Below are 56,588 nucleotides of genomic sequence, written 5' to 3'. Positions count from 1 at the left end.
TGGACGTGTCCGATACGAGACGGCTGAGAATCTGTGGTCATGGATCTGCAGCGGCTCCAGCCTGCAGTCTACAGAAAAGCGACGTTGACAAAAAGAGATGAAAAATGGATGAAAAAGTAGCAAAAATGTCACAAAAAAAGTACGAAAAAAATGTGACAAAAATGTGACAAAAAATGACAAAAAATGACAAAAAATTTGATAAAAAAATTTACAAAAAAATTACAAAAATTTGACAAAAAATGACAAAAATTTGATTAAAAAAAATGATAAAAATTTGACAAAAAATGACAAAAATTTGATAAAAATGTGACAAAAAATGGCAAAAAATGACAAAAAATTGTCCAAAAAAAATGACAAAAAATTGATAAAAATTTGATAAAAAATTGACAAAAAAATGACAAAAAATGTGACAAAAAATGACAAAAAATTGATAAAAATTTGATAAAAAATTGATAAAAATGTGATAAAAATGTGACAAAAAATGGCCAAAATTTGAAAAAAATTGGACAAATATTTGACAAAAAATTGACAAAAAATTGACTAAAAATTGACTAAAAAATGACAAAAATATGACAAGAAAATGACAAAAATTTGATAAAAATTTGACAAAAAAATGACAAAAATGCACCAAAAAATGACAAAAAATTGACAAAAAAATTACAAAAATTTGATTAAAAAAAATGATAAAAATTTGACAAAAAATGACAAAAATTTGATAAAAAATGTGACAAAAAAAATGAAAAAAATGTGATAAAAATGTGACAAAAAATGGCCAAAATTTGATAAAAATTGGACAAATATTTGACAAAAATTTGACTAAAAAATGACAAAAATATGACCAAAAAAATGACAAAAATGTGACAAAAAATGACAAAAAATTGATAAAAAATTGACAAAGAATGACAAAAAAAATGACACAAAAAATGACAAAAAAAGTTACAAAAATGAGTTGAATCCCCAACAAAAAAAATGATGGAAAAAAAATGTGATGACGTGAGGAAAAAGATCCTCTCGGTCCAGGCGGGAGTTAAGAGGTTAAAATGTACTTTCAAATGTACAGAAATGTAGTGGAGGAAGTAAAGTAATCCCTCAGGTAAACTAAAGTCCAGGGCTGTGTGTTTCGTTCCCGACAGCTCTGGCGGTGGCTGAGTCTCTCTTCGTGCAGGTTTATTCCAGCGCTGCGCATCAATGTTTATCACGGCACAGCGGTAAACCTGCAGGAGCCGCTGCAGATCCAGGACCACAGATTCACGGCCGTCATGCTGTCGCTGATTTGATTTATTCTTATTATTGTGTCTTGGGCATGAGTAAGTGCCCACAAGACACGTTTCAAAACAGAATTCAGATTCAGATGGAGCTGCCAAAATAAAAGCACAGAAACTGTACAATCACAACAGAACAACAGGACAGGAAGACATAAATATATATACATATAATTTGTCTGCTATCGTTAACCTGCCGCTAACACCTGCTTCTGGAAAACTTTATCATTTAAAATTGAAAGCCAACTGGTCAAACTACTGTAATATACATAGGCTAATATATAATGATGCATATTATATAACAATATAGTAATACAAAAAGACTGTATTGGCTCGGGATCGGATCCTTCCCCCTCCTCGCCTCCAGAGTCCGCGTACATCGGTGAATGGATGAGGGAGTGAGAGGTTCCTTGATGTAAAGCGCTTTGGACCTGATGAAGGTAGAAAAGCGCTGTAAAAGTTGAGACCATTTACCGTTTACACCATCGCGTTCAGGGTCACTTTAAAGTCTATTTCTGAAAGAAAGTCACAGATTCTTTCAATGAGGATGACATTCGATAAATCTGAAATGCCATCTAGACCAGGGGGAGGCAAGTTTCTTAACGGAGGGCCAATTTTTTTATTTCATTGTAGGCCAAAGTAAAGCACCACACTGGAGAAATAACCATCTTAAATGAGAAAAATGACTTAAAATTGCTTGAATAAAGGTTCTTTATGTTGAGTCTGTTTGGACTAATCTAAGATAAAGATACAAACGCTGATGCCAATGGAACGAGCATGAAATCCACTTTGAAATCAGACAAATGAACTGTTAATATAATCTGAGATCAGAGAATAATGACTTGTTCCATTGGTGATAAGATGTTTTATCTGATCTAAGACCAGACCAAATCTACTCAAACTTTAGATTCAATCTCTTAATTAACCTCTTAACTCCCGCCTGAACCGAGAGGATCTTTTTCCTCACGTCATCACATTTTTTTTTCCATCATTTTTTTGTTGGGTATTCAACTCAATTTTGTCACTTTTTTGTCATTTTTTCGTCATTTTTTTTAATCACATTTTTGTCAATTTTTTTCAATTTTTTTCGTCATTTTTTGTCAATTTCTTGTGACATTTTTGCCAATTTTTCATCAATTTTTCATCACTTTTTTGTCAATGTTCTCTCACTTTTTTGTCACATTTCCATCATTGTTTTGTTGGGTATTCAACTCATTTTTGTAACTTTTTTTGTCACATTTTCGTCATTTTTTTAATCACATTTTTGTAATTTTTTTTTGTAATTTTTTTGTAATTTTTTGTCACATTTTTGTCATTTTTTCGTAATTTTTTCATCAATTTTTTGTCTTTTTTTTTCAATTTTTTGTCAATTTTTTGTCACATTTTTGTCATTTTTTCGTAATTTTTTCATCAAATCTTTGTCATTTTTTTTCACATTGTCCCATTTTTGCCACTTTTTCATCAATGTTTTCTCACTTTTTGTCACATTTCCATCATTGTTCCAGTTTTGTTGCTATTTTCACAGCTGTTTTCCAGAAGCTTTTGGACTGGGGTAAAGCCAAACTCTAGAAAATGTGCTCGGTTCAGGTGGGAGTTAAGAGGTTAATCCCTGTTATGTAGTATAACCGTGTATAACCGCCGTGCCTTCGTGTCATTGGGCCAGGCACTTTACCCGCCGTGCCTAAATGTGAATGGACTGTAAAGAGGGTTTGTGTGTTTTTATGCCAATCATGTCCACAAATTGTGATAATGATCCATCAGTATGCTGCTTATTTGCACTATCTTATCGTGTACTTCGGTTGTAAAAATAAAATGACTCGTGTGTAAAGATGTTTCTGTTCTGTTTCTTGACACCAGGAGTTTCCTCACAGCTGCACAAACATTACAGAACAGGAAATAAGACAGTGTAAAGTCCAGGCAAATGAAGCGTCCAGGCAAACGTGAAGTCCAGTAAGTGTCGGCAGCAGGTGGTGATGGGCGGCGTGGGCGGCGGCGTGGGCGGCGGCGTGGGCGGCGGCGTGGGCGGCGGCGTGGGCGGGGCGTCCTCTGTCCTTCAGACTCTCCTCAGACACGGAGAGGAAACAAGAAGAAGAAGAGGATAGCGCTCAGTGTAACGTACTGAGGCTGCTTTGCTCATTGAGTTGATACTGGGAAAAAATATGCACCTATTGGTCTGTTAAAATGCACGAGAATGCACGAAATCGTACCATTAAAATAAAAAACATCTCTGTGGGAGGACCTCCAGACCCCACTTTTTAAATCCAACCCACTTTATATGTACAAAACAATTACAAAAAAATTACAAAAAATGTGACAAAAAAAAGACAAAAAATTACAAAAAAATTACAAAAAAGGACAAAAATTGACAAAAAAAATTACAAAAAAGTGACATAAAAATGACAAAAAATGTGACAAAAAAAGACTAAAAAGTGACAAAAAATTACAAAAATGTGACAAAAAAAACTACAAAAATCTGACCAAAAAAAGACAAAAAATGACATAAAAAAGACCAAAAAAATTACAAAAAATCTGACAAAAAAAGACAAAAAAGTGACAAAAAAATTACAAAAATCTGACAAAAAAGACAAAAAAGTGACAAAAAATTACAAAAATATGACAAAAATGTGACCAAAAAATGACATAAAAAGACAACACAATGACAAAAAGTGACAAAAAAAGACAAAAAAGTGACAAAAAAATTACAAAAACCTGACCAAAAAATGACAAAAAATGACATAAAAACGACCAAAAAAATTACAAAAAATTACAAAAAAATTACAAAAAAGCGACAAAAAAAGACAAAAAAGTGACAAAAAAATTACAAAAATCTGACAAAAAAATTACAAAAAAGTGACATAAAAATGACAAAAAATGTGACAAAAAAAGAACAAAAATCTGACCAAAAAATGACAAAAAATGACATAAAGAAGACAAAAAAAATTACTAAAAATTACTAAAAAATTACAAAAAAGCGACGAAAAAAGTCAAAAAAGTGACAAAAAAATTACAAAAAATGTGACAAAAAAGAACAAAAAAAAAAATGACAAAAAGTGACAAAAAAATTACAAAAATCTGACCAAAAAATGACAAAAAATTACATAAAAAAGACAAAAAAAATTACAAAAAATTACAAAAAAATTACAAAAAAGCGACTAAAAAAGACAAAAAAGTGACAAAAAAATGACTAAAATCTGACCAAAAAAAGACAAAAAAATGACAAAAAATGACAAACAAAAAATGACAAACAAAAAATGACAAAAAATGTGACAAAAAAATGACAAAAAAGTTACAAAAATGAGTTGAAACCCCCCCCCCCAAAAAAAAAGATGGGGAAAAAAATCTGATGACGTGAGGAAAAAGATCCATTCATATGAGTTTTGTAGATCTTAGCTTTCAAATGAGGCGTTACACTGGCCTACGGGATTTGGGTAAAGCTGAACTGGAAAAAATGCTCTCGGTTCAGGCGGGAGTTAAGAGTTTAAACCCGGCCCTGAGAACCACTTTCTCAGGCCCTAAACCCCCTGATTTGCGCACTGCTCCTCCAGTCCGGCAGGTGTCGCCCCTCGCGCCTCCACAGCGCGACTTCCGCTCGTGTCTGTCAGCGCTAACTTGACGGAGTGCGGGGGTCCGTGAGAAACAATCGACTTGCTTTTTCCTCCAAACACGAGCAGATCCAGTCCGATGGAGCTGTGAGCCCCACGTCTCCGCACTCGCCCCGCACGTTCACCCCGCGCTCTGTCCGCAAAAAGCCCGGATCCGCTCCGGGACGCGCAGTTTCGGGGCCTTGTTTATAGCGCGCCGGGACTCGGTTCTGCTTCGGATAAAGTCGGGGGGAGAATCTCCAGGCCCACGTCGGAATCGGGTTTGATTTGGACCGGAGCCTTTAATGCACCAAGTAAGGCCACACGTCCCGTCTTTAAAACGTTCACTTTGATGAGAAAACGCCGCCTTTTTATTCAGTGTTTTGCTCGTAGCCTCACGTAGCCCGCTAGCCGTTATTGTTAGCATGTAGCCCGTTATGCTAACAGCTAAAACTTCTTTATTTACGTCTTAAAATGGCCCCCGCTTGCCTTTATACTCGCTTTTCTCCCACAGAATTACCCCCTAACTCTATGATTACTTTGATAACATGCCATTAACCCCATCAGAGCAGATTAAACCAACTTATTTCTCGTAAACTGTGGCTAATATTAGCTAAACATCGTCAAAGCATTCAAACAGCTCGACATGGAAGATTAATATCGGGCTGTGTGTGTTTTGCAAATCATGCCGTGTTCGATCAGAGGCGTCACAAAGGATGTAAACTGATTATCCGTGCGGGTTAAACCTGTATCTGTCCGGGTTTTGTTGGATTTAAGGATGACTCTGTAACTTTTCCAGTATTTTTGGTTGTTGTCTGCTTTTGGGACGGTGTTGTCAAGTCTCAGGCCCGGATGTTTGTTGTGCAGGAATGGCCTTTCTCGCAGTAATACGTCGCATAACAGAGAAAATACTCGGTTTTGGGGGAGAAATTGTTTATGATTTCATGTTGTTTGATGAAAGAGAGACGTTTATTACGTGAGTCGTGCCTGTAAAGCTGCTTGTTGTGCGGTTATATATCAAAGTTTCCCCTCACTACAGTCACATGGGATGTTTGCACGATTTTACGATTGTGTTATTTGAATATGGTGTTTGGGCATTAATAGTGCCATTTAAAAGCCTGAGCTATGACTTGTTTCAGCCTGTTTAAACCCTGTAATGTGTGGGACAAGGACTAAACTAACTAAACTAACTCATGACTAATGACTGGGACAAACCAAGTCCCTTCTCCTGAACCAAAGGCAAGTTCATTTGTAGAGCACAATTCATACACAAGGCAATTCAAAGTGCTTCACAGTCGCATAAATATAAGAAAACAAATACAATCAATAAAAACATCAACATAGAATTAATCAATTACAGTAAGAGGCGAGAGAGTAGATAACATACTTTCAGTTATTTGCATTTTTAAGTCTTGTTTTATTTTATGTATTTGTTTGTTTGATAGGGACATGTATGAACAATAAACATGTACCACACTACAACATTTATAGCCAAGGCTAATTTGCAATGTCCGTCCCTAGATTCGCCTTCGTCTTGAGCACTATTTTTTCGTGCTCGTTCACACAAAGTTACCTCTGTTTTTGTCGCTCCTTCTCCTCTGGACGTCAACATTAAATTAATCAATTACAGTAAAAGGCGAGAGTGCAGATAAAATACTTTCAGTTAGGGCTGTGCAATTAATCGAAATTCGATTACGATTTCGATTACAACAGTAAACGATTACAAAATTAGCATAATCGCAAAAAATCGATTATAATTATTATTATTTTTTTTAAACTTTTTTTTTTTTTTTTTAAATCCACATTTCTTTTCTAATTTGGGGATTTTTGTCACTTTTTTGATGGATTTTTGTTTTTTTCTGCTGGATATTTGTAATTTTTTTGCTGTATTTTTTATCATTTTTTTGATGGATTTTTGTCACTTTTTTGCTGTATTTTTTATCATTTTTTTTGATGGATTTTTTTAAAGGCAACAAATAATCGTTTGAATAATCGTGATTTCAATTATGACAAAAATAATCGTGATTATTATTTTTTCAATAATCGAGCAGCCCTACTTTCAGTCATATTCACGGGCAAAAAGAACTGTTTTCAGCCTGGATTTGAACATTGTCAGAGTTGAGGCCTGTCTCACATCCTCGTGAAGACTGTTCCAGATTTTAGCTGCATGAAACTGAAACGCAGCCTCACCGTGTTTAGTCCTGACTCTGGGAACCACCAGGAGACCCCTCCCTGTGATGGTTCATACGGCTGTAACATGTCAGAGATGGACTTTGGTGCTAAACCAAACAAGCAGAGCTGTTTTAAAGTCTATTCTCTGAGTGACAGGAAGCCAGTGCAGAGACCGGAGCACTGGACTAATATGGTCGTATTTCCTGGTTCTCGCCGGGACTCGAGCAGCTGCGTTGAAGGCTGTAATAGAAACCACCAGGGTTAAAAGTGGGGGGACAGTGGAGCAGTTGGTAGAGCAGGTTGTTTCATGGTCGGGGGTTTGAATCCCAGCTCCTGATGATGCCCCTCTGTGAAGTGTCCTTAGTAGGGCTGTGCAATTAATCGAAATTCGATTACGATTTCGATTACAACAGTAAACGATTACAAAATTAGCATAATCGCAAAAAATCGATTATAATTTTTATTTATTTTTTATTTACTTTTTTTTGTTTTTTCACTTTTTTTCTTCTAATTTTTGGATTTTTGTCATTTTTTTAATGGATTTTAGTCTTTTTTTTGATGGATTTTTGTCACTTTTTTGATGGATTTTTGTCACTTTTTTGATGTTTTTTTGTCATTTTTTGATGGATTTTTGTCACTTTTTTGCTGGATTTTTGTCACTTTTTTGCTGGATTTTTGTCACTTTTTTGCTGGATTTTTGTCACTTTTTTGATGGATTTTTGTCACTTTTTTGATGGATTTTTGTCACTTTTTTGATGTTTTTTTGTCACTTTTTTGCTGGATTTTTGTCACTTTTTTGCTGGATTTTTGTCACTTTTTTGCTGGATTTTTGTCACTTTTTTGCTGGATTTTTGTCACTTTTTTGCTGGATTTTTGTCACTTTTTTGATGTTTTTTTGTCACTTTTTTGCTGTTTTTTTGTCACTTTTTTGATGGATTTTTGTCACTTTTTTGATGGATTTTTGTCATTTTTTTGATGGATTTTTGTCACTTTTTTGCTGGATTTTTCTAATTTTTTTGATGGATTTTTGTCATTTTTTTTTATGTTTTTTGTCACTTTTTTGATGTTTTTTTGTCATTTTTTGATGGATTTTTGTCACTTTTTTGATGTTTTTTTGTCACTTTTTTGATGGATTTTTTGTCACTTTTTTGATGTTTTTTTGTCACTTTTTTGATGGATTTTTTTGATGGATTTTTTTAAAGGCAACAAATAATCGTTTGAATAATCGTGATTTCAATTATGACAAAAATAATCGTGATTATTATTTTTTCAATAATCGAGCAGCCCTGGTCCTTAGGCAAGACACTCCACCCGCCTTGCCTCCAGTGTGTGAGTGAGAGATAGAGTGAATGGGTGAATGGGTGAGTGGCTCCTCGCTGTAAAGAGCTTTGGGCCTGATGAAGGTAGAAAAGCGCTGTTTAAGTTGAAGGGAAGGGACTCTCATTTGTGCATTGGGTGAAGTGTCTTGCCCAAGGACACACACGTTGAGACTGATGCTCAAACATGCTGAGGCGTTGAAAGCGACTCCCAGTCACCTTGAACGCTGGCTGTCCTATGACGGAATGTGGGAACCAATGAAGAAGGAATGAGGAATATTATATTAAAGCTACACCGCGTAGAATTTTACCCAAAAAAATCAAATTGAAACACAAGCTTTTATTTTGTGACAGATATTTTCAGCAACAAACGTGTGATTTTGCTGTGAGCGGCTCAGCTCTCCTCAGACATGACATAACTTTACCGGGAGCGGGTGCGTCTCCAGCTCGTTTCCATGGAGATGTGACTAAAGTCAGCAGAATTTGAGATTTAAGCAGGTTTGGTTCCCATCCAAATCCATTCTTTGATTTCTCACAGCAGGAACAGCCTTTTCTGTGTCGAGCTGGTCATTAGGAGCATGTTTTGTACTGATGGCAACCAGTGTTAATTTTGACATATTTTAATTTAGTTTTAGTCTTTTGACGAAAATGTATTTCAATTTTAGTCTAGTTTTAGTCGACTAAAATTGCAAGTAAATTTAGTCGACTAAATTTAAGACGAATTTGGTCGACTTTGCATTGATGATATTCATTATAATCATATTTAATGTTGTTCCTCTGCTTCATGGAGCTGCTCCACATGAACAAAGCTCAGAGCTGATCCTTTAACAGAGAATTTACCTGATCTGAGGCTCTTTCAGACGCTCAATACAAGTTTGGATGATTTTAGTCTCTCCTTTTCATTTTTATTTAGTCTTATTTTAGTCAGACTAAAATATCTGGACATTTTAGTCATAGTTTTAGTCTCATGAGAAACTTTTAAGTTAGTTTTAGCCCAATTTTAGTCACAAAAATATCACTTTGACTAAAATTAAGACGAAATATTTTAGTCGACGAAATTAACACTGATGGCAACAGTATAATCCAAAATGTTACGCAGTGTACCTTTAAGTACCTGGGTGGTGGAAAGGATGAGGAGGAATAAAGTAGTGAGAGTTTAGTGTCACCTCATCCTTTTCCAAAAGTAGCTTTTATGGCAGTCTGGATTATGAGCACTGGGGCTGGGACAAAATATCGGATCAGACTTGGATCGCAATACTTTGTGCTGCAATACCAAGTATCGATACTTTGTCAAGTATCGAAATACTGTCATATAGCCATTTTTTATCACATACTCCTTTGTTTTCCAGTAACTGTTACTCAGCACTTTCCAATCTAACACTTCAGTAAATGTCAAATGGCATTTGTTTTATAAACTTTGGACATGTGACTTTTTACATATTTTAAGGTAAACATGTCACTTGTTATATTTACTTACTGTATCGCAATACGTATGATTTGTATCGGGCCAAAAGTGGATCGTTCCAGCCCTAATGGGTACAGCGGCAAAACAATTCTGTCCTCAGATGTTCTCAGGATTTTCACTCGGACATGGAGGGACTAACCTCTTAACTCCCACCTGAACGGATCCCGTTTTCTCCAGTTTGGCTTTACCCCAATCAAAAAGCTTCTTGGGGAAAAAAGCACCAAAACAGCCACAAAAAATGAGAAGAAAACAAGGATGTAAACGCAACAAAAATGTGACAAAAATTCAACAAAAATGTGACAAATATTTGACAAAAATGTGACAAAAATTCAACAAAAAAGTGACAAAAATTCAACAAAAAAGTGACAAAAATTTGACAAAAAATCAACAAAAAAATGACAAAAAATCAACAGAAATTCAACAAAAAATGACAAAAACTCAACAAAAAAAAAGAAAGAAAAAATATACAAAAGGTGACACAACACAGCAACAATGCGAGGCAATAGATTTCAAATGAGGTGTTACACAGGCCTGTATAATGGCCCAAGAGGACAGTTTGGTTTAGGCGGGTGGTAAGAGGTTAAAAGTCCTTTGTCATTTCATATTTTTCATTTCTTGATTGTGTTTTTTCTCCCGTTGTTTCAGAGAATATGAGCCAGACGCCACAATGACATCCAGATTCGGTAAAACCTACAGCCGTAAAGCTGGCGACAGCGCGTCCAAGTTCGACGAGGTCCTGTCCACCAAGAGGGGCACCCTGAGCACCAAATGGGGCGACACCAAATACAAGGCCAAAGTGGCGTCCAAGCGCGGGGGCGGGCCCAAGAGCGAGGCGGGGCCCGACGTGTTTAAGAGGCGCCGGACCGGAGGAGGAGGAGGAGGAGGGGGGGAGGATCCGTTCGGCTTCGACAGCGACGAGGAGTCCAAACCCGTGACGTCCAGGGTGAAAACGCCGGAGAAGGCGGAGCGGCAGACGGGATACGAGGCCGTGGGGAGCAGCAGCTGGGACAGTATTATAGGAACCACCCACACGGCGGCCACGACCGCGGGGTCCAAGAGGGAGACGTGGACGGACCGAGCCAACAGCAGCGGCGGCGCCAGTTCAGGTATGATGAATGTCGGAGGGGAGGTTTCTCTGACATGAAGGAATATCTCAGTGTGTTTGGATTCACGTGTGCACTTTACTTACAAGAGCACGTTAGAGAAGGGCCTCGGTTTGGTGATTGTTCTGGTTCTTCTTGTGGTTTCGGCAGTGAAAGAGTAAGAGGTCGGATCTGGTGCAAACGCAGGAAGTCGCATCTTCAGACGACGCTGTGGTTTCTACAGTCATTTACAGTTTTAAAGGAACAGGCCACAGAGTTTCCAGACTAGGGATGTCACGGTAACCGGTGTAGCGGTAAACCCCGGTAAAAATGTTGACGGTGAAAATTACCGTCTTGTTTTTTGTTTTTATTATTATCTCGGTGAATAACCGCACCCGCGGTGTCGGCACGGTGAGCCTCACCAGCCACCGTCTCATCTGCTGCAGTTTCCGCGCATGCGCACTTTGTTGTTTGCAACACAAACAAAACTTTCTCGAAGCTGGAATCATGTCCGACACGACAGCGCAGGATCAGCCTCAGAGTTCAGTTAGCGGAGCAGGAAAAAGTGTCTCCAAATGCAGCAATACTTCGAACCTGTGACTCTCCTGCGTGACCGTCTCCACAGCTCTATAGCAGTAAGCTAACGTTAGCGCTTTAGCTGAAATGCTGATGTGGGACTTTGGGTTGAAGGAGAATGTAACATACATACATAAGCCATGTCGCGCGGATACCTCCGCACGATGGCACAATGCGTTACGGGGCTCCCGGTGGCAGATTGCAATAGATTCACTCTCGCTGCAGTTTTATGAATTTAATAATTATGGTATTTTCCCAAATCTGCAAAGCGAAAGCTCACCGGAAGGACAACAACAGTTTTCCTGATACAGACGGTTTATCTTTGTTTCTGGCGCTATAAATAGTCCATGTAATACCCTCGAAACATCAACAACACATCGTTATAGTTCCTTTACTTTGATGTGAAAAGGCTTTGTCTGTACTTTTTTAATGTAACAAGCACAGTTAAACTTTTTTGAAACGGTTTCAGTTTGTGTAGGACTATCAATGCTTTCTGAACATATTAACACACATTTTAAAAAAATACCGCGGTAATACCGAAAACCGTGATCATTTTGGTCACAATAACCGTGAGGTATAATTTTCATACCGTGACAGCCCTATTCCAGACTGAGATCTGCTCTTACCTGAGCTTAGACAAGTTCATCTGTACCCGTCTGGTCTTTGTGCCCGTGGAAGAGCTCGGTCACTTCTAACTACACCCCGTTTGGAGCCATAGGAATAGTATAAAATGGCCAACTTGCATCTAACCCTTTTTTAATTATCAAATACACTTATTACATACACTTATTTTAAATATAAAAAATCATAATTTTTCCTTCAGAAATGGTGAGGTATATTATTCTGATTCGGTGTAAAACAGTTTTTGGCCTTTGTTGTTGTTATTTTAGCAGGAGAATCAGATAAAGTTTGTCTATGGAACAGTTTGGCCCTGGAAGTAGCTTATTATTGTGTGTGACGTCACACTCAACAAACTCATTTTCTTATTCTGTTCCGTCTTAGCCTTTTTTTTCTCTTTTTTTTTTAAAGTAGGTGCTTTATTGTCATTGTACAAGCATACAACGATATATTGTTAGGGTTTGGTGCTGATTAGTGTGTTTTATTAATGCTGCTCCAGTGGTCTGATATAAGAAGAAACCAAAACACATAGATGAGGCGACTTTAAAGTAATTGTTTGAAAAAAAAAACAAGATGCTTTTTCTGCATTTTCTTGTTTATCTCATATGTGTTTATTTCCTCTGTATTTCCTTATACGTGTTTATTTCCTCATGCGTGTTTATTTCCTCATACGTGTTTATTTCCTATAAAAAGATAAAAAGAGAGAAAGGACATTATTACCTCCTGAGCTGCAGAGACAGACCAAATGTGACAGAAATTCAACTAAAATGTGACAAAAATTCAACAAAAATGTGACAAAAATTCAACAAAAATGTGACAAAAATTCAACTAAAATGTGACAAAAATTCAACTAAAATGTGACAAAAATTCAACAAAAATGTGACAAAAATTCAACAAAAATGTGACAAAAATGTGACAAAAATTCAACTAAAATGTGACAAAAATTCAACAAAAATGTGACAAAAATGTGACAAAAATTCAACTAAAATGTGACAAAAATTCAACAAAAATGTTACAAAAATGTGACAAAAATTCAACAAAAATGTGACAAAAATGTGACAAAAATTCAACTAAAATGTGACAAAAATTCAACTAAAATGTGACAAAAAATCAACTAAAATGTGACAAAAATTCAACTAAAATGTGACAAAAATTCAACTAAAATGTGACAAAAATTCAACAAAAATGTGACAAAAATTCAACTAAAATGTGACAAAAATTCAACAAAAATGTGACAAAAATTCAACTAAAATGTGACAAAAATTAAACTAAAATGTGACAAAAATGTGACAAAAATTAAACTAAAATGTGACAAAAATTCAACAAAAATGTGACAAAAATGTGACAAAAATTCAACTAAAATGTGACAAAAATGTGACAAAAATTCAACAAAAATGTGACAAAAATGTGACAAAAATTCAACTAAAATGTGACAAAAATGTGACAAAAATTCAACAAAAATGTGACAAAAATTCAACAAAAATGTGACAAAAATTCAACAAAAATGTGACAAAAATTCAACTAAAATGTGACAAAAATTCAACTAAAATGTGACAAAAAATCAACTAAAATGTGACAAAAATTCTACAAAAATGTGACAAAAATTCAACTAAAATTTGACAAAAATTCAACTAAAATTTGACTAAAATTCAACTAAAATTCAACTAAAATGTGACAAAAATTCAACTAAAATTTGACAAAAATTCAACTAAAAAGTGACAAAAATTCAACAAAAATGTGACAAAAATGTGACTAAAATGTGACAAAAATTCAACTAAAATTTGACAAAAATTCAACTAAAATTTGACAAAAATTCAACTAAAATGTGACTAAAATTCAACTAAAATTTGACAAAAATTCAACTAAAATGTGACAAAAATTCAACTAAAATGAATTTTTGTCACATTTAAAAAAAACAAGATACTTTTTCAGCTCATGCATTTTGAAGAGTTGAGTATTTTCTTGTTTATCTCATACGTGTTTATTTCTTCATACGTGTTTATTTCCTCTGTATTTCCTCATACGTGTGTATCTCCTCATACGTGTTTATCTCCTCATACGTGTTTATCTCCTCATACATGTGTATCTCCTGTCTCCGCAGGTAAACCGTCGTCCTTCATGGCGGCCCAGCCCCCCCTCACGTACTCCTGGTACCAGAACGCCTCCGAGAGCGACCGCAAACCTCTGGCTCAGACCACGACCCTCAAAACGGGCTACAAACCCGACTCCGCCTCCTCGCCCGCTCTGGACCAATGGGACGCCATCGTGGGACTGCGGCCGCCCTCGCCCCCGGCCAACCAGGCGCCCCGAAACCCCGCCCCGTCGCTGTGGGCGTCGACGGGCTACGAGAAGACGCCGTCGCCCCCGCCGCCGCCGCAGAACCACGACTTCCCGGCGGAGAGCTCGGATTACGCGGATTACTCGTCCACGCTGGTGCGGAGCGCCGTGTGTCGGACTTACCGCCGGCCAATCAAGAGCAAGGACTCGGACGACGCCGGCGTGGACGCGCTGAAGTCGAGCGAGAGCAAAGCGGCGCCGCCCAGAGGCAGGACGCGGGACTTCACCGTGTTACACCCGTCCTCCATGTCGGCGTGTAACGTGACCATTCAGGAGCGGAGCGCGGAGGCGGCGCCCTCTGCAGGCGGCACGGGGCAGAGCGGGGAGGCGGCCTGGAGGAAGAAGGCGGAGCACGCGCCGAGGTGAGAAACATGGAGGTCCTTACTTCAGTTTAGTTTAGTTTAGTTTAGTTTAGTTTAGTTTAGTTTAGTTTAGTTTAGTTTAGTTTAGTTTTTTGCTGATTAAAGGAATAGGCCACCGTTTTTACATACTAAGATATGTTCTTACCTCACTTTAGTCGAGTTAATATATCCCTGTCTGGTCTTTGTCCGTGCGCTCTGCCAGGCAAACGGAGCACATACGCAGCCTCTCCCACATGTCACATAGCTCCAAAAAAGCTCACGATAGAAGCTACCAAGCTCTTTACAGCGTCCGCGCAGTAACTCCTAAAGACTTCCCCGCTCACTTCCGTCAATAGAAGCTGCGTGACTTGTAGAGAGCCTTTTACAACAAGCAGAAAATATATTTTCGGAAAGTGCTGCACATTCCTACCTCATGGTGGAGCTCCTGAGTCCTGTGTCGTCGTCCGGGGTGAGTTGGAAATCTGTGAAACATTACTACACTATATACTTTCTGCTTGTTATCACAGCCTGTCACGATGCACGTAAAAGGCATTGTTCACAAGTTATCCACGCTTCTTCAACTGTTCTCTGCTGCTCTACAAGTCACGCAGCTTCTATTGACGGAAGTGAGCGGGGGAGTCTTTAGGAGTTACTGCGCGGACGTTTTGCTTCTGTATCATTACGCCTCACAATATAGTTCCCCTTTTTATCTGCTTATAAAATCGACATGTTACATTTCTGTGTAAATATACTTCGCATGAAAACACTTCACGTAACTTTATTTAAATAGGGAACACGTGGAAGAGCTTGGTAGCTTCTATCGTGAGCTTTTTTGGAGCTATATGACATGTGGGAGAGGCTGCGTATGTGTGAGCGCACGGACAAAGACCAGACGGGGATATATTAACTCGACTAAGGTTAGGTAAGAACATATCTCAGTATGTAAAAACGCTGGCCTATTCCTTTAAACCTGAAGCTACAGTTTGTGATGAAAAAAACACAAATGTTTTTCCTCTTCAGTTTTCGACAGTGATTTGATTCAGAAACCTGTTTTTATGTCTGAAAGTCCTTCCTATTGGCCCACACCACGGCCATGTTTCACAGTTTGCATGTTCTCCCCGTGTCTGTGTAGGTTTCCTCTGGGTACTCCGGTTTCCCCTACCACTAAAAACATGTACAATAGGCCAGGATGAATGTGAGTGTGTTTGTGAGTGCGCATGGGGGATGATTAGCCCAAGGCTATAATCCGGTGTGGCTTGTGTACATGCATGAGACCCATGTATGTTCATTAACATGCACTGTTCCGACCAAATAAAACAATAAATAAATAAAATGTGCTGACAGAGAAGTCAATGATGAAATTTTGAAACAGTTTTGTTTCATGTGGATTCTTCCATTAATGACTGAGATTTTAAAGGGACTAGATGCAAGTTTGTGATTTTATACTCACTACTGCCATCTCAGGTCTTACATGTAACTGCAGCTTCTATATTAAAGGAATAGGCCACCGTTTTTATATACTAAGATATGTTCTTACCTCACTTTAGTCGAGTTAATATATCCCCGTCTGGTCATTGTCCGTGCGCTCTGTCACGCAAACGGAGCACATACGCAGCCTCTCCCATATGTGACATAGGTCCGAAAAAGCTCACGATAGAAGCTACCAAGCTCTTCCACGTGTTCCCTATTTAAATAAAGTTACGTGAAGTGTTTTCATGCGAAGTATATTTACGCAGAAATGTAACGTGTCGATTTTATAAGCAAATAAAAAGGGGGACTATATTGTGAGGCGTAATGATACGAGGAGCACAGCGTCCGCGTAGTAACTCCTAAAGACTTCCCCCGCTCACTTCCGTCAATAACCTTTAGGAGTTACTGCGCGGACGTTTTACTCCTCGTATCATTACGCCTCACAATATAGTCCCCCTTTTTATTTGCTTATAAAATCGACACGTTACATTTCTGTGTAAATATACTTCGCATGAAAACACTTCACGTAACTTTATTTAAATAGGGAACACGTGGAAGAGCTTGGTAGCTTCTATCGTCAGCTTTTTCGGAGCTATGTCACATATGGGAGAGGCTGCGTATGTGCTCCGTTTGCGTGACAGAGCGCGCGGACAATGACCAGACGGGGATATATTAACTCGACTAAAGTGAGGTAAGAACATATCTTAGTATATAAAAACGGTGGCCTATTCCTTTAAGCTCGTGCATGACGGCACTTCCGACCCTAGTAGTCCAGTAACACCTTTCTGAGTGACAGTGCAGGATTTTAGAGGCTGAGCTCATTCTGCACATGAGGACAAATGGAATATGTAGGGGAGGAAAATACTTTTATGTAATAGTTTTGACATTTTTAAACTCTGCATAGTCCCTTTAACCTAAAACTAAGACAAATCTGACGATCAGTATTTTGGCTCCTGCTCAGTATTAAACTGGGCTCTTTAGAACGTGGTGATGTTACGTGAACGCGACATAAAGACGCCAACATCGTACAAATAATAATAATATAATATGAAAAGATGAAAAGAGATGCAGAAACATTTACCAAGCATTTCCTCAGGTCCATAAAACCGCCATTTTTATTGTTTATTATGAAAAGGAAAAGTGTAGGGCAGAAACAACGAATCAGTTAATCGACAACTAGTCAATTATTGAAATATTTTAGTCATGGATTAATCGCTTTTTTAGTAAACACAGACTGAACTAGAGCAAAACTGACATGAAAACCTACTTAGTTTTTAAAGTTTGGGTCTGTCGTGTTTTGTACATCGAAAATGTCATAAATAACTGTCTGGATGAGGTTATTGTTTTAAATACAATTTTCATACACCTTTCACAGCCAAGCAATTAATCAATTAATTGTGAAAATATTCTGTAGATTAATCGATTACCAAATTATTTGTAGCCCAAGAAAAAAGAAATACAAAAGTTTTACCGAGCAGCATCTAGACTCCATGTTTTACTCTGTGGTTTTCTTCATATCAGAAATCAGAAATATAGACTATAGGTATAGGTATTATGCAAAATGGACTTTCTCGAGCTTTCCATCATGTTATTCTGTCATTCCCTCATTAAAAACATGGCTGAAGTGTTGCCTTGGCACATTCACGTATTTCTGAGTAATCTGTAAAAACTCTGATGGCGGCCATTTTAGGGATAGGTTTGCCTGAGTCCTCCTAGGAACGCCCCCACCTCCTGGAGACGCCTCCGAGCCGAGTAACCAACCACTGCTCCTCAGCAGAACCCCCTCCCCACTGATGCCACAGACAGCGTGTGGAGGGGGCGTGTCTAAAGGCTCAGAGGTTCTTAAAGAGACAGAGGCCTATTTCAAGACATTCACTACAGCCATTCAACTCTTTTTTTTTTCTACTCACTGTCTTTTTTTTAATAATTTTTTTTGTCACATTTTTTGTCATTTTTTCGTCACTTTTTTGTCAATTTTTTTGTCATTTTTTTGTCCGTTTTTCGTCCGTTTTTTGTGATTTTTTTTTTTGATTTTTTGTCAATTTTTGGTCATTTTTTTGTAACTTTTTTGTCTTTTTTGTCTTTTTTTCCCATTTTTGGCGTGTGGAGGGGGCGTGTCGGAAAGGCTCAGAGGTTCTTAAAGAGACAGAGGCCGATTTCAAGACATTCACTACAGCCATTTTGAGAGAGACATTTTATACAAGGCAGTTATTCAAATTTCCTGCATTTACAGACCAACAGAAGGTTTGCTCATCATTGTAGTGTGATATAGACTGGTGCTATGGGGCTGACAAAAGCAGAATACCCCCTCTTTAAAAAAAGAAATGGAATGGGCTAGAGATTTAGTTTTTTTTTGGACATACTTATGAATTTATGCCCTACAAGTCGTGGGTTGGACTGAATCATCTCGCGGGCCGGATTTTGCCCAGGTCTGATCTTGACTTTTGATCCATGTCTTACTCTGTGGTTTTCTTCATATTTGAGAAATATAGTCTCTTTGTAAACCTTTTAAAGTGTGCCGGGTTTTTACATCTCCATTATTCCATGTTCCTCCTCCACGTCTCGAGGCGCACCTGCTTTTCAAGGCAGTTCTGGAGGACAGATTTGACTTCTCGTTTGCAGAACATATTTTGTATATTTTCAGGATCGACATTTGTGAGACTTTGAACATGATTCAGTTAGAGCCACAAATATCATGTTTTTTATTATGTATGAATGTGCTAAAAGTGCAGTCTGAGGATATTACAGGAAGTATCGACCTTCTCAAATGAATGTCAAGCTACGATACTACTTTTAGTTTAGATTTAGTGTCAGGGAAGCGGTTTATTATGATTACTCACTGCTCCATGTTCTTCCTCTCGATCTTCAATACCTCTGTGGTCCCTCAGGTTCGGGGCGTCTCAGGCGGAGAGTAAGTCGGACTTGTTCGGCTTCGACGAGGATCCGGCTCAGGGCCAGATCAGCGCCGAGCCGTCCACTTTCAAAACCAAATACTTCGGCTTCGACGACATGAGCGACAGCGACGGCGAGGACGACGGCGCCCGAGAGCGGCGGAAAACCAAGCGCAAGATGAGGCCGAACCCGGAGGAGGAGGTGGAGGCGCCAGAGGAGGTACGAGACGGAGACCAGTCGTATGTAAAGGATGGGAACTGATACGATTTATCAATATCGATGAATGAATTCTCTCATCGATCCGGTTCTTTATCGATTCTCTTATTGAATGATCTCTTATCCAATTCATTTGTAATATGTGCCTGCTTCTTGTAGTTTTATTTGAATAGTGGGGGTAATAAATGGACCTGTTTTGACATAAACATCAGGATTTAAATCTGAAACATTTAACCCCCACCTGAACCGAGCACATTTTCTCCAGTTTGGCTTTACCCCAGTCCAAAAGCTTCTGGAAAAAAGGTGGGAAAATGGCAACAAAACTGAGACGAAAACGATGATGGAAATGTGACAAAAAAGTGACGAAAAATGTATGAAAAAGTTGCAAAAATGTCACAAGAAATTGACAAAAAATTGATAAAAAATTGACCAAAAAATTGACCAAAATATGATTTAAAAAAATTGAAGAAAAAATTGACAAAAAGTGACAAAAAAATGACAAAAAATTGATAAAAAAAATTTGACGATGATGTAAATCGGCCCTCCAGGACACAAACTTGCCGACCCCTGCAATAAGAGGTCAAGGCAAAAGACTTGCTGTAAGATCGTCTGAATATCGATATCGAGATATTGAAAAAAATATATAGAAATATGATTTTCTTTCTGAATATCTCCCACCCCTAGTGTGGACAGGGAAGTCACAGTCTAAAAGCATTGTGTTTTATCATATTGGGTCAGACTGTAAGACTCTGTAAAACAGTCATGACCTGGATTCTATAATAATAAAAAGGTACAACAATGCATTTGCTGTAGCTAAGCTAATGCCTCTAATCGTAATGAAACTAAGACTAAAACGGTTGGAAGGAAATTGCTCAGTTTTTTGTTCAACAGTTTCCCCGCGTTCCTCTGTTGCCGTAGAAATGAAATAATAATAAGTAATAATAATGTAATTGTGTCGTGTTGCTCAGCCGTGCGAGGACATCGAGGATCCGTTCGATCGCTTCGACCGCCTGGAGCGGATGGACAGACTCCAGATGAACGAGATGATCGAGAGGACGGCGGAGAGAACGAGGGACAAACCGGCCCCGACGGAGAACAAGAGGAGCTCGGACCGATACGACAACAGCTTCCGGACAGGTGAGCGAGAACTTTACAGGGTAGAGAGCCTCGTGCTGTATAATGAAGAGGTCGGAGGAGATCGGAGGAGATCGGAGGAGATCGGAAGAGATCGGAAGAGATCGGAAGAGTTTGGAAGAGATTGAAAGAGATTGAAAGAGATTGAAAGAGACTGGAAGAGACTGGAAGAGACTGGAAGAGACTGGAAGAGACTGGAAGAGATTGGGAGAGATTGGGAGAGATTGAAAGAGATTGAAAGAGATTGAAAGAGATTGAAAGAGACTGGAAGAGACTGGAAGAGACTGGAAGAGACTGGAAGAGACTGGAAGAGACTGGAAGAGACTGGAAGAGACTGGAAGAGATTGGGAGAGATTGGGAGAGATTGGGAGAGATTGGAAGAGATTGGAAGAGATTGGGAGAGATTGGAAGAGATTGAAAGAGATTGAAAGAGATTGAAAGAGACTGGAAGAGACTGGAAGAGACTGGAAGAGACTGGAAGAGACTGGAAGAGACTGGGAGAGACTGGGAGAGACTGGGAGAGAGTGGGAGAGATTGGGAGAGATTGGAAGAGATTGGGAGAGATTGGAAGAGATTGGAAGAGATTGGAAGAGATTGGAAGAGATTGGAAGAGATTGGAAGAGATTGGAAGAGATTGGAAGAGATTGGGAGAGATTGGGAGAGATTGGGAGAGATTGGAAGAGATTGGAAGAGATTGGAAGAGATTGAAAGAGATTGAAAGAGATTGAAAGAGATTGAAAGAGATTGAAAGAGATTGAAAGAGATTGAAAGAGATTGAAAGAGATTGTAAGAGATTGTAAGAGATTGAAGGAGATTGAAGGAGATTGTAAGAGATTGTAAGAGATTGTAAGAGATTGAAAGAGATTGAAAGAGATTGAAAGAGATTGAAAGAGATTGTAAGAGATTGTAAGAGATTGAAAGAGATTGGAAGAGATTGGAAGAGATTGGAAGAGATTGGAAGAGATTGGAAGAGATTGGAAGAGATTGAAAGAGATTGAAAGAGATTGAAAGAGATTGAAAGAGATTGAAAGAGATTGAAAGAGATTGGAAGAGATTGGAAGAGACTGGAAGAGACTGGAAGAGATTGGGAGAGATTGGGAGAGATTGAAAGAGATTGAAAGAAATTGAAAGAGATTGAAAGAGACTGGAAGAGACTGGAAGAGACTGGAAGAGACTGGAAGAGACTGGAAGAGACTGGAAGAGATTGGGAGAGATTGGGAGAGATTGGGAGAGATTGGAAGAGATTGGAAGAGATTGGGAGAGATTGGAAGAGATTGAAAGAGATTGAAAGAGATTGAAAGAGACTGGAAGAGACTGGAAGAGACTGGAAGAGACTGGAAGAGACTGGAAGAGACTGGGAGAGACTGGGAGAGACTGGGAGAGATTGGGAGAGATTGGGAGAGATTGGAAGAGATTGGGAGAGATTGGAAGAGATTGGAAGAGATTGGAAGAGATTGGAAGAGATTGGAAGAGATTGGAAGAGATTGGAAGAGATTGGAAGAGATTGGAAGAGATTGGGAGAGATTGGGAGAGATTGGGAGAGATTGGAAGAGATTGGAAGAGATTGGAAGAGATTGGAAGAGATTGAAAGAGATTGAAAGAGATTGAAAGAGATTGAAAGAGATTGAAAGAGATTGAAAGAGATTGTAAGAGATTGTAAGAGATTGAAGGAGATTGAAGGAGATTGTAAGAGATTGTAAGAGATTGAAAGAGATTGAAAGAGATTGAAAGAGATTGAAAGAGATTGAAAGAGATTGTAAGAGATTGTAAGAGATTGAAAGAGATTGGAAGAGATTGGAAGAGATTGGAAGAGATTGGAAGAGATTGGAAGAGATTGGAAGAGATTGGAAGAGATTGGAAGAGATTGAAAGAGATTGAAAGAGATTGAAAGAGATTGAAAGAGATTGAAAGAGATTGAAAGAGATTGAAAGAGATTGGAAGAGATTGGAAGAGATTGGAAGAGATTGGAAGAGATTGGAAGAGATTGGAAGAGATTGGAAGAGATTGGGAGAGATTGGGAGAGATTGGGAGAGATTGGGAGAGATTGGAAGAGATTGGAAGAGATTGGAAGAGATTGGAAGAGATTGGAAGAGATTGGAAGAGATTGGAAGAGATTGGAAGAGATTGGAAGAGATTGAAAGAGATTGAAAGAGATTGAAAGAGATTGAAAGAGATTGAAAGAGATTGAAAGAGATTGAAAGAGATTGAAAGAGATTGAAAGAGATTGAAAGAGATTGAAAGAGATTGAAAGAGATTGAAAGAGATTGAAAGAGATTGAAAGAGATTGAAAGAGATTGAAAGAGATTGAAAGAGATTGAAAGAGTTTGAAAGAGTTTGAAAGAGATTGGATGAGTTTGAAAGAGATTGGAAAGTTGACCACATTAACTTAGGTTTTGTCAATTAAATTTACAAGGAATTTGGTTTGACTTAAACTACAAACTAAACCTCGCCTAGAAACAAAGTAAGAGTTTCGTCAAACGTTAAACAAAAGCATGTGTGATATGAACTCCTCTTGTGTCTGTGGCTCAGAATTGCTGGATTTCTCGGAGGAAGGCCTGATGGTCCTGGCCGGAGCTCCGCGTAGAGTCGCTGCTCCCAGTAAACCCACAGAGAAGAACCCGGACTCGTTCAGGAGGATCTTCAGCGCTCAGAAGAAGGTCAGACATGTTTTCTTTTTTCTGGTTCTAGATGACACATATTTTCGTGTAGGCACATGAAAAAAGTTCAGGTCTCCAGCCCGAGAACTCGTGAGTTTCCATTTCGTCAATTATTGGAAGCAAAAAGCTGGATCGTGCGTCTCTATAACTACAAATGTGATGGTGTTAAGTGTGAACCAACGGCCGCGACACTCGAGTTTGGAACAATGAGCTGCTTTCAAGGAGCTGGAGCTTCATCTTTTCAGGCCCGGCCAAAGCCCCATGAAGCGTGCCTCTCCTGGCCACAGTAACACCCGCCTCCACGCCGCCCCCTGCAGGTTTGGCTCGTGTTCGCGGCTCTCTCTTCGCCGGTGTTCGCCCCTCGCGGCCGAAGCGTCAGGCGGGACCTGGTTTGGCAGACGCAAGGTTTAATTTAGCTCCTCTCCAGAATCCGTCTTTTGTGTCGGAGCGTTTCCCGCCGAGCGCCGCCTTTTGTCTTTGAGCCGCGAGGAGCAAAACCGGCTCAAAGCCCCAGCCAAGACCCGACGAGATGCTGTTAGCTTTGTTTTATCCCGCGAACGCACGGCTCAACGGCTTGATTTAATGGCATCGTAATAAATGTTTCAAATAAAACATCTTTAGGTTTTTACAATGTCCAGTTCCCTTCTAAAGGCGAGGCAGGTGAAAACATCGTGTGTCACAGAGATTTTTTGCTAGTTTTCTCCCGTAGCATGTTAGTTTTCACGTCGTAGTATGAAAAAGGTTCTTTCAATGTCCTAAATCTTTAGCCCATTAACGGCGAGTGTCGCTAATTTACGACATACCTCGTCCTGTAAGAATTCAGCCTCAGCTTGAAAACAAAAACACATCCAGTCTCTGAGTGAGAGGCGGGACATGGCCACACTGCAAATCCTCCAGAACATCCTGAAGGACAGTTCCTCTGCACCTTCATAACTCAGACCAGCTCAGACACCGAAGACCATCTGCAGCCAAGAAGAGCCACACGATAAATCTGTTTTACACCATGGTCTGGGTGAATGCTGGATTCTGATTGGCTGGTGCATTATTTTGGTATAACCGCACACGTAGTCCGGTAGTTAAATCCCTGGGATATCACTCCGCTGTGGCGTCGCCATAGCAACGCATGACACAGCTGAATCAGATAAAGGCGTAATTAGTGACTGACAGGAACGTATGAGATGGATTTTGTGTTAATTTCAACGTTTTTGGGCAAAACAAAGCGTTTGCTAAATGTTTGTAGAGGAGAGTGAGCAGCTAGGTTAGCTACTGTTAATAACATCTGAGCTTTACATTTCTATTGAAAACGGTTAAGGCTATTCATCCTTTTCAGGCGTACATAAAATGATCCTGCATTGAAGCATATTTGTCTGGATTAGTAAAGTCAATCATAAAAGTTTGAGTTGGGGGGGCCCAGGTGTGAGCGACTTCACCGCAGCTGTTTCCATAAACAGTTGAGCTGGTTGAGCTAGCTAGCTTTAGCTTCAGGTTAAACAGCGTAAAAGGTAAATAACTCCTGCCCACGAGTGCCGCATATCGGTGTTTACTTCCAGGGAAAAGTGTTTCCGGGTTAGTCCTGTTGTGTTGTGATTCTGTGCTGATGTTGTGTCGTTGAGCCTGACTGAGATCCTCGTAATAGCTGCGGAGAATGACTCGCTCTGAGACCAGCCTTCAGTGACCGGCTAATAACCCACACAAAATAGTCCCGTAGTCTGGCAGATTTAGTGAGGTTAGTCAATGAAAAAACACATTGATTATAAATGTTACGTTTGTGGGACCCTGGTATAAGCGGATTAAACAACGAGGAGCCACGTTAGACGTTATAATGCAGGAGTAGCTCCACTGTGTCGGGCATTAGAACCATCTAATGCACGACTCCGAGTTGTTTAATCCTTACTTACAGCTGTGTTTTTCTTCTATATCTATCTATAATTGACACATTTGAGGTTAAACATTTTTTCCTGCCATGTCGATGTGAATGAATCTAAATCTAAAAACACTGATGATATGTTTGTTTATATAACTGGGAATATATTCAGGCGTTAAAACAACCTGATGTTTGTGACTCCTCAGTCTCCCACTAAAGCGGTGTATAACGCTCGGCACTGGACCATGGACAGCGAAGAGGAGCCGCCGCCCGCCTTCCTGTCCAAACCTCAGGCCGCTCCGGTGAGTCTGAGAACTGTCACAGCAGCTGGATCAAGCTTAGATCCAAAAGCACATCGAAACTGCAGTTTGGAAGATATGCACATTTATTATAGAGCAGGGGCAGGCAAGTTTGCTCGGTCGAGGGACGGTTTTCTTCATTGTAAAAAGACCAAGGGCCGAATCCGACAATTTTAGCCAAAAGTTAAGCTTACACATGCCAGTGCTGTGCTTTATATATTACCTCATTTGGTGTTCTGTTTGGAAATGTTTAAGTAATTGACAGTATTTCTCACATTTTTTACAGTACTTAACCCCTTAAGCGAACAGATTTTCTCCAGTTTGACCTTTCCCAAATCTAAAAGCTGAAAAAAAATGCATCAAAAGGTCGACAAAAACGGGCGCGATGAAAAAGCAACAGAATGCAACAAACATCCTTAACCCCTTAACTCCCACCTGAACCGAGCACATTTTCTCCAGCTTTACCCCAATTCTGGAAAAAAGGTGTGAAAATAGCGACAAAACTGCGACGAAAACAAGGATGAAAATGTGAAAAAAGTGAGAAAAAATGGACGAAAAAGTGACACAAAATTTACAAAAAATGAGAAAAAAATGACGAAAAATTGAGGAAAAAATTGACGAAAAATTGACAAAAAAGTGATAAGAATTTGACAAAAAAAAATGCTAATAATTTGACGAAAAAGTGACAAAAAAGTCACGAAAATTTGACGGTCTTAGCTTTCAAATAAGGCGTTACTCCTATAGGCTGTAATCTCCAATCGAGAGGCTTTTTAGATTTGGGTAAAGCCAAACTGGAGAAAATGTGCTCGGTTAAGGCTGGAGTTAAGGGGTTAAACTCCACTGGTTAAAGTACCTCTGATTTGTGGAAAGTTATTTCTCAAAATCCTCTTGAGGGCCAATGGTTCTATGCTAGAGGGCCGGATTGGCCCCCGCGCCTGACGTTGCCTACCCCTGTTATAGAGTTTATCAACAATGTCAAGAAATGTGGGGAAAAGTTAGGAATGGAGTAAAATGTGGATGGAAACTAGGGAAAAAAGGGGGAATTAATTAAGAGAAATTGGGGGAAAAGTGGAAAAAATGGGGGCAGAATTGTCAAGAAATAGGTAGATAATATTCTGAACAAATGTGATTTTCCTCTGATGACCCGTGTCTCCTCTCAGAGCTTGGTTCCCGGCGGCAGCGGCATCGGCAGCAGCAGCAGCAGCAGCGTAGGCAGCGCCCCCTCAGACTCTCAGAATAAAGACGACGGCCTGTTCAAAGCCCCGCCCCCTCCTCCTAAAGTCTCCAAATGTGTCCGAGTGCCGTCCGACCCGTGTCAGGAGACGGTCACCGCGCTGCGCTGCCACAAGGAGCACAAGGAGGTACTGAGCGTTCAAATGGCTCTGAGAGTGTAGATGAGTGAGGATCTGACGTTTGTGTGTTTGTGTGTGTTTGTGTGTCAGTTGTACACGGTGGTGCAGCACGTCAAGCACTTCAACGACGTGGTGGAGTTCGGAGAAAACCAGGAGTTCACCGACGACTTCGAGTATCTGGCAACGGGACTGAAGACGGGACAGCCGCTCAACACGCGCTGCCTCAGGTAAAAAAAAATACGACTGACGGGACTATGAACAACAGACGAGACTATGGACTACAGACGAGACTATGAACAACAGACGAGACTACAGACGAGACTTCAGACGAGACTTCAGGCGAGACTTCAGGCTAGACTTCACACGAGACTTCAGGCGAGACTTTAGGCTAGACTTCAGGCTAGACTTCACACGAGACTTCAGACTAGACTTCAGGCTAGACTTCAGACGAGACTTCAGACTAGACTTCAGGCTAGACTTCAGACGAGACTACAGGCGAGACTACAGGCGAGACTACAGGCGAGACTACAGGCGAGACTACAGGCGAGACTACAGGCGAGATTTCAGACGAGACTTCAGGCTAGACTTCAGGCGAGACTTCAGGCGAGACTACAGGCGAGACTACAGGCGAGAGTACAGACGAGAGTACAGACGAGAGTACAGACGAGAGTACAGACGAGAGTACGGGCGAGAGTACGGGCGAGAGTACGGGCGAGAGTACGGGCGAGAGTACGGGCGAGAGTACGGGCGAGAGTACGGGCGAGAGTACGGGCGAGAGTACGGGCGAGAGTACGGGCGAGAGTACGGGCGAGAGTACGGGCGAGAGTACGGGCGAGACTACAGACGAGACTTCAGACGAGACTTCAGACGAGACTTCAGACTAAAGGACTGAACAGCCCTTTAAGGCGAGATGTTGCAGGTGAAGAGGAAACATAGACAGATTTAGAGATGGTTAAGAACATGTTTGATTTTTAAGCCCGATTTTGGACGCACGGGAGAAACGTGGGTGATTTTACCGTCCCAAATGTGAATGACAGAGTGCTATAAAGACTTAAACCAGCGGCACAAACAACTCCTTTCATGGCCACAGCCCCACACACAAAACAGCACAACTTTATATCACCAAAAGTTTACGACAACCACCTTTTCCAGCTACATTTCAACCACGAACCGAGTTTAGCGGCACTTACTGAGTTTGGAGACGAACTGTTCAGCTTCACCTCGCTGCTAACGGCGGCTAGCCTCCCCGCTTTCTCCTCCATCTGAGGCTGAGGTCCGACTCCTTTTCTTATTAAATCCACTGAAATACGTCCCGCTTCTTCCTGTCGCCAACTTTTATCTCCTTTTGACAGAACTATAGCCAAGTGTAAGGCTTCGTAGTAGCAGTAAGCTAGCGCCGCGGTGTTATGACATTGTTGACACCGTTGACCAATCGGGACACACACGTTTCCCCACAAACACAGGCCTGTCTTTGCGGATTTGGGCTCAGTTTTGGAAGCCGTAGAGACGACAGACGCGCTGTGTTATAAAGCATCAGCTGTTTGTCAGAATCGTGTGTCGCTCTTACGATTCTCAGTCGTGAAGTGTGAACCCCCACGTTCTATAATCGCACTGAATCCAGTCGTGTAGTGTGGACCCCCCATTCTATATAAAATAGAATTGTATAAAATTGTGTAGTGCTGACCTTAACTCTCTTTGTGCTTTCTTATTCAATATCGGATAAGTCTTGCAGTTTGTTATAATGACAAGTATCGCAGACGTATCATATCAGGCCCTGAGTATCGGGTTAGGTATTGTATCATTAATTAATCTTTAATAACCTGCTTTTTTTAGGTGTTTAAAGATATACCTATTATTTATGTTGGGAAATAATCAGAGATTGCTGTACAACTGGAGCTAAACTGAAGCTGAAAACTCGTGTGTAAAAGTCTCAAAGGAGGACGACTTATTCAGAGCCTCATCTGTCAATATTTGGTTCATATTTCACCAGAGCCCAGACGGAGCAGCGCTGTGTCTTTATTTTAATTACAGCTTGATTTTCAATCCGTCAGAATGATGGATGGCCTTCAAAAAGCTAAAAATATCCCATAAATGTCAGTACTGATGAGGGAGTGAAACAAAGTGTTGTGTGTTCCAGTGTGATCAGCCTGGCGACGCGCTGTGCCATGCCCAGCTTCAGGATGCACCTGCGAGCCCGAGGGAAGGTGGCACAGGTCTTCAAGACGCTCAACGACGCCCCCCAGCACCAGGTCAGGAACTGCACCACACTTTTCTTATTAAAGAGGGGGTATCCTGCTTTTTTCAGTCCCATAGCACCAGTCTATATCTCACTACAATGATGAGCAAACCTTCTGTTGGTCTGTAAATGCAGGAAATTAGAATAACTGCCTTGTATAAAATGTCTCTCTCAAAATGGCTGTAGTGAATGTCTTGAAATAGGCCTCTGTCTCTTTAAGAACCTCTGAGCCTTTAGACACGCCCCCTCCACACGCTGTCTGTGGCATCAGTGGGGAGGGGGTTCTGCTGAGGAGCAGTGGTTGGTTACTCGGCTGGTGACGAAAGCTCGGAGGCGTCTCCAGGAGGTGGGGGCGTTCCTAGGAGGACTCAGGCAAACCTATCCCTAAAATGGCCGCCATCAGAGTTTTTACAGATTACTCAGAAATACGTGAATGTGCCAAGGCAACACTTCAGCCATGTTTTTAATGAGGGAATGACAGAATAACATGATGGAAAGCTTGAAAAAGAAGAAGATTTTGCGTAATGCCCCCCCTTTAAAGTTTAAATAAGGTTTACCATTAAACCATACCTGTCTGATATCGAAAGTATAAATTATTTTTCTCAATTTTTCTCAGTTCTCTTTTGTTTTCCATGATTTTTAAAATCTTTTTCTGCACATTTATTATTACTCATATTTTTTCTATTTTTTCCCCTTCATTTTTGCCCAATTTTTTATTTTTTCCATATTTTTTCTTGAATTTATAACAATTATTTTTTTTCTTATTTTTGCTGCAATTTTTTCTTGTTTTTTCAAAAGGTGTTTCCTAATTTTTGATAAGTTCTTTTTACTAATATTTTTCTCAATTTATTCCCAATATTTTTCCCTCCAGTTATTATTTTTTTTGCCTTTTTCTTCATATTTTTGGCACAATTTCTCCCTTTTCCGCCAAAAATTATATTCCCATTTTTTCCACCCACTTTTCTTGACATTGGAGCTGAACCCGATACTGTAAATGTGCAGATCTTCCACACACAGACAGATATTTTAGTACAAGTATAAGGAAAGTACTAATGGCTGACACTGTGTCCTCTGCAGAACCTGTCTCTGTGCACGGCGGCGCTCATGTACATCCTCAGCAGAGACCGGCTGAACATGGACCTGGACCGCTCGTGTCTGGACCTGATGATCCGGCTGCTGGAGCTGGACCAGGAGCAGAGCGCGGCCGACGCGGCGCAGCTCAGCGCCCGCGAGATCGCCAAGGTCAAGGAGAAGATCCGCAAGCTGTGCGACACGGTGCACAACAAGCACCTGGACCTGCAGAACATCAACGTAAGAGTCGGGAGGATTTCTCTTTGGGGGATGTGGGGATGGGAGCGAGGGATGGCGTGTGCTCACTGACTGTCCCGTCTGTGTCTCCGTAGACCGGTCACTTGGCGATGGAGACTCTTCTGTCTCTGACGTCGAAACGAGCCGGAGACTGGTTCAAAGAGGAGCTGCGGCTGCTCGGAGGCCTGGACCACATCGTCGACAAAGGTACAAAGGGACAACTTCCACTTATCGTGTCATTATTACTACTGAAATTTCAAACTCGATTTCGATACTGAAAAATAAGCTTGATTTCGATACCACAGCAAAAATAAAATCCCCTTATAAGTATCATATTTGCTGTAGGAAACCCTTGTCCCTTTCCTTCTACACTGTATTGTCTACATTGCAGAATACTCAGCATTATATTAATTCAGATTTACCATGTTCTTGAGACATTACAGGGCTCCAGACTAACTTTTCTTTTAGTAGCGCTGGTGCTACCAACTTTTTCATTTGGTCGCACAGACTCGAGACACAATATCAATATCACCATTTTAATAAATTAAAACAAAGACCGTTATAAACATGTTCAAAATCACTAATAATTGATCCTAATAATGATTAAAATAGTGTCAAAACATTTTGAAATAGATTTTTTCATATTAATATTGGTGATTTTACATAATTTTATTATATTTTTTTTTGCATTGTTCTGCTTTAATTTTGTGTTTTCAATCCATTATTATCCATCTTCCTTGACAATTGTTTGTCTCTTTCTTTCCAAATCTGCAATATCACCCTCACTTATTTAACCTAAAGCCTAAATAAAATACAGGAGCTGAATCTGCTGCGGCTGAGGGAGAGGGCGGGCCATAACAGCAGCTGTTAGCTTTATGTTAGCTTTACGTCAGCTCTCTGTTAGCTTTACGTTAGCTCTCTGTTAGCTTTACGTTAGCTCTCTGTTAGCTTTACGTTAGCTCTCTGTTAGCTTTACGTTAGCTCTCTGTTAGCTTTACGTTAGCTCTCTGTTAGCTTTACGTTAGCTCTCTGTTAGCTTTACGTTAGCTCTCTGTTACCTTTACGTTAGCTCTCTGTTAGCTATACGTTAGCTCTCTGTTAGCTTTACGTTAGCTCTCTGTTAGCTTTACGTTAGCTCTCTGTTAGCTTTACATTTGCGCTCTAAAACAAGCTTCTTCTGACCGCGAGGAGATCAGAGCGAACTCGGGTAGGAACATAAACCGCTAAACTCTTTCTGCTCCTGTCTCCTCCTCCCGAGCTCGTATTTCTCCCTGACCTGCGCTCGTGAGCTCGCCTTTTGGGGCGGTACTGCTGCAGCCGAGCGGCGAGCTCGGACATAAACATAAATGTGAAAATATACTACTGTGGGGAATAAACTGTCGTAAAGTGCGAATTGGCAGAAAGTAAAAGAAGGTTAATTCATGTTGGGACACGTGGCTTCTGTTGCTTTCTCTTATCCCTCAGACAAACAGGGAGAGCAGGGCGTTTAGCCAAAACTACCAGCTGACTTCTTCAATAATATTAGAAGCTTGGGTGTGTGCGTGCACAGTGTGTGTTGAAGAGTGCTCTGGAGACGCTGTTTATAACCTTGTTTGCAGCACTCCTCATAAAGCCTATTAGACTTCCTTTTTTTTTGCTCGCACCTTCTCTAAAAATATTCGCATATGCGAGCATTTTGGTCGCAGTCTAGAGCCCTGTATTAAGTAATAACTTAACTGTTTTTGCACATAGTCAAATGCTTACTGCATACTGTATTTGGCGATTTAACCTAGAATATAAAGTGTTCACAAACTGGAAACACAGAAAGTATTGACACTGCTCAAAAGAAGATCCAGCTTCGATCCACTTTTAGTATGGAGGAATTGATTTTTTTTGACAAAACCTACTTCCACTTTCATTTATTCAAGTTCTCCAGAAGGAAGCGAGTCTCTTTAATCCACAGTCTAAACCGTGGACATTTTAATCTGAATGATGTTGGTAAAAGGTTTGTTTCTGCGTGTCTGCAGTGAAAGAGTGCGCGGAGCAGCTGACGCAGCAGGAGGACGAGGAGAAGCTGGGCTCGTCTCTGTGGGGGGCGGAGCGCTGTCTGCGGGTGCTCGAGAGCGTAAGCACCCCAACATACTACACTTAATAATGTTTTCATCTGTACATCTGGTCACGTCTTCACTGGAAATCCCTGATGTCAAAGTGAAACATCTGCTGTTTATCCCACCTTTTTAACAGTTTACCTGGAAGTCGAACTCGTCCAGTTTTGATTTTCACCAAAGCCTTAAATGTCCTCAAAAAGTATCACATTTGTATCACAACTTTCCACCCCCACATTGCCCCTCTTTTTCAGTCTATTTTTCCCTTTTTTTCCCACATTTTCCGTGTATTTTTTCTCCACATTTCTCCCTCTTTCATCCCTATAGTTTTTCAACTTTTCCCCCACATTGATGGATGCACCGATACCACTTTTTCTAAAACCGATAAGAGTACGAGTACTTTGATTTAAGTACTTGCCGATACCGAACACCGATACAAGTACAAGGCATTTTCTTCAACATTCTTACTTTTTTCACAGCAGATTGTTTTGTAATTAGTTAATTCACTCATGTACATTTCCTTAAGTAAAGTAGGCGATACATTTAAGAGCCGTTATATTAGAATTGTGCTGATGCCATTTATTTATATATATACTAGCTGAGACCCGGCCTTCGGCCGGGTCTCGCTAGTCTCCACATTTGATATTCTGAGATTATGAGTGATTACAAAGAAATGTCCAACCCGTCACACAGTGCAGCTGTAGACCAGTGGTGCCCAACCCATGCCAAAAACTATGGCCACTACAAATGAGTAAAAGAATGAATGCAAAAAAAAATGTCAAACAAACGGCAATTGGAGTGTTTGATGCACCCGTGCTCCTTTCTTATAAACTACAACGACAATATTTTCGCTAAACTCAGGGAATAGAATTCAAGAGACAGTGGAATAATTATAGATAAATATTAGGGGTTCAGCTCTAACGCTTTGGTTCAAAGTGCAGGACCCGTGGTTTGGTGCATCACGGTAGTTTACAATCCAAAAAATAATGAGTAGGTTTTGAACTGAAATAGCCTAATTATCGTTGTTAGACAGTATTTATAACCTTACAATAAAATTGGCAATGCTTTCCAAGCTGCTTTAGAATCAAATGTACCTCTGGGCTCAATACGTGAAAGCAAAATAGAAAACAAATGTTACAGCAGCAAAGGAAAAAAAAAGAGAAAAAGGAAAAAAACTACGCAGTGCAGGCCATGCGCTCGTTAAGTTGTAGTGTCATTTTCGCTTTTACGCACACGGAGGATAAATCAGTCGGAGCAGCGCGTGTGATTAGAGGCTCGTGTTTGAGGAGGTTTTGGGCACGCACGCACACGCACACACATACGCACATGCACACACACGCACACATGGCCCTGTTTGGATGCGCGCACACGCACGGCAGTCAGATCTCGTGCACTCGCGTTTTTGTGACAGCGGGTTGTCCTCGGACAGCAGCACCGCGGTCCATATGGACCCGTGGCCAATGCCCGCGGCCGGTGGGACTCGTCACGTGGGGGCCGGCCGCGGATGTAATAACACCAACCACGCACAGACTCAGTACTGTCGCCAGGCTTCCTGGTGTTCCCAAACGGTCTCCCATCCCAGTCCTAACCAGGCCTTTCCCTGCTTAGCATCGGAGGAACGGTCTCCCATCCCAGTTCTAACCAGGCACTTTCCTGCTTAGCTTCAAAGTCGGTATGGGAAATAAACATGGCGGCGCCCAGGCGGCGGCCATTGAGATAGCGTTTTCTATAATAGATATATATTTTCATTCAATATAATTTTATATTTTTATGTCTCTGTCCATCATAGACAGAAAAGCCCATGTCCTAAAGCTCCTCAATGCCTGAGCTTTATTCATTTATGTGTTTTTATTCAACAATAGTATTGAGATGTTACTTAAATGGTCTCTTTTCGTCTTTACTTCAGCTCCTGTAGATTTTCTCGTGTGTTTGTAGTAACTTAGCGAGAAGCTACAGCGTTTTCATTGTTCTGCTGCAGCTCATTTTGGCTCAATATAAACATGCTGTATGTCTTTAATCTGAGGACTTTTTAGTCGCTGGGTTAGTTTTTCAGATGAATAAACCCCTGGGCATAAAACGGCGTCAGAATGGCCAAAACTGCTAGCCGCGAGTTAGCAACGTTAGCCTGTATGTTGTAAACACTGCAGACGCTGCAGCTCTAACAACATTAAGCTCTGGTTAAATCCAGCACAGACTCTGGTTTAGAGAGCGCAGTCTGTGATAAAGTCAGCTCTATGTGGATTATTGTATTTACACTAAACAATTCTCCAGTTTGTTGCTTCTTCTCTCCTCAGCTGAGAGCTGCGCCTCGTAGGTGCGCCTCGTAGCTGCGCCTCGTAGCTGCGCCTCGGTTTCTGGTATCGGGACCTCATGAATGAGTACGAGTATGAGTACAAGCATGTGGTATCGGTATCGGTGCATCCCTAATTTTCCCACTTTTTCCACATTTTCCTGTATTTTTCTCCCACATTTTCCCTTTTTTATTTCCACATTTTTGTCACAATTTCTAGTCATTGGAGGTAAACTCCATTTGCTCATCTCCCAGTCTTTCTTGGGAAATAATGACGCTGCTCGACTACTTTTGCTTCACAAGTTCGCAAATCTTAAGAGATGAAATATGCTCAAATGTTCTGCTTCTGTGGCGTTAAAAATAAAGTATCTGGACTTTAAACCTGGCTTTTATAACCAATGATTGTTATTCCGCTACTAGAGAAACCTCAGGGCCTTTAAAAGTATTGTCTAGAGCCTGGAATAACTGAGTGAATGTGGCGTCTGTGCAGGTGACGGTCCACAACCCGGAGAACCAGAGTTACCTGATCGCCTACAAAGACTCGTCTCTCATCGTCTCCTCCGCCAAGTAAGAACTCCCTCACACAAACATCTCTGAACTTCCTCCTCTGGTCAGTTTCACAATAGCACAGTGACACACATGTCTCCGCTCGTCCAGAATGAGAAATGGCACTAATCCTCTTTATTTCATGGTTTATGAGGAGTTAGCTTTGATCTTTTGAAGAACGAGGACTTCTTCCCCTGGACTGGACTGGACTCTGAAACACTGAGCTTCTGTCTCACGTCCAGCTGCTCTTCTTTAACCTGATTATCTCTGAACTGTCTGTTGGTCTGGACGTGGACAAAGGCCCGAGCAGCTGACGGAAGTGCAGAGAACCCGGTTTAACTGGGACAGAACGGTTCATTATGAAGTGGACGATACGGCGTCTTTAACCAGGCCGGATTTAGCTCAAAAGGAACATTTGATTCCGTTTATCTCAGCCCAGACCCTTCAGCCAAAGTGAAGCAAAGCTGTAACTTACTAACACTTTATTCATTATCAGAGAGGGCAGAGCCGCGGTCTGAGCCAGGACCAAACCAGGACTTACAGCAAACTGGTTAAAAACGAGAACTAAACCTGGAGTAAGAAACTGGAACTCTGAGACAAAAAGAAAAGCGGTGACAACGCGGCAAAAGGTAGAGAAAGGTGTCGGAAAAAGTACAGTTAACCCCTTAACTCCCGCCTGAACCGAGGACATTTTCTCCAGTTTGGCTTTACCCCAGTCCAAAAGCTTCTGGGAAAAAGCTGAGACGAAAACAATGCTGGAAATGGGACAAAAAAGTGCCGAAAAATTGATGAAGAAGTGGCAAAGATGTCACAATAAATTGACGAATAAGTGACAAAAATGTGACCAAAAAAATGACAATGTGACAAAAATGTGATAAAAATTTGACCAAGAAATGACAAAAATGTGACAAAAAAATGACAGAAAATGTGATAATAATTTGACAAAAAATGTCAAAAATGTGACAAAAAAAATGACAAAAATGTGACCAAAAAAAAGACAGAAATGTGACAAAAAATGACAAAAATGTGATAAAATGTTACAAAAATGTGACAAAAACATTACAAAATATTGATAAAAATTTGACAAAAATTGACGGGAAAAAAGGACAAAAATGTGACCAAAAAAATGACAATGTGACAAAAATGTGATAAAAATTTGACCAAAAAAAAGACAAAAATGTGACAAAATGTGACGAAAAAAATACAAAAATGTGACCAAAAAATTACAAAAATGTGACAAAAAAATTACAAAAATGTGACAAAAAAAATGACAAAAATTTGATAAAAATTTGACAAAAATTGATGAAAAAATGACAAAAATTTGATAAAAATTTGACAAAAATGTGATAAAATGTTACAAAAAATGTGACAAAAACATTACAAAAAATTGATAAAAATTTGACAAAAATTGACGGAAAAAAATGACAAAAATGCGACCAAAAAAATGACAATGTGACAACAATGTGATAAAAATTTGACCAAAAAATGACAAAAATGTGATAAAAATTTGATAAAAAACAACAAAAATATGACAAAAAAAATACAAAAATGTGACAAAATGTGACGAAAAAAATACAAAAATGTGACAAATAAATGACACAAATGTGTACAGAAATGTGATAAAATGTTACAAAAACATTACAAAAATTTGATAAAAATTGACGAAAAATGACAAAAATGTGACAAAAAAAAATGACAAAAATGTGACCAAAAAAAATGACAGAAATGTGATAAAATGTTACAAAAATGTGACATAAACATTACAAAAAAATTATAAAAATTTGACAAAAATTGACGAAAAAAAATGACAAAAATGTGACAAAAAATGACAAAAATGTGACAAAAATGAGTTGAATATCCAACAAAAAAATGATGGGGAAAAAATGTGATGACGTGAGGAAAAAGATCCTCTCGGTTCAGGCGGGAGTAAAGAGGTTAAGGCACCTGTACCAAAAAGCAGATATCATTAAAGATAAAGATTAAAAAAAAAACGGGCCCTGGATCGGGAGTGGTTTACGGTCCAACAACTATTCCCCACAGCTTTGTTTCTCTCTCTGGCTCTAAATCGCCTTGTCGTCATCGCCCAGCTGGGATCCCCCAAGGCAGCATTTTAGGACCTGCTTTATTTAGTACATTAATGATTTAATGATCAACTTTGTGCAGATATCCAGCTGTACTGTATACACTACCATTACTACAATTATTATAAATGCTAATTGTGTTTGACAGAGTTGTTGCTTGAGTGATATTGGGGGTCGTGGCCTGAAAGTTTGAGGGGAGGTTCTCCCTGCGTGGCCCGAGCCGTGGCCTGTTCGAGCGTCATTAGTGTAAATCGAGTTATGTCTCAGTACAGTTTTGTGTGGGAACAGAGGAACATCTGCCTCAGACTCCGCTCTTTATCACAGACACAAAACCACAGGCTGGTCATCAAACACTCAAACGTCCACCACCGTGTCTTATGGTTTCTTTTAACCCTGTTCCCTCCCACTGTCCCATAAATCCTTCTGGAGACACAGGATTAGATATTCATGAATAAATCTGAAGTGGAGAAGTTGTTTATTTTAATATTATGTGTTTCTGTTTGCAGAGCGCTGTGGAAGTGCGAGCAGATGATCCAGACGTACACTCGAGACCTGCCCTCGGACAGAGCCCTGGCCAAAGCCGTGCAGGACTGTATGAGAGCCATCATCGGAGTCTTACTCAACCTGACGCACGACAACGGTGAGCCAGACCTTTTCTTAAAGAGGGGGTGTTATGCTTTTTTCAGTCCCATAGCACCAGTCTATATCTCACTACAATGATGAGCAAACCTTCTGTTGGTCTGTAAATGCAGGAAATTAGAATAACTGCCTTGTATAAAATGTCTCTCTCAAAATGGCTGTAGTGAATGTCTTGAAATAGGTCTCTTTAACCCCTTAACTCCTGCCTGAACCGAGCACAGTTTCTCCAGTTTGGCTTTACCCCAGTCCAAAAGCTTCTGGAAAAAAGCTGTGAAAATAGCAACAAAACTGAGACGAAAACAATGATGGAAATGTGACAAAAAAGTGACGAAAAATTTATGAAAAAGTGGCAAAAATGTCACAAAAATGTCACAAGAAATTGACAAAAAAGTGACGAAAAAATGACAAAAAATTGACGATAAAATGACAAAAAATTGACGAAAAATGTGACAAAATGTGACAAAAAAAATTACAAAAAACTGACACAAATTTGATGAAAAATTGACAAACAAATGACAAAAAATTGATTAAGAAAATGAAGAAAAAATGACAAAAATGTGACAAAACATGACAAAAAAAAAATGTTTTTAATGAGGGAATGACATAATAACATGATGGAAAGCTTGAAAAAGTCCATTAATACCCCCCCTTTAATTGTTTCCCACTTTTTCCCCATTTCTTCACGCTTTTTTCCTACTTTTTTCCTTCTTTGCACCCATTTTTCCCCCCAATTTTCCCCCTTTTTTTTTCCCTTTTTCCCACTTTTTCCACCATTGTTTCACTCTGTTTTCCCCAATTTCCCCCTTATTCTTTCTCTTATTGTTTCTAAATATTTCCCCTCCATTTTTCCCTTATTCCTTGACCTTGGAGATACAGTTGATGTGGTAAATCTTCAGTCAGTTTGACCCCGTCCTCTAACTCTAACTCTGTGTCTCCTCAGAATGGGGCAGCACGAAGACGGGCGAGCAGGACGACCTGATGACCACGGCTCTGAACTGCGTCCTGAAGGTGCCGCAGTTTCTGCCGCAGGAGCAGAGGTTCGACGTCCGAGTCCTGGTGAGTCCGGCTTTAAGGAACAGTGTGGGGATCGACACTTTTGAGCCTTAAAGGGACTAAACGAAGATTAAAAATGTTCAAACTTAGTATTTTCCTCCAGCCATGTCCTAATGTGTAGAATGAGCTCAGACCTGTTCACCACAACTGCCTCTAAAATCCTGCACTGTCACTCAGGAAGGTGTTCGGGTCTGAAGTGCCGTCATGCACGAGCTTAACCCCTTAACTCCCGCCTGAACCGAGCACATTTTCTACAGTTTGGCTTTACCCCAATCCAAAAGCTTCTGGAAAAAAGGTGAGAAAATAGTGACAGAAGTGAGACAAAAACAATGAAGATGTGACAAAAAAGTGAGAAAACTTCAAAAAATTGACAAAAGATGTATGAAAAAAATGACAAAAAATTGACGGAAAATTTACAAAAAATGATGAAAAAGTGGCAAAAATGTGACAAAAAAGGACAGAAAAATGTACGAAAATTAACAAAAAATGACGAAAAAATTATGAAAAATTATGAGAAAGTGGCAAAAATTGGCAAAAGATGTATAAAAAATGACAAAAATGTGACAAAAAATTTACAAAAAAGGACAGAAAAATGTACAAAAAAACGATAAAAAAAATTTGACAAAAAAATTATGAAAAAATGACAAAAATGTGACAAAAAAGTGAGAAAACTTAGACAAAAAACTGACAAAAAATGTACAAAAAATTGACAAAAAAGGACAGAAAAATGTACAAAAAACGATAACAAAAATTGACGAAAAATTTACAAAAAATTGACAAAGAATTTACAAAAAATGCTGAAAAAACTGACAAAAAATTGACAACAAATGTGAATTTTTTTTTACTATTTCACAAAAAATGTATAAAAAATTTACAAAAATGAGTTGAAAACCCCCCCCAAAAAATGATGGAAAAAAAATGTGATGACGTGAGGAAAAGATCCATTTAGATGAGTTTTGTAGGGCTTAGCTTTCAAATGAGGTGTTACACTGGCCTACAGGATTTGGGTAAAGCTGAACTGGAGAAAAAGCTCTCGGTTCAGGCGGGAGTTAAGAGGTTAATATAGAAGCTGCAGCTACACATATGACCTGAGGTGGCAGTAGTGGTCTCAGGGTCTGGGTCTGCTCATAAACCTGTTGAGATGTTTCGTTGGTGTAAAGTTCCTCCTCTCCTCTCAGGGTCTGGGTCTGCTGATAAACCTGGTGGAGTACAGCGCCAGGAACCGATACGCTCTGATGGAGATGGACCTGGAGGTCGGCCCCTGTGAGACCACCGTGATCCAAGGCCCCAACCACGTCCAGGACCTGGGCCGCACCGGGACCATGAGCGCCATCGCCGCCCTCGTACAGGTCAGTCTGCAGAGTTACGTCATCAGGTTGTGTCAAAACAGAGTGGAGAAGCTGCAGGTGGAAAGGTTCACCAGCAGGGGGCAGTGTGGAGATTATTAGTTAGTTTTGTCCCTCACACAACGAAAACAGCCCAGACTTGCACTTTATAGATAAATCTGACAGAAAACTTGATCTACAGCAGAAGGTTCACATTGATCTGTGTTTAGTCTGACCTCCTTCACCTTCTCGTCTCTCCTGTTTGATTGTTTTGTGATTTTCCCGTTAATTTCCCGCCGTCCTGCGTTTGTGCAGCTGTTCCTCCAGAGAGAGCGCGCCGCGGTGCTGGCCGAGGCGCAGACTGATGACCTCATCAAAGAGCCGCCCAAACCGGCCGACCAGAGCGGCGAGTGGCAGGAGACGGGCGGAGAGATCCAGTGGGTCGCCAACGACAACCACAACAACAACGCCGCCACGGAGAAGACGGACAAGAAGAAGCCGGACGAGGAGGAGCACGAGCTGGACCTCAACAAAGGTGAGAGGGGCCTCAGACTCAGAGGCGTAGCAAGGGAACCAAGGGGCCCGGAGCAAGACTCTCGGTCGGGCCCTCTGGTGGTCGCTCGGTGTACTGCGCACTGGGAGAGAGGACGCTACGTGAGCAGGAGTCACCTGACAACTCCCATAATGCAGTTCTCTGCATTAGTTTCCCTCAGAGCAGAAGCGGAGGTTCTGAAGGTCATGACGGGTGTTTCACTTTATATAAATGTAACCTGGTGGAGCCGTGAGTAAAAAGTCACTGCTCATTCTAAGTTACATTATAGTGACTCACTAAAGCAGCAGCAGGACGGGGATAAACAGCGCCACAGAGCAGCAGTGGAGACATGGTGTAATGACAGTCATAAAGTCAGAAGGAAAACTGTGTTTATCAAGTGTTTGACTCCATTAAAATATGGTCCAAAATGGTCCAGTTCACGGGGGCCCTTGCCTGTTGGGGCCCCAGGCGACTGCCTGCCTTGTCTTAAAGAATAAAACAGCTTTAAAAAGAGTTAAATGTGTCTCTGTTTACATTACAGCTCTGCAGCACGCGGGGAAGCACATGGAGGACAGTATCGTGGCCTCGTACACCGCACTGCTGCTGGGCTGCCTCTGCCAGGGGAGTCCTGTGAGTACTACTACTATTACTACTACTATCTACTACTACTACTACTACTTCTACTATCTACTATCTACTATCTACTATATCTACTATCTACTATCTACTATTACTACTGCTGCTGGGCTGCCTCTGCCAGGGGAGTCCTGTGAGTACTACTACAGTTACTACAGTTACTACAGTTACTACAGTCACATGTTTTCGCCTCCTTTGTTCTCTGTGATCCTTTGTTCTGTGTCTGGATTATTATCATTATAATAATAATATTTTCTGCTTTGTGGTCAGATGAATGTGACGACTGTGAGGGAGAACCTGCCCAAAGGAGACTTCTCCATCATGACCGAGATGCTCAAGAAGTTCCTCAACTTCATGAACCTCACCGTGAGTTAAACACCGCCCTCACCGTCGCCTCACCGCCGCCTCACCGTACATCATTATTATTCTGGACATAAATTCGCAGCATTCCTCTAAGCCCCGCCCCCATCAGAATCTAATCCAAAACACTGAGAGGGCCATGTTTTCAGACGTGGCTAAAACGATCCACATTCTCTGCTGAAAGTCCGTGTTCCTCGTGAAAAACTAAACCTGTTTCCTCCTGTTTGTGGTTTCCTCCAGTGCGACGTTGGCACCGCGGGACAGAAATCCATCTCCCGGATCATCGACTACCTGGAGCACTGCTGAGAAAACCTCCTCCATCTCCACCTCCACCACTTCATCAGCGGAATGACAAACCGTTCACTCTGCGTTTTCACAGCCGTTCGTTTTTTTTAACCAAAGCACTTTGCAGAAACTCCGGCTCCGGCTCCGGCCCGGCTCCGGCTCTTCAGGCTGATTTATGAATTTCAACTTTTGTTTGTGGATTCCGTTCTGAACTCCGTGATTTAAACGTTCTGACTTTGTTCTCGCTGTGAAAACGACTCCACCAAATCTTTCCTTTCGCCTCAAATTTAAACGTTCAGACGATTATGGAGGAAATATTCAGAATTAAAGTCAAGAATTGTACATTTTCTTTAGGTCAATGGAAAGAAACCCGTCAGATTTATGAGATTTCCGTTAAAAAAAAAGGGGGAAATATGAAGTTAGAGTTTGAGTCGACTTAATCTGTTTTCAACCCGCACCACGAAACACCTGGTTGTCATCTGGACTGGGGTGTTTTAGTGTTGAGGACGTTCACTTCAAGAGGCTTCCTGAAAAAGACCAGGGAACAAACACTTTCCCCAATCAGTTTTTCATCTGTTTCCTTCATTTTGTCCCCAACTTTTCACCCATATTTTCCTCCATTTTGTCCCCAACTTTTCACCCATTTTTCCTCCATTTTGTCCTCAACTTTCACCCATATTTTCCTCCATTTTGTCCCCAACTTTTCACCCATTTTTTCCTCCATTTTGTCCCCACCTTTTCACCCATTTTTCCTCCATTTTGTCCCCACCTTTTCACCCATTTTTCCTCCATTTTGTCCCCAACTTTTCACCCATTTTTTCCTCCATTTTGTCCCCAACTTTTCACCCATAAATTCCTCCATTTTGTCCCCAACTTTTCACCCATATTTTCCTCCATTTTGTCCCCAACTTTTCACCCATATTTTCCTCCATTTTGTCCCAACTTTTCACCCATAAATTCCTCCATTTTGTCCCCAACTTTTCACCCATTTTACCTCCATTTTGTCCCCAACTTTTCACCCATATTTTCCTCCATTTTGTCCCCAACTTTTCACCCATTTTTCCTCCATTTTGTCCCCAACTTTTCACCCATTTTTCCTCCATTTTGCCCCCAACTTTTCACTCATTTTTCCTCCATTTTGTCCCCAACTTTTCACCCATTTTTCCTCCATTTTGTCCCCAACTTTTCACCCATTTTTCCTCCATTTTGTCCCCAACTTTTCACCCATATTTTCCTCCATTTTGTCCCCAACTTTTCACCCAACTTTTCCTCCATTTTGTCCTCAACTTTTCACCCAACTTTTCCTCCATTTTGTCCCCAACTTTTCACCCATATTTTCCTCCATTTTGTCCCCAACTTTTCACCCATTTTCCCTCATTTTGTCCCCAACTTTTCACCCATATTTTCCTCCATTTTGTCCTCAACTTTTCACCCATATTTCCTCCATTTTGTCCCCAACTTTTCACCTATATTTCCTCCATTTTGTCCCAACTTTTCACCCCATTTTTCCTCCATTTTGTCCCCAACTTTTCACCCATTTTTTCCTCCATTTTGTCCCCAACTTTTCACCCATAAATTCCTCCATTTTGTCCCCAACTTTTCACCCATATTTTCCTCCATTTTGTCCCCAACTTTTCACCCATAAATTCCTCCATTTTGTCCCCAACCTTTCACCCATTTTTCCTCCATTTTGTCCCCAACTTTTCACCCATTTTTCCTCCATTTTGTCCCCAACTTTTCACCAACTTTTCCTCCATTTTGTCCCCAACTTTTCACCCATTTTACCTCCATTTTGTCCTCAACTTTTCACCCATATTTCCTCCATTTTGTCCCCACCTTTTCACCCATTTTTCCTCCATTTTGTCCCCAACTTTTCACCCATATTTTCCTCCATTTTGTCTCTTGGTATCGGTTAATATCGGATATCGGCCGATACGATAAACCCGAGTGTCAGAAGCAAAAAAGCTGGATCGGTGGCTTTTCCCCCGCTAAGCTTTACACTCAGTTTTTCCTCCATTTTGTTTGCCATCTTTCCCTCAGTTGAAATAAACTCGATTTTCCTCCCACACTCGTCCTTTGGCGAAACGTCCTCGGCGCTGAAACACCCCGGTACAGACGACGCCTTCACGACGATTGGAAACTCCTGAACGACTTCGTGCACATTTTCCCGCCGCATTTCCTCCAGTTCTCAGTCACTTCCGGACCGTTTTTCTGCCCGTTTCCATAAAGACAGTTTTCATTTGTCATTTGTGTGAAAGATTTGTTGGAAGCCTCACCCACACTCCTCCCTCCTTCTCCTCCTTCTCCCTCCTCCTCCTCTTCCTCCTCAACTTCCTCCTCCTTTTCCTCCTCCACTTCCCCCTCCTCCCTCCTCCTCTTCCCCCCTCCTCCTCCTCCTCATTTTCCTCCTCCTCCCCCTCCTCCCTCCTCTCTCCTCCCTCCTCCACTTCCTCCCCTCCTCCTCTTCCTCCACTTCCCCCTCCCCCCCTCCTCTTCCCCCCTCCTCCTCCTCCCCCCCTCCACCCCCTCTTCCTCTTCCCCTCCTCTCTCCTCCTCCTTTTCCTCCTCCTCTTCCCCCCCTCCTCCTCCTTTTCCTCTTCCTCTCTCCTCCTCCTCCTTTTTCCCCCCCTCCTCCTCCTTTTCCTCTTCCTCTCTCCTCCTCCTCCTTTTTCCCCCCCTCCTCCTCCTTTTCCTCTTCCTCTCTCCTCCTCCTCCTTTTTCTCCTCCTCCTCCTCCTTTTCCTCCTCCTCTTCCCCCCCTCCTCCTCCTTTTCCTCTTCCTCTCTCCTCCCCCTCCTCCTCTTCCCCCCTCCTCCCCCTTCTCCTCCTCCTCCTCCCCCTCCTTAGACGTTTACAGAGCTTTACTCGGGCTTTTGTACATAGTTTTCCTTCCTGTAAATAGATGTTGGTTTTCCCGGTGACTCCGGGTCGGACGGCGTAAAGGGCGACAGAGAGAAACGTTTGGCAGAGAGAGAGGGGGGGGGGGGGGACTTTCCGACGGGGGGGGGGGGACGCTCTATTTTTCATTTTGTAAAGTGGTTTGTCGTTTGTCGGGACAGAGATGCTCCGTCTTTGTAACGTTCTTTGGTTACCTGTACATACTTTTAAAGTAATAAAAAATTGCTACTTTCAGTATCTCCCCGTGTCACGTTTCTGTGGAGACTCGGAGGCGAAGACGGAAGAAATAAATGACCAGAAGTCAGTCAGATTCTCCGTTATTTATGTGTTTATGGACCTTTTGAGTGTGTGGACGGCTGCAGTGGTTTAGCAGGTCCCAGGTTCGATTCCCACCTGGCCTTTCTGTGGAGTCCCACACGTGTCTGTGTAGGAACACGCCCACTGAGACCCATGTGACCCACGCCTTTTTGCCCTTTTAACCTCTTAACTCCCGCCTGAACCGAGAGGATCTTTTTCCTCACGTCATCAGATTTTTTTCCATTTTTTTGTGGGTATTCAACTCATTTTTGTAACTTTTTTGTCATTTTTTCTCACATTTTTGTCTTTTTATTTTGTCAAATTTTAGCATTTTTTTTTGTTGCTGCATTTTTTCATCAATTTTTTTTAAATCAAATTTTTGTCATTTTTTTGTTTCATTTTTTTGTCACATTTTTTCGTTATTTATTTATTTTTTGTCATTTTTTGGTAAATTTTTTATCAATTTTTTGTCACATTTTTGTCATATTTTGTCAATTTTTTGTCATTTTTTGTCACATTTTTGTCTTTTTTGTTTCATTTTTTTGTCAAATTTTTGCTTTTTTTTTCATTTTTTTTTTTTTATTTTTTTTTTTTTCGTCCATTTTTTTAAGTCAAATTTTTGTCATATTTGTCATTTTTTGTCACATTTTTGTCATTTTTTTTGGTCAAAGTTTTATCAAATTTTTCATTTTTTGTCACATTTTTTTGTTATTTTATTTTATTTTTTTGTCATTTTTTGTCACATTTTTTCGTAATTTTATTTTTTTTGTCACATTTTTGTCATTTTTTGTCACATTTTTTCGTTATTTTTTATTTATTTTTTGTCATTTTTTGGTCACATTTTTGTCATTTTTTGTCACATTTTTTGTCAATTTCTTGTGACATTTTTGTGACATTTTTGCCACTTTTTCATAAATTTTTCGTCACTTTTTTGTCACATTTCCATCATTGTTTTCGTCAGTTTTGTTGCTATTTTCACACCTTTTTTCCAGATGCTTTTGGATTGGGGTAAAGCCAAACTGGAGAAAATGTGCTCGGTTCAGGTGGGAGTTAAGGGGTTAAGTGGAATAACAGAAGTAATCGCACTTTTTCATGATATTCTAATTATATGATGAGCACCTGTAGGTTCTCGTTATGACTGAACACCACAACAGAAGATGCAGAAGAAAAACTTGGAAAGTGTTTTTTTTTTTTTCTGCCCTTTTGTTAAAGCAGTTTCGTTGGCCCGTCAGAGGCTCTCATTCATTCTGGATCATGGATGCAGTACACCTTTTTGGCCACCAGCGTCAAATTGGGGGCGCTGTTTCACTCCTTTCGCAAAGTTAAAAGGGGGGTATTATGCAAAATGGACTTTTTCAAGCTTTCCATCATGTTATTCTGTCATTCCCTCATTAAAAACATGGCTGAAGTGTTGCCTTGGCACATTCACGTATTTCTGAGTAATCTGTAAAAGCTCTGATGGCGGCCATTTTAGGGATAGGTTTGCCTGAGTCCTCCTAGGAACGCCCCCACCTCCTGGAGACGCCTCCGAGCTTTCGTCACCAGCCGAGTAACCAACCACTGCTCCTCAGCAGAACCCCCTCCCCACTGATGCCACAGACAGCGTGTGGAGGGGGCGTGTCTAAAGGCTCAGAGGTTCTTAAAGAGACAGAGGCCTATTTCAAGACATTCACTACAGCCATTTAACTCTTTTTTTTTTCCAACTCACTCTTTTTTTTTAAATCTTTTTTTTGTCATTTTTTAGTCACTTTTTTTGTCTTTTTTTTTTAATTTTTTTGGTATTTTTGTCATTTTTTGTCAGTTTTTTGTCACATTTTGGTCATTTTTTGTCATTTTTTTGGTCATTTTTTTTGTCATTTTTTCGTCACTTTTTTGTCTTTTTTGTAATTTTTTCTGTCATTTTTCTGTCATTTTTTTGTAATTTTTTTTTGTAATTTTTTGTCTTGTCATTTTTTCTGTCATTTTTTCTGTCATTTTTTGGTCATTTTTCTGTCATTTTTTTGGTCATTTTTTTGGGTCATTTTTTTGTCTTTTTTGTCATTTTTTCTGTCATTTTTTCTGTCATTTTTGTCGTGTGGAGGGGGCCTGTCTAAAGGCTCAGAGGTTCTTAAAGAGACAGAGGCCTATTTCAAGACATTCACTACAGCCATTTTGAGAGAGACATTTTATACAAGGCAGTTATTCTAATTTACTGCATTTACAGACCAACAGAAGGTTTGTCATCATTGTAGTGTGATATAGACTGGTGCTGTGGGACTGATAAAAGCAGAATACCCCCTCTTTAATACTGCAGTTCCTCGTCATGTTTAACCATTATTCTCAGTGTCTGACTCGACCTCCTGCACAGAAACAGATTCACAACTTTTCATTTCATTACAAAACTAATTTGATCTTTTATTTACCATAAAAGTGAACAACATAGAGCAGATTTATAAATTAACACGGTTCTTGTTCTAAAGTTAATCCTTCAGTCCGATGGAAAAAAAACAATCAGAAAGTCAAATATTAACCCCTTAACTCCCACCTGAACCGAGCACATTTTCTCTAGTTTGGTTTTACCCCAGTCCAAAAGCTTCTGGAAAAAAGGTGAGAAAATAGTGACAGAACAATGATGAAGATGTGACAAAAAAGTGAGAAAACTGACAAAAAAACGATGAAAAAATGACAAAAAAATGACAAAAAAATGATGAAAAAGAGGCAGAAATAATTATAGAAAAAATGACAAATTGACCAAAAAATTATGAAAAAATGACTAAAAAAATGACGTAAAAATGATAAAATTTATTAAAAAAATGTCGAAAAAATGTGACAAAAAATGACGAAAAAATGATATAAATGTGACAAAAATGGACAAAAAATTTACAAAAAATGATGAAAAAGAGGCAGAAATAATTACAGAAAAAATGACCTATAAATGATAAAATTTACAAAAAAATGACGAAAAAATGTCACAAAAAATGACCTAAATGTGAGAAAAATGGACAAAAATTTGACAAAATTAAATGATGAAAAAATTACAAAAAATGTATGAAAAAATGATGAAAAAGAGGCAAAAATGTCACAAAAATGTCAACAAAAAATTATGAAAAATTTACAAAAAATGATGAAAAAGAGGCAGAAATAATTACAGAAAAATGACAAAAAATTGATGAAAAAATTATGAAAAAATGACCAAAAAAATGACCAAAAAGAGGCAGAAACGTCACAAAAAAGGACAAAAAATTACAAAAAATTACAAAAAAAATACAAAAAATTGACAAAAAAAGGATGAACATGTGACAAAAAGTGACAAAAATTGTACTATTTGACAAAAAAATTACAAAAAAGTTTAAAAAAAAAATGAGTTGAAAACCCCCCCAAAAAATGATGGAAAAAAAATGTGATGACGTGAGGAAAAAGATCCATTTAGATGAGTTTTGTAGGTCTTTCAAATGAGGTGTTACACTGGCCCACAGGATTTGGGTAAAGCTGAACTGGAGAAAATAGAAAATGCTCTCGGTTCAGGCGGGAGTTAAGAGGTTAAATAAGAGTCCGGTTTCAGTCACTTGCTGCCGCTGGTCCGGCCCCAGGTGTTTTCGCTGCGCTCCTCCGGGTGGAGCTCGGGGCCGGGCCTGTGGAGCGGCGGCGTCGGCGTTGGCGTCGGCGTCGGCGTTGGCGAGTGCGCGGGCCCGTCCTGCAGCAGCTCGCTCAGTGTGGTGATGTAGATCTGGGCCATCTGCAGCGTCTCAGACTTGGACAGCTTCTTGTCGCTCTCCAGGTTGGGGATGACGCTGCGCAGCCGGTCGAAGGCCACGTTCAGCCCGAGCATCCGCCGCCGCTCCCGGGCGTTGGCGGCCAGTCTGCGGCGCCGCTGGGCTCGCTCCAGGACGCCCCGGTCCAGGACGCCACGGTCCAGAACCCCACGGTCCGGCTGCTGCTGGAGGAGAAAACATCAGGAGTGAGAGGTTTGCTAAAGGAGGACCAGCCAAACTACAGCCTTTCATTGAAATGTGTTGGTTCCAAGATCATATTAAAGTTACTCGAGTTTGTCACCGCCCTGAAGTTAAAGGAACAGGCCACCGTTTTTACACACTGAGATATGTTCTTACCTTAGCTTTGACGAGTTCTTTAGGACCTGTCTGATCTTCACCCGTAATTCGAAATCCCAACTTTTCACCCATTTTTCCCCCATTTTGTCCCCAACTTTTCACCCATATTTTCCTGCATTTGGCATCCGCACAGTAAAGTGAAGATTACTGTGCGGATTTCGAACTACTCCTGGTATTATTACGCCTTACAATATAGTCCCCCCTTTTATCCGCTTAGAAAATCCACATTGTTTAATTTTGTGTAATTATACTTCATAGTGTAACACTTCACGTAACCATATTTAAATAGGGAAAACGTGGAAGAGCTTGGTAGCTTCTATCTTGACCTGTTTTGGAGCTATAGAGGAGAGAGGGAGAGGCTAAATGCTAACGCCGTCTGCGCTGTGTTTACGTGACTGAAGATCAGACAGGTCCTAAAGAACTCGTCAAAGCTCAGGTAAGAACATATCTCAGTATGGAAAAACGGTGGCCTGTTCCTTTAAGGCGGGTGGTAAGAGGTTCACATATGTATTTGTGGAAGTGTCGCATTTTCGCTAATTTGGGTCAGAGTCCAGGGCTGTTTTTCAGTCCCAGTCCACCCCTGCCACGACTGGTCACGTGCAGAAGGTTTTGGACGATACCGCCATTGTGGCATAAAAAAGGAGAGGAGGGACAGGAGGGCGAGTACAGGCGGAGGAACCAGGAGGAACCAGCTGAAGTTGAATGTCCAGAAGACCAAAGAAATGGTTCTGGACTTCAGAAGGAAGCCCCTCCACACCTCAGCCGGTGCATACCGAGGGAGACAGCGTGGAGATGGTACCTCCATCGTGTCGCTTGAGTCCTAGAGTCAGGACTAAACACGGTGAGGCTGCGTTTCAGTTTCATGCAGCTAAAATCTGGAACAGTCTTCACGAGGATGTGAGACAGGCCTCAACTCGGACAATGTTCAAATCCAGGCTGAAAACAGTTCTTTTTGCCCGAGCATATGAAGTATTTTATCTGCACTCTCGCCTTTTACTGTAATTGATACATTTTATGTTGATGTTTTTATTGATTGTATTTGTTTTTACGCTGCTTTAACTGTGAAGCACTTTGAATTGCCTTGTGTATGAATTGTGCTCTACAAATAAACTTGCCTTGCCTTGGACTAAACCAACACGGACCATCTCTACAAGGAAAGCCAGTCCAGGCTGTACTTTCTCATGTAACATCTGCTCCAAACGGCTGAGTATGTTTTATCAGTCAGTGGTGGCGAGCACCTGCAGGGGGCGCCAGAGGGGCTGGTGCTGCCCCCACGACCCGGCAACGGACAAGTGGAAGGAGATGGATGGACGACTCTCATCCATACAGCACGTGCAGGCGGGGCTCCCAAGGGCCTGACCCTCCCAAAGTAAAGCTTCACTTTCTAAAATGCCACTGTTGTACATCATACATGGCCTGATGTTCTGCTGAGAGATTTTAAAGTTGCATTTTGTAACTTTTTATAGGGAAAAAAGTTGATAGTTATATTTGACCTTGTAGTGACCCGGTGGCTGTATTGGCGCTCAGCCTGATGACTTTACTTTCCATCACAGTCGTCTCTGTGGAAGGTTTTCTCTGCTGACGGAGCCTCTCACCAGAAAACCTACAAAACAACTGATCCTGGAGCTTTAGAGGCGCCGTGCTGACCTCTCATACAGCCCCCGGGTCACTACAAGAGCAAATACTCACAAATATCAGCTTTTTCTTCCACATAAAAGTTGCAGAGTGCGCCTTTAACCTCTTAACTCCCGCCTGAACTGAGAGCATTTTCTCCAGTTCAGCTTTACCCAAATCCTGTAGGCCAGTGTAACGCCTCATTTGAAAGCTAAGATCTACAAAACTCATCTGAATGGATCTTTTTCCTCACGTCATCAGATTTTTTTTCCATCATTTTTTTGGGGGGGTTTTCAACTCATTTTTGTAACTTTTTTTTTTTTTTTTTGTCAAATAATAGATTTTTTGTCACTTTTTGTCACATGTTCATCGTCAAATTTTTGTCCGTTTTTCATAATTTTTTTTGTCATTTTTTGTCTTTTTTTTGTCATTATTGTCAATTTGTTTGTGTCATTTTTTTGTGACATTTTTGCCACTTTTTCATCATGTTTTCATCAATATTTTGTACATTTTTGTCATTTTTTTGCCACTTTATCTTCATTTTTTGTCCATTTTTTTGTCAATTTTTCATCATTTTTTGGTCATTTTTTGTCTTTTTTGGTCCTTTTTTGTAACATTTTTGCCACTTTTTCATCAATATTTTGTCAATTTTTCGTCATTTTTTTGTACATTTTTTGTCACATTTTTGTCACATTTTTGTCATTTTTTTGCCACTTTATCTTCATTTTTTGTCCTTTTTTTATGACATTTTTGCCACTTTTTCATCAATATTTTGTCAATTTTTCATAATTTTTTTGTCACATTTTTGTCATTTTTTCCCCACTTTTCCTTCATTATTTTGTCATATTTTTGTCAAATTTTAGTAAATTTTTCATCATTTTTTTCTGTTAATTTATTGTCCTTTTTGGTCATTTTTTGTGACATTTTTCCCACTTTTTCATCATGTTTTCATCAATATTTTGTAAATTTTTCGTCATTTTTTTTGTCAAATTTTTGTCATTTTTTCATAATTTTTTTGTCATTTTTCGTCTTTTTTTTGTCATTATTGTCAATTTTTGTGTGTCATTTTTTTGTGACATTTTTGCCACTTTTTCATCATGTTTTCATCAATATTTTGTACATTTTTGTCATTTTTTTGCCACTTTATCTTCATTTTTTGTCCATTTTTTTGTCAATTTTTCATCATTTTTTGGTCAATTTTTTGTCTTTTTTGGTCATTTTTTGGTCATTTTTTGTCACATTTTTGTCACATTTTTGCCACTTTTTCATCAATATTTTGTCAATTTTTCGTCATTTTTTTGTCACATTTTTGTCACATTTTTGCCACTTTATCTTCATTTTTTGTCAATTGTTTGTCATTTTTTTTGGTCAATTTTTTGTGACATTTTTGCCACTTTTTCATCATGTTTCCATCAATATTTTGTACATTTTTCGTCACATTTTTGTCACATCTCCATCATTGTTTTCGTCTCAGTTCTGTCTCTATTTCCTCACCTTTTCTCCAGAAGCCTTTGGATTGGGGTAAAGCCAAACTGGAGAAAATGTGCTCGGTTCAGGTGGGAGTTAAGGGGTTAAGGAATAGCCAGCACGTGCCCCTGATACTGTAGATATTGCAGTTGTGTTTCCGTACCGTGCAGAGGTAATGCAGCGCCCCGGCCTCCAGGCGGAGCTCCACCACGGCGTGCGCGGGAGGCGAGGGCTGCGCGCTCTCGCAGCCGGCCCGGACGCGCTCTCCCTGGGGCTGCAGCAGGCTCTTCCGCGGCGCCATCTCCTCCTCCCGGTGGGTCCTGAGGAGCGCGGGGTCCGGAGCGGGTTTAAGTAGCGGCTGCGCGAGGGCGTGGAGAGGAGGAGAGAGGGGGGGGACGTGTGGCGCGTGAACAGAGCCGCGGGGGGCCATTAACTAAAGTTCATCAAAAGGGGATTAGAGACGAGCGAGTGGCCGCGGAGAGGAGCCCCAGAGGCGGGGAGGAGGGTCACGCTGACGGGAGGAGGACCAACAAGTGTGGTCCAAGAAGCCGGGTCTACTTTCAGCGCGAGGGGGGGGGGGGGGGGGGGGACAGTGAAGTGTTCATTTTGGCACGAGGAGCTTCTTTTTCCTGTTTACACAACTGCACAGAGATCTTTGCATGTGTGATATAAACTATGCCGACATAAAGAACCAACATGTCCTTAACCTCTTAACTCCCGCCTGAACTGAGAGCATTTCCTCCAGTTCAGCTTTACCCAAATCCTGTAGGCCAGTGTAACACCTCATTTGAAAGACCTACAAAACTAAATGGATCTTTTTCCTCACATTATCAGATTTTTTTTCATCACTTTTTTTGTTGGGCAGTCGACTCACTTTTGACACATTTTCGTGACTTTTTTGTCAAATTTTTTTTATTTTTTGTTGTGTCCATTTTTTGTCACTTTTTGGTCAATTATTTGCATTTTTTTTTGTCAAATTCTTATCACTTTTTTGTCACTTTTCGTCCATTTTTTCTCAAATTTTCGTCAAATTTTTCTCACTTTTTTCTCAAATTTTTGTCCATTTTTGTAATATTTTTTATTTTTTGGTAAATTTTTTGTGACATTTTTTCCATTTTTTTGTCCATTTTTTTGTCACTTTTTCGTCAAATTATTCGCATTTTTTTGTCAAATTCTTATCACTTTTTCGTCCATTTTTTCTAGATTTTTCGTCAAATTTTTCTCACTTTTTGTTTTTAAATTTTTTCAGATTTTTTTTTTTTTTCAGAATTTTTTTTTTTTTTTTCAGATTTTTTGGGGGGGCCAAAGTTTTACAGAAAAAAAATCCAAACTTTAAATTTTTCTTTTTTTCAGATTATTATTATTTTTTTCAAAATTTCCCCAAAAAATTCCAAATAATTTTTTTTGGGCCAAAATAATATTTTTTTAGTTTAGTTTATTTGTTCATTTGAGGAGTGGGCCAAAGTAAAAGCTTATAAACGCCCACCCCGAAATCATAATTTCATAATCAAAACACATTTTTAATTTTTTTTTTCAAAACTTTTCCAGACTTTTCCCAAGTGTTTGAGAATGTTACTGAGTGTTATGAGTCACTTCCTGGATAAATTAAAGTCTCGAACTAAAACATTACGGAGGAAACTCGACACAAATCTCATCAGTGACGAGTGTGGGAAAGACAGATGTTTCCACCTGCACCTTTAGGTTTCAGATCTGAGGCTCCCCCCCCCCTCTGTGGTGGGCGTGGCCTGCTCCCCCTCCTCCTCTGTGGTGGGCGTGGCCTGCTCTGTGGTCGTTGCCCGTTTATCTCCCGCGGTTCCTCGTCTAAGCGGGAGCTCTGACAGGAACATGGCTCCGCTCTCGCTTTTTAATGCGATTTCACGGCGTGTCCGAAAAACAAAAGTCGTGTGCCAGAAATCAGTCCGGAAACAAAGGCCTCCCCCTGGACCCGCCCCCTGCCCCGCCCCCCGCCCCGGCGCCCGCTGCCAAAAGAGCCCACAGACACCTGACTTCACAGGAACTGATCTGAACCAGGATGGAAACCGGACCGGGATGGAAACTGGACCAGGATGGAAACTGGACAGGCCGTTTGGGAATCCAGCTTTGTGGATCCAACCCTGGACTTTAAATGCAAAATGAATCTGGTTATTGACCCGTGACCTTCATCTTCTGTTCTTCTCTCTCCTCTGATCCTCCTCCTCGTGTGGAGACGGTGGAGACGGTCCCAGCTCTGGAATCTGACCAGAAGAGTCGTGGGCGAAACTCTTCTCTCGTTTACTGTTTTTCCCGATGTTCTGGCAGGTGTAACACTCCCTCTTGTCCCACAGAAACACGGGTTCTGCCTTGACATTAATGTTGAGTTCCATCAGGAGAAACTGAACCTCACTGAGTAATATGTCTAAGGCACAAATTTAGTCGAGTTTGCAGGATATAAAACCAAGCAATGATCTTGTGTTTTTCTAGACACGGCCTTTCAAAAATGAACTTGTGTAACCCGTTCATAAGTACTAACAGTATAATTACACAAAACTGTCCTTTTGTTTACTTGAATTGTGTCCATACCCGGCGTTTGATACACTGTGCAGACTTAGTCCTCCAGCCACTTCTTCTATGTTTTTGTTTCTTCTTCGTTGACTTTTGAGATGTTTGACCCCTGCCTCTTCCCTTTGCACATCTGATATTGGGAAGAGGTCAGTCCTCCATTGTAATCCAATGTTTTAAGAGTCCGTTTGTCAATATTTTGCATTTATTTTCTCCTGGGAACATATTTAACCCCTTAACTCCCACCTGAACCGAGCACTTTTTCTCCAGTTTGGCTTTGCCCCAATCCAAAAGCTTCTGGAAAAAAGGTGAGACGAAAACAATGATGGAAATGGGACAAAAAAGTGAGAAAACATTGACAAAAAAGTGACGAAAAATTGATGAAAAAGTGGCAAAAACGTCACAAAAATGTCACAAGAAATTGACAAAAAATGGACGAAAAAATGACAAAAATATGACAAAAATTTGATAAAAAATGACTAAAAAATGAGAAAAATATGACAAAAAATTGATTAAAAAAATGACCAAAAAATGACAAAAAATTGATTGAAAAAATGACCAAAAAATGACAAAAAAATGACAAAAAAATGACAAAAAAATGACAAAAAAATGACAAAAAAATGACAAAAAAATGACAAAAAAATGACAAAAATTTGATAAAAATTTGATAAAAAATGACAAAAATGTGACAAAAATGTGATAAAAAATTGACAAAAATGTGATAAAAAATTGACAAAAATGTGATAAAAAATTGACAAAAATTTGATAAAAAAATGACAAAAAAATCACAAAAATGTGACAAAAATGTGATAAAAAAATGACAAAAAAATGACAAAAATGTGATAAAAAATTGACAAAAATGTGATAAAAATGTGATAAAAAAATGACAAAAAAATGACAAAAATGTGATAAAAAATTGACAAAAATGTGATAAAAAATCACAAAAATGTGATAAAAATGTGACAAAAATGTGACAAAAATTTGACAAAAAAATGACAAAAAAAATGACAAAAAGTTACAAAAATGAGTTGAATACCCAACAAAAAAATGATGGAAAAAAAATGTGATGACGTGAGGAACAAGATCCTCTCGAGTTAAGAGGTTAATTTGTATTTACGGTGATATTGAGCTTCATCCAGACCCCGATGTTTTAATTTATTCATGTGAAGAAATGCGGGGAGATGCTAATATTGTCCAATGTCTTCTCCCCTTTAGTTTGGGCTGGATCTTGTTAGCGGCACTTGCTGATTGTATTTTTGTATATATTTTGCCAGAGTCATCGGAGACGCCTCCAAAAGTTACCGCTGTGTCTCGTGGCTTCTTAACACATCACAAACTGCATAAACTACACAACGCAGAAGTCCACCGGTCACACTTGTTTTAACGTTCACTTTAACATTAGTGACGTACAGTGAAATGCTAAATATCAAACTTTCAGGCCAGTTAGTTAGTTAATCACGTGTTGGCGAGCAGCGTCAGTGTTGGGATGTGGAAGTCCCTCCATAACGATCGGCCATAGATGTAATAATAATAATATAATATAATAATTAGAGGTAGATGGTCCCGAAACGTACATGGCTGTAAAGTCTCCTCCTACGCAGCCTGTTCCTGTCCCATTAGAATCCTGTTTACCAAGTGTCTTTTCTTTTCTTCACTTTACTGCGCAGACGCCGAACTA

General features: G+C 40.2%; 2 protein-coding genes across 2 annotated transcripts; one reads left to right on the top strand and one right to left on the bottom strand.

Moving 5' to 3' along the window:
- The first annotated feature begins 4,830 nt into the window (after window positions 1-4,830).
- Window positions 4,831-42,097, top strand: waplb (WAPL cohesin release factor b). The gene is made up of 21 exons (XM_079577119.1): window positions 4,831-5,157; window positions 10,442-10,902; window positions 14,174-14,771; window positions 19,109-19,331; window positions 20,297-20,465; window positions 22,992-23,119; window positions 25,190-25,285; window positions 26,443-26,643; window positions 26,725-26,861; window positions 28,772-28,883; window positions 29,948-30,181; window positions 30,274-30,385; window positions 32,185-32,282; window positions 35,043-35,119; window positions 37,686-37,819; window positions 38,759-38,874; window positions 40,050-40,220; window positions 40,512-40,731; window positions 41,270-41,358; window positions 41,635-41,730; window positions 41,965-42,097. Exons 2-21 carry the CDS (start codon window positions 10,464-10,466, stop codon window positions 42,028-42,030), a joined length of 3,516 nt encoding a protein of 1,171 aa, XP_079433245.1. The 5' UTR covers window positions 4,831-5,157; window positions 10,442-10,463; the 3' UTR covers window positions 42,031-42,097.
- Window positions 42,098-48,744: 6,647 nt separating this feature from the next.
- On the bottom strand, window positions 48,745-52,802 carry atoh1c (atonal bHLH transcription factor 1c; the record flags this gene model as incomplete). Its single annotated transcript, XM_079576904.1, has 2 exons — window positions 48,745-49,119; window positions 52,536-52,802. The coding sequence occupies 2 exons, from the start codon at window positions 52,800-52,802 to the stop codon at window positions 48,745-48,747; spliced, it is 642 nt and encodes a 213-aa protein (XP_079433030.1).
- Between the last annotated feature and the right edge of the window lie 3,786 nt (window positions 52,803-56,588).

This window comes from Gobius niger, assembly GCF_951799975.1.
Source record: "Gobius niger genome assembly, chromosome: 19".
Taxonomy (NCBI): Eukaryota; Metazoa; Chordata; class Actinopteri; order Gobiiformes; family Gobiidae; genus Gobius; species Gobius niger.
Note: the sequence above shows the minus strand (reverse complement) of the source record. Positions and strands in the feature narration are given on the sequence as shown.

Bases quoted from the DNA above. Each gene is read 5' to 3' on its own strand.
- waplb (XM_079577119.1), top strand. From the start codon at position 10,464: ATGACATCCAGATTCGGTAAAACCTACAGCCGTAAAGCTGGCGACAGC. The intron at 25,286-26,442 runs GTGAGTCTGAGA...GTCTCCTCTCAG, and splicing joins CCAAACCTCAGGCCGCTCCG to AGCTTGGTTCCCGGCGGCAG. The intron at 30,386-32,184 runs GTACAAAGGGAC...GCGTGTCTGCAG, and splicing joins GGACCACATCGTCGACAAAG to TGAAAGAGTGCGCGGAGCAG.